Genomic DNA, 72,089 nt, shown 5'->3' with positions numbered 1-72,089 from the left:
TCAGGTGGTGAGTTCAATTCAGAAAAGATGCTTTCCTTGTTATACTCGATGGCGATCATGAGGTATGGAAGTGCTTTTTTCTTATGCCAGTGCCCAAATAGTTATCTTTAAGTTAAATGCTGTATTTGAATGTGTAACTCATTCATGTGATACCTTCTGATAATTGAATTTCCTAGATTTTTCTAAATCTTGTTTCTGTTGTTTGTATGATGAAACTTACTGGTGGTAAAACCTGATCTTGTTCATGAAGGCTTGTAAATGGCTTTGTTGATCAGTCAGAAGATAATAAGAAGGATAAAAAAAGGGTTTCTATTGCAAAGGCAGCTGATGACATGGGTCTTCCACGGATTCTGATTGATATTCGTCATGGTGTGATTTTTTCATATTTTGACAGAATTTTATGCTGCCTTATTTTGAGGTATCAGTTGGAATACTTGATTAAATAATGCCTATCAACATTGGTAACTTGCAGAGGCTTCACATCGTGGACTTCCATCACTTCGGTTGCTTCATTTTGCTGTTGATAAGGTATGACTTGTTGTGGATTTTTCTTCTTGGTAGCGTGAATGTATGATTTATTATTTGCAGATTCAAATGAAAATGCATCATTATAGTGGTGATTGCTGATATCGTTTTTCGAGTTATGGGAAAAAATGTGTATATGTAAGCTTTAATGGAGCTCAAGCTTGTCTGCCATCAATTCTGGCCAGCAACTAAACACCTAAGTCCGTAGCTCTGCTTGCTATGGGCATCTGCACATATGCACATGTATGTGTGCATGCTTGTGTGTGTTTGTGTATGTGTGTGCATGCATGTGTTTTTTTTTTTGTTGTGTGTGTGTGCGTGCGCGCGCCAGGTGTCTAGCTTTGGTCTGAATTCTGAAGTATTTTTTTATTGTCAGACTTTACATGTCCTTGCTATGTTGGTCAAGTCACTGTTGAATGAATTAAAGCTGAGTTGGTTCTTGTAAAGGCTTTATTCACTTAGATGCACAATTCCGGTGCCAATCATATTATCTTTCTAGGTGCCACAGTGGTTGGAGCTGATTCACGTGTCTTCTCTGCATGGTCCTGAACTGGCATGCATCCTTGGTTAGTGATATTCAGAATTCTAGCTCCATTTTCCCTTCATCTCAGAACATGTAACCCATCAAAGATTATATTAGTCTGAAGTTCTCCTTTTGGTGCCAATGCCCCCTTATAACTCCAGTTCGATCCTAACACCATTTTGTTCTGTCCTTGGTCATTTGGTTGCTTTTAGAATTTCAGATGAACTTGACCACACAAGTATAATTTGATGTCCACCTTCTCAAAGAGGCCATCTTCTCACAGAACCTTTTTCCATTCCAATGCATGCACTTCTATCTAAAGAATGTGCTTTTAGTTGAATGGAGGTCATCATTATATTAAATTCAGTACCAGTCTGTGGGTCACATAAAAGAAAAGAAATGGCACTGATGCTTGAAGTTGGCCATTACAGGCTCTAAATTGGCTCAAGAGTTACTACTGGGAACGTCAAGTGAAGGAAATTCCTGACATTTTCAAAGACATCAGTTCTTCATTACATAAGATAGCTCAGTGTACAAAAGGTAGATAGATTTTGTCTTCTAATTTGCCACAGATAGTGAAATATTGTGAGTATGTTTACCAAGCATTTATAAATACAGCTTGGCCACTTCAGGTTTAAGAAGCAACTTGTTGATGAAATTTCATGAGTTCTATATTTTTTCTTCACTTTCTCAGGAAATCTGTGTTTTGATTTACTCTTAGTTTTCTGGTCAACTTTACCCCATATTGATCTGATCACTTCATGGCTATATGACAGCATAAAAAATGTAGTTTATAGTTTTTTCCTCAAGTGTTTATGAGTTTTGGGAAGCCATGCACTATAAGTTTGTTTTCTATCATAAGAATTTTGTGTGATTCTAGTTATGAGAATTAATGACAACTTATGACTTGTTATATATCCCTACTTGCAAATCATTTAAATATCCCTTGTAGTTCCATTTGGTGTAATAACTGCATTAATGCTTATTAAGAGAAAAGCACATGCATATGAGGCTCTCCAGATGGTTGTGGGGGAATATTATCATTTCCTTTTTTTGTGGTGCTGACATTGGCTTGGGTACCATTTGGATGATGCACAAAACCAGGTTTCAGACGAAAACCTTGTTTTGGACAGTGTTTGGATTAGGGGTGGACATTGGGTCTGGTCGGACCGGCCCTATTAGGGCCCGACAGCCCCAACCCGTATTGAGGCCTGAGCCTGGCCCAACCTAGTTACAATTGGGCCCTGGTCGGGCTCGGGCTCGGGCCGGGCCCTTTAAGCCCGACCCAGTTAATGGGTCGGGCTTGTTGGGCTCTATGCATTTTGCATATGGGCCTGACTCGTCTTTATTCAAGCCTAGGCTGCAAAGTACAGCCCAAGCCCGACCCGATTCATGCCGGGGTCCGAAGTCCGACGGGCAACCCGACCCGATGACCACCCCTAGTTTGGATGCCACAAAACTAGTTAAGCAAATCTAGTTCTGCCCTTTTAAAAAAATAAATACATTATTATCTATACATTTTATGGAGTACAACTTCTGCTGAACACAAACAAATTATTTACACCAGTGTTGGTACCTGAAGCGTACGCCTCAGTACCTGAAGCGTACGCCTCAGTACCTGAAGCGTACGCCTCAGTACCTGAAGCGTACGCCTCAGTACCTGAAGCGTACGCCTCAGAGGCGAAGCGTAAGCAAAAAGTATTGAGGCGCTGTAGTGAGACGTTTGAGTCTTGAAGCGTACGCTTCACATGGGTGAAGCATACGCCTCGCATCGAAGCACGCTTCACATCGAAGCACGCTTCGCATCGAAGCACGCTTCACATCGAAGCATGCTTCGCATCTAAGGCATACACATCATGTTACTCTTCCCTCTTCGATGTGCGGTGGAGTACCTCGAGATGACAGAGGAGCACAACCACGACAATCTCGTCGCCAAGACAGAGGCGTTCCTGAGCTAGACGCTGTCAAGACCTTGAGCTCGTGCGAGCGGCTCCTGCCAGAGGCCGAGGAGCTCGGCATCACCAGGCGGTGCATCGAAGCCATAGCAATTAAGGCCGCCACCAACCCGTCCCTCTTCGGATGGCCGGTGGCGGAGGGGGCATTCGACGATCTGGCGAGCCCCAGCGACAATGTCCCCTGGAATGGGATGGAATCCGACCTCCGACAACGAGGACCGATGAGGTCCGCTTGGTGGTTACCTCATTCTTATGTAATACAAACCTGCTCCGTTGAAACCGATCGCCAACGCCGGAAAAATTTCCAATGAGGCAGGGGTTCTAGAAATGACGATCTCAGAAGTTCCAGAGAAGGTATTACTTGATAAGGTATCCTTCTGCTTCTCGATTTTCTTAGGAGATGAAGGCTCTTGAATTGTTATCGATTCCCCTCTGTTGGCCTGCGGTTCACGGACTCCACTAGCACTGGGGGCGTTAGACTGTGGTGGGACCTGTGTTTAAATATCCATCGCATCAACCGAAGCAACTACAGTAGAGCCGTCTCCCTCTGTAGATTTGGAATCTTGAGTAGTTTTATCGTTCTTCTCAAAATCATTTAGGACCGAAAAACAGTTGGTTCGATTCTCTTTGGGAACCTTTGCTTGAACAATTTTGAGTCTTTGATGCATCTTCACCTGGGTCCACTCATCCTGGGAGGCAGATTGAGGAGTCTCATCTGAATCATATTTCTGAGCAGGACAGGTCATCGCCGAGTGGTTCATCGACCCACATTGAGAACAAAACGGTATCTTCTGTTCGTACACTATTTCTTGCTGAAAGAAGCGTCCATTGAGAATAGCTATCTCAATCTGTGGCTTAGCAACAAAGTTCAGTGGAACCGCCACGCAAATTCTGGCGAAGGCACATCTATCCATGGTGCGAGTGTAGGCATCGATGTCCCCTGGAATGGGATCGAATCCGACCTCCGGCACTGAGGACTGGTGAGGTCCGCTTGGTGGTACGACGAGCTCACCGTTCTGGTTTGTATTACATAAGAATGGTTGTGCCTCGAGAGCATCGAGGGGTCGTTGGTGTGCTATGCCAAGAAGTTCATCCCGGGCCTCTCGCGGAGAAACCGGGCACCGTCCTCTCACTTTGTTTCCATCGCAACAGAGGACGAGCAGAGGGAGCTCTTGGAGACGGTGGTGAGCCACATGGCGGCGAGGAAGAGCAGCAACCCGACGACAACGACGAGTTAATTATAGGAAAATACTATTTATTTTATACTGTCATTTATTATTAGTTTTTATTTAAAATTGTTATTATTTTATTAATATTATATATTTTTTATTTTGATCATGAAGCTTACGCTTCAACGCCTAACCTTGATTTACACCAAATCACCCGAGTCAATGGCACAATCAGACCACACCAATTTCATCCCATTACATGTCAACAAATAGCCATAGCCAACAAAGGATGGTTCTTGGCACATTTCGATTCATATATGGAGGCCAGCACTGTTTGAATTGAAACCCTGGTAAAAATATCAAGATCAGACTAATTTCATAAAATTCTGAAAGAAAAATAACTCATGTTGTTTTCAGAATAAGCATTTTGGTATAAGCACCTAGAAGAGAAATGTAGAACCAAATAATACAGTAAAACAAGTCTATGAATCATACACACTGATGGCAAAAACAGGGGCATATTAATTCCAACAAACCAGCCAACTCAAATGGAAAACATAGAAACAAAAGAGAAAAAGAAAAAACATGACATTTATCACAGAAGAGGAACATCTTTGATCCACGTTTTGGTAAGAATGGACACCAAAGGCCTCAAATTAGCGTTGCAAGCATACCTTTGTATTAGAAAATAAGGATATCTATGAGTGCTAAGAACGACCTCAAATAAATTCATTAAAATAAGCATTTTGATGCAAATGTCTAGCAAAGAGACCTAAAACCAAATGACAGTGCACAGAGGATAAGCCAACCAACGTCTTAGCAAACATCTCACGATCATGCATGGAAAAGAATGAAGACCAAAAGCATGAAAACAATCTTGTAAGTAGATGTCTACATTAGAAAATAAGGATACTTGAGAAACATCAATTAACAGGGTTAAGTTAACCTTCATAAAGCACGAAACATCAGATTGTAGCCAACACCATCAGAGGGCCAAATTCCTGAAAAAAGAAAAAAGAAAAAAGAAAATGAAAACCTTCATAAAGTACGAAAAAATCAGATTGTATCTAACACCACCAGAAGGCCAAATTCCTGAAAAAAGAAAATAAAAAATGAAATAAGCATGTCATAGAAGACCTCTTTAACCTTGGCAGAGGAAGAATATATTGTAGGAAGAGGAAATCCCATCCACAACCTCAATCCTAACTGCAAAAATACCCCACCGTTTGAAACCCTAGACAAGAAACAATGGAACCACAAAACCTAACAAATCAAACCAAAAAGACCATGGGAAAAGAAAAAGGAACGAATCCAAGAAAGAAGAGGGCAAGTGAAAGCGGGAGGGATTGAGGTACCATGATGACCATTAACAATACTTGAAGAGAACAAAGAATTCTTCTTCCTCACCCTTCAACCTTTGAAAGCAATAGGAAGTAGGAACCATTTCTTAACTCCATAAAAGAAAAAAAATCTAAAAGACATTGAAACCACATAAATTTAATAAATTACAATAGAACCTAAATATCCACTTAGTCTTTCTACAAAATATTGCATGACGTGGGTATTTCGTGTAAAAACAAAAAATTATAAACAATCTAACAAGTGACATTCAACCCCAGCAATTTCCTGTCATTTTTAAAATGTTATAACACAAAATATTCTTGCTCCATTAACGACCTTGTTTGCTCTTTTATATGTAGTACTATATATATGGGTAGCTTTTTGTAAATAGGTAAACTGTTTTTTTGTATTTTTATTTTCTTATTTTCTTATTTTTTCTGCTTTTATTTGTCTTTTGCTGGTTTGACCAGCTTGTTGACTAGCCATTAGAGGTAGTCTAACGGCTAATGAGCCTAAATGCTAGTTATTTGGCTCTCTTGTATATATATTAAATGGGATCTCCCCATTTGAACTCTATGCATTCTTTGTGCATTTCAGCTCTAATAAAGTATTTATTTTTTTAAGTGTTTGTGTGTGCTCTCTTTGGCCCTTAGTGGCTCTTGTGCTTGTGCTCTTTGTGGGTTGTGTGGGCTCTCTCTTTGTAAAGATATGGAAGTCTTCAAATGTCACCAACAAAGTCCACCAAATTGATACAAAAGTGGACAATCATCAACAAGGAACCCACTATGGGATTCACTCACAAACCCACAAAAAGGGATACACAAACACCCACACAAGGGGTCGTAAGAACATAAAATAATATTTTATTGATGATAATATGCAAGAAGCATGGATACATAGAGAGGGGTTATATACACGTGAGAACACAAAGGAGGACTCAACTAGATTCGTTGGAGCTAGTCCAACGGCTCTATTTGTAGCCGTTGGACTAGCTCTAATGACTATAAACTAGTCAACAATATGTTGACTAGTTCAAATCCAGTTCAAATGAAACTAGAATAAAAAGAGAAATAATAAAAGAAAGAAAAATATTTACATAATATATATATATATACATATATAATACATATGTATATATGTATATATGTATATAATACATACACATACATTCGTATGTATATATATATATATATATATATATATATATATATATATATATATATATATATATATATATATATATATATATATATATATATATATATATATATATATATATATATATATATACAATTTTAACACTTCCTCAAACTTACACTGAAATCACCGAAAGTTTGCTAAGAAGAAAGTGAAATCTAGGAGCAGAGAGAGGCTTAGTGAAGAAATATATCAATTGGTACACCGATTGCACATAAGGCAGATTAATAATTCCTTGAAGATGTTCCTTTCGTAAATAATGGCAATCTATTTCGATGTGCTTCGTTCTTTCATGAAATGTATGGTTACTAGCAATATAGATAACACTTTTGTTGTTGTAACACATCTTTGAAGCTCCTTGAATTTGGATTCCCATATCCGCCAACAATCTTTTGAGCCACACTATTTTCATCGTAGTAGTGGCCATGACTTTATAGTCCGCTTCCATGGAGGAAAGTGAAACCTTCTGTTGTTTCTTGCACCGGTACGAGATCAAGAATTCACCTAAGAAAACACAAAAGCCCGTGGTTGAGTGTCTGTTGTTGAGATCTCCTCTCTAATCTTTCTCGGTATAAGCAATCAAATCTAATGCAGACGAAGAGGACATAAATAAGCATCTAGAAATAAAAATTTTAAGGTATCTAAGAATACACAAAACAACTCCCATGTGCATAGACTAACTAGATGTGTGTACAACATGTGCAATATCAGGTCTAGTGATTGACAAATAAGAAAGCTCCAATGAGATGCTGATAAGGTGTTGGATCATCAAGTGACTCTCTGTCATCAGTTTTCATCTTGACATTTATAACTTCGTGAGTATCCACCCTTTTATCATCTTTAATACCAGACTTAAGAATAATATTAGAAACAAAAATAAATACCCTATAGAGGAATAGGGAACCTCTATACCTAAAAAGTATCTTAAAAACCCAGATCAATACTTTCAAAATTAGTTTTAAGAGCCATTTTAATATTTTCAACTCCCTGTTTGTACCCTCCACTAATAATCATATCGTCAATGTAGAGGAGCAAGATAATTGTACCTAATTCAGATTCCTTAACAAACAAACAAACAAACAAAAGTGTCAGTTAAACAAGATCTAAAGCTAATATCACTCATAACTCTACTAAATCTATTATACCAAGCTTTTGGTGTTTGTTTTAAACCATACAATGCCTTTTTTAGGCAAAAAATTTTCTCTGGAGGAATACTCATACCAGGAGGAGCCTCCATGTATACTTCTTTCAAAAGTTTTTCATTAAGAAACACAATTTTCACATCCATTTAATATATAGACCATTTTTTAAGAAAACCAACTACAATGAGGGTTCTAACTTCTAACAGTGGTCATGCGAGCAACAAGAGCAAAAGTTTCTTTGTAATCTATGTCATATTCTTGTGATTACCTTTTGGCAACTAATCTAGCATTGTATCTTTTAAGGGTCCTATCACTCTTAGTCTTTACTTTGTATACTCACCTACGTCTTATGAGTTTCTTCTCTAATTGAAGATTTTAAAGGGTCCAAGTTTGAGCTTTTTCTAAAGCATCTAATTCTATTTCCATAGCTCTAACCCATTCAAAATTTTCTTTGGCTTGAGTATAAGATGATGGTTCTACATAAGAGTGAATCAAGGCTATGCATGTTGGGTATTTTGAAGAGAATAAATCATAATATCAAACTTCGCTGAAGGTTTTGATATTCTAGAAGATTTTTTATTTTGCAAGTCATTTTCATTTCCAAGTTTAGAAAATTTTTCATGTGCACATGGTTGTTTTTTATTGCTACGCCTAGAGTATTTCCCATAGGTTTGGTCATCATGAAAATTTTCATCGAGAGATACCATGTCTTTGTAATGAAATAACAAGTACAAGCCTCTTAAAGAACAATACACATGACCCACTTATGGGTCTAAATACAAAACTCAATCACGAATGCCTCTTATGGGTAAGAAGAACACATAAAAAATATAGGAATTTATTGGGTAATTGATTGAGAACAAGCATAACATACAAGAAGGGTTACACTCCCTATTTATATACAAAAGTAAGCAAAGAAGAGTCATTGGGAAGTGCTCCCAAGTCCCAACAACTAGAAATATAGTTGTTGTCTAAGGGCATTACAAGGACTATAATGCCCTTGAGAAAAAGTATAAAATACATTAAAAGAGAAAACCCTAAAGTGTCTTCTAGGAACACCACTAATTGCATAATGTGTAATGACCAAAATACCCCTAATGGGTTTCACTTATTTTATATATATATATATATATATAACACTCCTCAAACTTAAAGTGACTCATTGTAAGTTTGAAATTACAAAAGAAGAAATCCATTACATAAAATGTCTCTATAAACTTCATCAAGTTCTTCCATTTGATGCTTCTTTAGAGGATGCTCAATCATATGCTCCATTATACATAGGATCTTCAATATCATCAATTCTTAAAAACCTGCAAATGGAGCTAACAAAACAATCTAACTATGCACATATATATCATAAGAAGATTTCAAAGGCTAACTATATTAGTTATATATTAGAGAATGGCCAAAGTACACAAACATACAATACATAGAAAATTTTTAGTGAGTCAATCTAACATTTTTTAAAATTATTTGAAGTAAGAATTAATTTTAAAAAATCATTAATTTCAAACACGATAGTCATTAATCACTTTAATCATTCATGAAAATCATGCACACATATATCTATCATAAAAAGCACATTAATGCATAATAGGCATGAATTTTCAACATTATCAATACCACGAAAAAGTAACACACAAAGAAGTATAAATAACGATTCATTTTTACATCGTGGAAGATAAGAAATGATTTCAATCACTCAGTAAAGATTTAAGAAAATTCAAATACACATAGATCAATTTCATTATTACATTTTAGAAGCAATATTAACCACACAACTAATGCATATATGAATGAATCATGTAATAATTTAGAATCAATGAAAAAATTACTTATGGACTAATTTTAAGAAATCCTTTCAAGAGATAACAATGAAGATCTTTCAAGAACATATGCTTAAAAAACTAACTATTGAAACAAACTATATCTCAAAGAAATGCCACAAAGGCTTCAATGAGATATTAATACGATAATGGTCACTTATGGACCAAGGGAAAACCCACAATGAAAATACACACCAACTCACAAGGTAAAAATAATATATCCTTCATTAACAAATGCTTAGAAATCATTTAATTAAACTTATGCAAAATATACAAGACAATCAATCATGGAACATATTTAAAATATTCTTTGATCATGCAACTAAAGCATATTTAATGCAAAATGCATGAAAATATTTCAATAACCATTTCTCATACGAGCAAATGGGTTTAGAAAAATTACAAAGAGATTTAAAAATCCCATATAACACAATGAATGATATTAGTAAATTTTAATAATAGTTTGACCACCACAAACAATTAACTCACTAGACCTCCAAATCTCAAAAATTAAGTGTATCAACTACTAGAACAATAGCATAACCACAATGCTACTAAGGGGCCAAAAAACATACAAAAAGTGTAAATAACCAACATCTCATCTACGTATAATGATACTTAAAAACAAGTGTATCACCGAGTAGATCAAGACTACAATGGGTGCACATAACTCACCACATTGAAGAACAATATCTCTTGTCGATATAAAAGGACACTTAAAACAAGTGTATCAACGACTAGAACAAGAGTATAATCTTAATGCTATTTATGGGCAAAACAAACACACAAAAATATGAATAAACATTTTTTGTCTTCGTATTATGATACTCAAAATAAGTGTATCAACTATTGGAACAAAAGTATAATCTCAATCACACTTATGGGCTAAATAAACACAAAAGTGTAAATAAACAACTCTTGTCTACATATAATGACATTAAAAAATGAATGTATCAACTACTAGAATAAAAGTAAAATTTCAATGCCACTTATCTAATGACCCCAACTCATCCCTGTTGAAAAGTGGATTTTTTTTTTAAACAATTGCGGAAACCATACCTAGAGATCCGGGGACTTACAGATATAACATAATTCAAACCACAAGGGATCTTACATTAACCCAACAATCAACTAATTAACTTTATTCATCAATAATTAAAGTTTAAGAAAATAATCAAATAAATGTTTGTGATTATAGAGCCACATTATCCCAAAGAAAATGTCAAAAACAGTCACGCAGTCTCATAAGCTCTCTATGGTAGTCAATCTCATTACTGGGCTTCAGATCTTGTGAAAAACATAAAGGGCGTAGGGTCAGAATCAAAGATCTTGCGTACGAATTCCTCTAAAGATCAAAATAGGCAAGAAACAACATAAATTAAATTCATGTAAGTTTCAAAGAAAATAAACTACAACCATCTCATAACTCAATTAACCATTCATGCATTTAACAACAATTATCATGCAACAATATTATCTTACTTGAAACAGAACAACTAAGGATAAATGAACAAATGCAGAATAGTAAATATGCATGATATAAATGCACATACATGAGTAACTTATTAAATTCTTATCAGAGTTTTCTTTTGTATTCATGTTCCTATTAAATGCATTCAAATTTAATTTCACTTTTCATTAAAACTTGCAGATACTTAAAACAAATACAACAAATTTTTGAAGTTTAAGATAAGTTCTCAGTTGTAGCTTAACACATAATTTTTATTTTATTACTAGGTTCTACTCTTGGCCCTCGATCGATATCAGGAATCAACACCATCCATCGGAACATTAAAAATAAATCAACATTCACTGATGCCACTTTCTTGGTATACCAATAACAACAACTGTGTCTACACACCACCCATAGGCAAAGTGGCATAAAACTCCCTAAAATCGTGGTCGGAAGGTGAACCATTATATCGGGTTCAGAGGCACAATCGCACAAGGAGTTTTAATATCCTCACGGTTTTCCTAAAACCACCATTTAGGATTCCCACACTGCGAAAGGGACATCTAGAAAGAAAAACATTAATTACATTGTTTTATCTCTTTTATCTTTTTATTAAAAGATGAATTCTTTACAAAAGCTTTGTTTTGCAAATCAACATGCAAAACACAATATGGGACCTTAGCCCGTTACAAAACTTAACAGTGCAATTAATTAAAAAATTCAATAAATCTAGAATGGATTTTGGAATGCATAAAATAAGAGTTAGAGCAACACCTGCTCATGGCCTACAATAGTTCACATCAGACCACTGATGCATCTTATGCAAAACCCACGGTGAACATGTAACTACACAATAATTTCACATGCCCACCAATGTACATTCATTCACATACAATACGACTATACATGTAAAGCAATTTACATATGCATATGAACATATGCGAGAAACATACATCTTGTCTCATGATTTATCTCATGCATAATATGCAAACATGCACATGATCATGTTAATGTAACAACAATATAACTTCAGAATTCACGTATTCATAATGTGCATATTTATGCCCACATAATATTGGATTTCATGATCATAGATAAACAACGAATATTTTTGCCAATTTGGGCATGCTCAGGATACACAACATAACTACCAAGCCCGAAGCTATGCTGCCCCGCACACGGGATAACACTAAAACTCTATTGGCACTTGGTTGGGCTTAGACAACATAATCACAGCCCCAGCCGATGACCATATGTCGTCTTAGTTAATTTTCTGCACGTATATGATGATTCTTTACAATACTAAAACACATATTTTTCTGCATCAACTGAACATATACGTGATGACACATTATGCAGCCTAAGCAGTCATATTTAAGCATGTATTTTAGGTGATATGAGCAGTCAAATGAGTGGCCAAAAGAATATGTGCTGCAGTCATATATGAACATGCGTGGACAGTCACATAAACATGTAATTTGGTGATGATTTTAAAACATTTACAGTCATGTATAACCGTGCGTTTCGGTAACATTTCACAAGCATAAACAGTCCCACCTAACATGCTTTTCAGTAACACCTTATAGGCATGAACCACATATGACATGCATCTAGGTAACACTTTATAGGCATGAACTATCGCGTACAACATGCATTTTCAGTATTATTATATAAGCATAACAGTCACATAATAACATGAAACTTAGTGACACTTTATAAAGTACAAGTCATATATAAACATTTCTATAAACAGTCAAATGAATAGGCATATGACAGTCCAGAAAACTGTCATATGTTGGTTCAATAAACAGCCATATGACAGTCTGAAAAACTGTCATATATTACCCCAAATCATAGTCATATGACAGCTCTGGAAAACAATCATATGACAGTCCAGAAAAGCTGTCATATATTAGTCCAGATATCAATCATATGACAGTCCCAGAAAACTGTCATATAACAGTCCAGAAAACTGTCATATATCAGTCCAATTATCAGTCATATGACAGTCCCAAAAAATTGTCATATAACAGTCCAGAAAACTGTTATAATATCAGTCCGAAAATCTATCATATGTCCTGCAGATCAGACTTCATATATACATGTATCTCCCTTTTTCTTTATACAGAAGTACCTGACAAATCAGTATTTTCTTATTCTTACATCGTATACCAGACTGACTATTTTCGGCTGGGAATCAAATTGTACATAATCTGATCAGATCTATTCCCAGCCGATAGTCTGACCAGCGAACCCCAGTCGCAGTCAGCCTATCGATTTTTCAAGGAATTAAAAATGTTTAATGGTAGTTGTATTGATTTCAAAAATTAACCAACATGAGCATGGGTAAACACAGTCAAAAGTTCAAGAGTTTGATCAATCAAAACATACTCTATTAATAGAAGGAAACTGAACATATACTCCCATATGGATACTACATAAAAAAAAACAGGCTTATCTATTCCAAACTCAATCTGAAACTTAAAGCCATAGTTTTTTTTTAACAATTATAGATTGACAGTTGGGGCTTTACCACAAGTCTAGTTTTGGATCAGATCTGGTCCAAAACCAGACCTTGATGGGTCAGCCGAGTGTGCAGACAGTCCCGCACCTGCATAAATAGAAATATGCATACACTGGGCCTACGGCAAGCCTGATTTGGGTCAGACATGATCCCCAAACCATGGCTGCCATATATAATATATATATATATAAACTAATTTTATGAAATAAAAGAAATCAGAGGTATAAGCTATGTCACATGGGTGCGGGTGCGACACGGGTGCGGCGCAATTTCAAAAATTTTGGACACGGGGACTCGGCTATATATATATTAATATATATATATATATATATATATATATATATATATATATATATATATATATATATATATATATATATATATATATAAGACTCGGTCAAAGTTGTGCCCATTAGGGGACAGGTGATGAGTTGTGAAGGCATTCTGTACACTTTCTTCATACAGGAATAATTCACTTTTGGGCACTTTCTTCATACACTGTAATAATTCACTTTCTTCATACAGGAAAAAACCACAAAAACTTGAGTTGTGCCCATTCTGTACTTAAAACTTGAAAGTGTACAGGTTTTTTAGTTGTGATGGGTTTTTTTCCTTACAGCTATAGCCCAGAAAATTTAAAAAAAAATTTCAAAAAAAAAAAAATCCAAAAATGGACCAAAATGACCCTAGGTGCGTTGACCACACCCAGGGTCGGGTTGACCGAGTCCGAGCCGCACCCGTGTCGGTGCGTGTCGACGCGGGTGCGGCGACCTTGGAGCCGAGTCCGTGTGACATAGGGTATAAGTATGGGAAAGAAATCTAAATATGCAGTCCTAATTAAAACCTCTATATGATAAACAGAAACATACATAATGAGAACCGCACCTTAGGAGAAAGATACGTATATACTCGATTTCATATATTTCAAGATTTATATAAAAAATCAGATTTCCCTCATTTCTTTACTCTTTAAATCTCTTTCCACCAAAAACATTGTATAAACCTAATTTATACTATTTCTCTCCATTCGATTCAAGAGAGGAACCCATACCTTTGTTGAAGTTTGAAAAAGACCGAAAGAAAAATCGGATGATCGGAGAGGAAGAGGGTCTTCTCTTTCTTCTTCTTCTCTTTTTTTTCCTTTCTTCCTCCTCTCCAACGATTTCCCTTCTCTCTCTCTCTCTCTCTCTCTCTTTTAGGTTTTTATAATAGAGGGGATCCTCTAGAGGGCGACACCCCTCTAGGGTTTCGCATATGGGTTTGGAAATAGAGTTTTCCCATGTGAGACTCTATCTTCAACCCTTCTTTCCTAATTTCTTTTATGTTACTTTTTTTACTTATTACCTCTTTTAATACTTACCTTATGCTTTTGTTTACTCAATCAAATTGGGCTATTCTAGAGACCCTAATTATTTTATAACTACCACGTCTAAATAATTTTCAGAATTAATTATTTTTTAATATTTATTTATTAATTAATTAATATTCAAAAAGTTTCAGAGGGTGCCTTACCCCTCTGGGAATCTTTTTAACTTCGAATTTCCTTAGATTAAGCCTTTATATTGAATTTAAAGCTTTAATTTCGTTGGACCTGGATATTGGATTTGGATCTGGACATAGATCCAGATCCAATATCCATATGGATCTTGAATTAGATCAAATCCTAATTAATATGAGTCTTGAACTGAGTCCAAATCTATATTAACTTGGATCATACAGATCAAATCCCGAACCGATCCAATCCAGACCCAGTCTCATCGAGGCGGGCCTTTTTTGAAACAATGTGATTTTCGGACCAACCGTAACCCGAATTCAGAAAAATAAAGTATCGTTGAATTCGGAATTTTGAGGCCCATCTATTGATATATAACTTGAATTTTGCCTTCAAATTTTGCTTGAATTTAACCAGAATTTCGCTTGATTTTAAAGGTCAAAAATAAAAGTTTTTATCATATATTGTTTGGCTCGTTTAAGTCTTGTCAGTGAGACCTGGGCCGAACCCAGATTCAATTGACGCCACCTAATATCGAGTATTTATCGATTTTTCTACCACAACCAAATTTCAAAAAGTCAGAATTTAACTTAGTGTAAAAAACAACGATATTACAACTTATGGGCTAAACAAACAGACAAAAGTGTGAATAAACATCTTTTGTCTACATATAATGACACTTAGATACGAGGCATAATAGGAGGAAACACAAGAGGTAAGGAGAGCTTGTAATGAAAACAAACTAATGCCATTAAGAAGAATAAAAATATCAATCTTTCGAAACTCTATGGTTTCATAAAATAGAAAAAACACGATGTCAAGTATCTAATACTGTAAAAATGGCCAAACAAATAAGTGGTAAAACACAATCATAAAAACCGAGGTCAATCACCTGCCAGTTAGTCACATACCTATATTGATAAGATGACATGATGTGCACACACAACTCACCCCAACGACCAACTCGGATTTTCAACAACAATGAGTTCAGGAGTCAATCAACCATCAATCAAACTCAAGGTAAATGACAACACGTCACTCAGACACTTGAGAATCTAGATTGATTAGATGACTTTGAGATGCACACATAACTCACTTCAACAGTTAACTTCGACGTAATAACAATAAGGCTAAAAACAAATGATGCATTATATAAAATTCATCGATGGACAATTCAAATGCCATAAAAAGGAAATACACACTCACGGAAAACAATTTTCAAAAAGTGAGTTCATATATAAGAACCGATTTGAAAAAAAAACATTTGAAATCAAATCCAATAAAGGTAGATGAACATATAGTGCAATCATATGCACAACAAGATATCAATTGATGCAATCATATACATGGTCAATACAAGCAAGTCTACTATGAGACAACAAAGACATACAACATTAAAGAGGGCCAAAACATATATAGAGATTCTCAAAGAACAAATAAATCACCATATATTTAGAGATTCAATAGCATTCATAACTATCACTAATCATGAACCCACACATGTTACACAAGAAATTTTATCACAATGCAACAAATATAAGATTTCTAAGAAGCATTAAATAAAATACCATAATGCACAAGAATCTTTTAAAGGTTACAAATGTGCATAAGCACTCACACACCTCAAACAAGAGGCAAAAACAGACCCACAAACGTGGCATAAGTACAATAGCCACTTAGGGGCTTAGAGAAACACTCAGAACATGAAAAATATAATCTTTCTTTACTAACAAATGAACAAAATGCATAATACGTTCAAAATTATTTTATGCATGCATGATGTCAAATCATGATTATTCTATCCATGCTTTAATAGCTCTTTTGTAGTCTAAGAGAGTTTTTTCTCTCTCTTTGTCTTTAAGAGTTTTCTCTTTGATTTTACCATCTTCCCCACAAATAGATTTTGTAATAATAGGTTGAAGTTTCGATATGGAGCCATCAACATAGTCGCACAAGTCTTTGCCAACTACGATTCTTTTCATGGTGGTGGCCCATATATTTTAGTTTTTCCCATCAAATTTGATGGGAACAACTGCAACTACTTATTTTTTGGCTATTGTACCAAGAAAAAAAAGAGTAGAGGAAGAAAAAAGATAGAGAGAAAAGAAGAAAAAAAGAAGGCAAGAAATGTGTTGAAGAAGTTTGATGTCACGCTTCTTGAGGTAACGAACCAAAGCTTCACCGCTCTTCACGATCTTTCTCTTGATCTTCATGTATGAGATACAACCCAAGAGCACCGATGTTGTGATACTATGTAATGAAATACCCAATGCACAATACAAGTCTTATGGGCAAAAACAATACACATGATCAAGGACCACTTATGTGTCTAAATACAAAACTTAATCACAAATGCCTCTTATGGGCAATAACAGTACATAAAAAATATAGGAATTTATTGGGTAATTGCTTGAGAACAAGCATAACATACAAGGGTTACACCCCCTATTTATACACAAAATGAAGCAAAGAAGAGTCATTGGGAAGTGCTCCCACCAGTTAAAAATATAGCTGTTGTCCAAAGTCATTAGAAGGACTATAATGCTCTTGAGGAAAAGAATAAAATACATTAAAAAAGAAAACTCTAAAGTGCCCTCTAGCAACACCACTAATTACATAATGTATAATGACCAAAATACCCTTAACGGGTTTCACTTATATATATATATATATATATATATATATATATATATATATATATATATATATATATATATATATATATATATATATATATATACACACACACACACACTTTAACATTTCAGAGTCTCTTGATTCAATATTGTTCTCTAGTCCATACTCACACTCACAACTTAGTTGTCAAAGGCGCTAGGCAGAGCCTAAGTGGTGAGCCCCTAAAAAGACTAGGCCCCCTGGGCAGACTAGGCAGTACCCTAAATAGAAAAAATAAAAAAAAAGCACAAAATATGTAAACAAATTGCTAAAATTAATAACAAACATGTGTACAATATAAAATAAATCAACAATAAGCAATAGACAAAACATAAAATGTCGTTGAACACTGTAAAGAAATTATATTAAATAATTTGCTAAAAAAATTGAAGAATAAATAAACAATTGAATAAACAAACCATACCACTAACAACGTGAATACAAAATATACAAAAAATAAAATCATGTATAAAAAAAATTAACAAGTCAACAATAGACATAATATACACAATAGACAAATGATAAAAAGAATGAACAATTGAATTTGAATAAACAAACCATGCAACTGATAAACTGCTAAAAAAGATTAAGAATAAATGAACAATTGAATAATCAAACCATACAACTAACAATGTGAATAAACAATATACAAAAAATAAAATCATGTATACACAAAAATTAACAACAATAGACATAATATAAACAATAGACAAATAAAAAGAAGAAATGAACAATTGAATAAACAAATCATACAACTAATAACCTACTCAATGTAAATAAAAGGCAAGTAGCCAACTACATAATTTTAACACAATTAAAGACTTAACAATATTAAGTTCACATTCCAAGTCATACTACAATGTCATAAGTCATAATTAAACTATTGAAAGTTCATGATAACTAAAAACATCACATGTAACCATTGTCTTATGACTCTTATCTGCTAATCTTTATCTCTAAAGTCTAAACTATAAAGATCCTATTTTTTTATAGGCCAAAAATTAGGACAGAAAATCCTCATTGTTGCATCGAACTGCCGCACCACCGCCCCTTCATATTCGCGCTTTTTTTGGCAAGTGAAGTTAATCAAGCTTGCCGTGGGTCGTCATCATCATGTTCATAATATGAAACAATGGTTGAATGTTTTCTTCTTTGCAATTTTGCAACATTTTTTTTCTCTTTTAGTTTATTCTAGTTCAACAATAACAACGTTACGAAAAGTGGTAGGAATAGCTGAATAAGGACATGAACATACATTTTGAGGAAGACCTGCAATATGTTGTTTAAACCTATGCAGTCCACCTCTAACAATATACTCACAAAACACACATCTCAATGATGACCTTGGTCTTGGTATATTATTAATGCTTCTACAGTATTCTCATGCAGGATCATCTTGTGAAGGTTACATCAAAAAATCTACATGAAAATTAAAAAGAGAAAAATAATAAAGTGACAAAGGAACACATAAAGTATCTCAGAATTGGTTTGGAATGAAAAAAAAGCACAACTACAAACAATTGAAGGGACAAGGTGGAAGCGGATAATAAGGCTAAGAATATTGAGGGTGATAAAAAGAGATACAAATTTGAATTATTTATTCATCCAAATCTAAAGCTATATAGATATGTATATATATAATATATAACTGAAACGAGATACAAATTTGAATTATTTGTTCATCCAAATCTAAAGCTATATAGATATGTATATATATAATATATAACTGAAACACATAATATTAATATATAATATATAATATATAATATATAACTGAAATACAAAATATCATAATATATTCTTATGATGCATGCTCAAACTTGGCAAGACTTGAGCATTTTTTGATATCCACACTAATTATGAGCCAAGACATGATCTTGGCATATCCCATTCTCTATTCTTTCTACTTTTTCTCATAAGTAGCTAAGACTTTGACTTTCTTGCCCTCCGTAAGTGAAACTTCTTTCTCGTTCTCTATCTTAGTGAGAACTAGTTTAGGCTCCGGATCGGATCCATCAACTAGTCCCCACAACCTCTTCCCCCAAATATGGGTCTTCATAATAGAAGACCATGTTACATAGTCGGTATCATTTAATTTTATGGGCATAATTTGGACACTTTATTTGTCATTCATTTTTACAAAGGTATGAGAGAGAGAGAGAAATAAAAGAGAAAAAGATGAGAAGAGAGATAGATAGCAAGAAGATGAGCACAAGAACACGAGCACTCCTCCAAAGTCATGAAATAAGATCACCACCAATGGATCACACGAACACTTGAAATAGAATCTTCAAATGCACAACCAAGATCACACGAACATCAACAAAGAACTTAGTTCAACCAAGCTTTGATACCATGTAAAGATATGAAAGTCTTCAAATCTCACCAGCAAAGTCCACCAAATTAATACAAAAGTAGACAATCATCAACAAGGAACCCACTATGGGATTCACTCACAAACCCACACAAGGAGTACACTCACAAACACCCACACAAGGGGTCACAAGAACATAAACAAAATAATATTTTATTGATGATAATATGCAAGAAGCATGGATACATAGAAAGGGGGATCTCCCCTATTTATATACAAGAGATAACACAAAGGAGGACTCAAATAGAGTCATTGAAGCTAGTCCAACAGCTCTATTTGTAGCTGTATTGTGTTTGAGGATTCTTTACTCTATTCATCTATGCATAGTTCACTTCATGAACAAACTATATACTAAAACGGTATGAAGAGCTAAATGGACAGCAAATCTAATGTTTCTACAACATATTGCTTTTGGATGATTTTAGCCCCTGGTCTGCTAAAACTTGTTAGTTCAATAAGACGATATATTGATTAAAAGGCTTCTTGTTTCTGGTCTTTTAACTGACAGAATATCTTCTTTGTTACTTGATCGTTTTCCTATGTCACAGGGATTCGGCTAGCAGGGTGCCGCACCCACGTCGACGCGACTCGACGTGGGTGCGGTCAACCCGACCCTGGGTGCGTTGACCGCACCCAGGGTCATTTGTGTCCAACTTTTTTATTAAAAAAAAATTTGTGTCCAGTTTTTTTATTAAAAAAAAAAAATTGTTCTGGGGGCGCTGCCCCCCAGAGACCCCCTGCCATATGATATATATATATATATATATATATATATATTTGCCGCACCCAAGTTTTTTGAAAGTGCCGCACCCCCGCACCCATGTGACAGTCGTTTTCCTATTTGAACCCTTCTCCTGGTCTTGTTATGACAATTTATAATTTGCAGAGAACTGTACACTTGTGTTTTAGCAAATTATTTTCTAGTTTACACATTTTTTGTATGCCAACCTTACACCTTAATGTCTGGAAAATTGTCTGTCCTGGTTTTAATCCAGAATAGTCTGTAAATAATGGTAACTGTCTTGTCTGTTTCATTCTTTTGCCATATGATAGTTGTTCAAGTTATTATATCAGATGATGCCATTGCTATTCTTGCTCCTTCAGCATATATATTTAGCCTGTTTAGTTGTGTGAATTTTTAGGTTGAATTTGTCTCATGATTACACTATGTTTTTGTATTTGAAGTGAAGTGCTTTTCTTTCTGTTGTAGCAATTATGAATGTGCTTTTAAAGGCTGTAGTCACTTGTTCAGAACTTTATTTTCTTAAACATTTTGTGCTGATCTGAGTGCTTTTGATTTTTCTATGCATTTTTTGGTTTGCATGAAGTGAAGAAAGATGAAGCAAAGAAAGATATGACAAAAACTTCAAAGCGCATTCTTCTTGCATACTCCTCATACCCCACAGAAGTGGCCAATTTGTTATTGGGGAAATGCTTGTTGAGTAAATCTGACCTCTCTGATAGCAGTGAAGCGATGTTATCAGGAATTTCTGTGGTGGCTACCAGCAAAATAGACATGTTTGATTTAGTTGACTGGGATGACTGGAAACGTGTCATTAAAAAGTTATCTCGTAGAAGGACTGATTTACTGCTGGTAATGTTCAAGGCAGCTCTAGATAAAATTGATGCTTTTGCAGCTCAGAATTCTACAGATGGTAATCCTCCAAGTCATCTCATAAGACTTTAGTTCTGCATTTGGCTGCTAGTGAGACTCATTCCATGTAACCCTGTGGCTAAGACTCTGTCCAGATCAGGGGTGCAAATGGATCATACCTAATCAACATCTAAATTGTGTGCACTATAGAATCTGAACCCAAGCCTGGATCTGAATGAGATCTGATGTAGTTGGATTTGGGTAAAAAAAATTATAAGGTCATATTGAATATGGTAAAAGAAGATGAGAAGCAAGTTTTTAAATGTAGAAAGTGGAGTCCAACTGAACCTGATCCATTTGCACCCCAAGATCATTGGTACTTGTGTTAGTCCACTGATTCATTAAAGTTGCAGATGGACTTAACTGCATCCTATTGGTTAACTGGTGTGACATGTGAGTTTGGTGGTGCCTGAGTAAGGTGCTTCTCCATGAGCATAGGGTCTAATATACTAAGTTTAGTGTTTTATTTCTCACTATTTTTTTCACCTGCAGATGTTCAATGTGCTTTAACAATGCAATTCCAGAAGGAGAATCATAAGATAATAGAGAACATAGCTTCCCTGGCTTCTTGGCTTCTTGAATGCCTGAAAGAATTGGTTTATTCTGATCCACGTAATACAGATTGCAACGGTGTGTATGATGCTGTTTTGCGAGACAGATTGGAAGACTTGTTGCGTGCCTACTTTGGTAAATTAACTAGCATCAATGCTCTTTTGGATTCATGCTTGATCCTTTTACAGTTGGTTGGGAAAGGATCTTTAACTGATTCAATCAAGAAACTAGCAGAAATAAGGCAGCAAAACCAAACTTATGAAGTAGACACTGCTGATAAGGAGTCAGACTCTGAACAAGAGGCATCTCTCAATGAAGCAGTGAAGAAGCTGGAACTACTGAAAAGGCATCGACAAAAGAGCAAAAGCAAAGTTGCCGATAAAGAAGATGCAATATGGACTGTGGCCAAGTCATGGAAGCCATGCCCAATTGGCATGCTACCATCTTTGAGCTCTGCTGGAAGGCTCCCTGTGCTTGAGAGGGTCAGTGATGACTCTGCATGTCCAGAAACAACCAGGGAAGCATGTAAACGAGATGCAACCTGTGAGCCGGAAGGCTCCGTCCATGACAGCAAGAGGATGAGAGAGACCAGAAAAGATTGCACCTCTGAGATCCGGGTAAGATGTGAAACAAATGCAGTTGAGCTTGATGGGTCAGAGCTGGATGACAGCAACATAGTGACCACTGCAATTGATTGCATGCCTGAGTCTCAGGCATGTTTGTCACCAGTTAAAGGTAAGTTGCTCATTGATGGATCTCTGCAGCAATGTGGACAGGAGATGGTGTCTGCTATTCAATCTAAAGTTTGCACTTTTGACAATTTATAATCGCACATTTCAGCTTTAACTTTTCTCGAAATTTGTTATTCCTGTGGGTCATCACTTGCAAAGTCACAGGAAGATGGAGACATATCTTGATTCAGAAACTGGTTTGACACCCATTAGAGGCATAGATCGGTCTGCACATTTTTTGTGTTCAAGAGGTTGGTAGTCACTGGATATAGTCGTTTCTGGCTTCCTTTTCTAATTCTCTATTTTCTCCTTATGAAATTTGCCAGGTAGTAAATTTTCACAACCTTCAGTGTAGTTTTTGCCCTTCCGAGTACATGCCCATATGGGGGTGTGCAATTTTGTATGATCACTCACTAGATATGGGTAATATTTTCATGGTTCCTGGTGAACTCCCCCCCAACCCCCCTGCTAAAGTGTTGATTGAAATTTACAAGTGTTCAATTTTATAATTCCTTATTTTCTTTAAATTCCAGAGAGTTTTATTGAAATGTTTGAACACAAGCAAAAGAAGTCACAGGGAAAGTGTCATATGCCAAATATTATCATTACTTCAGTAAGTATTTTATTAGTTATCACTTGGGTACATGCTTCATCCGTGATGTGGAGTATGGCATGCTTTAAGGTTGGTTATCATAAGCTGCATATTGAGGGAAGACCTTGTCATATGCGTTTATACATGGAACAAAATTGTCTTGATCAATTGTTTATCTTTGGAGAATCACATCATAACTAAGGCTTCTTTCCTTGTGGTGGCATGGATTCTGGATCCTGGATCTTCAGCAATATCCATTGTCCAGGATTGAGGTTAATACTTCTCCCAGTGGCTCACTTGAAACAGTGTCATATCAGCTTCAAGGAACCCTGGACGCCAGTCATCATGATGATGAACGGCACCCAAAATTGATCAAATTGAGTGTTCCACAATTAGATGGGTCCCATAGTCCCATGAAGTGATCACGATTCATGGCACTTGTGGATAGGGATGTCAATGAATTGGATTTTATCAGATATCCAACCAAATGTTATTCCATCTAGTTGCATTTGATAAGCCAAAACCAGATCTGATTATGATCAGATACAGATATGGCTTTGATTTTCTGCTACCAAAACCGACAAATATCCGAATTTGTTAGATATCCAAATCCATTTACATGTGAAAAAGCGGATCTGGTATGAGCTTTCCACCATCCGAAACAGTTTAGCCAACAGCCAATTAGTTGAATTTGGATTTGGCCACATCCGATCCGAATCCAAACTGTTTACATCCCTACTTGTCTTTCTAAAATGACTGGTCCAGATTTATTCATAAGAGGGACTTGTGAGAGGGTTTTTGAGTGCCGGTCTTGATTCGCTCTCCACTTGAAAGTGCTGATGTAGACTGCCTCCTGAAACTCAGAGATCCCTCTGGTTTCCTCTGTTCTCTTTGCAATCTCAGATGCATCAGCTGATAAGTCAAGGGTCGCCGTTAGAAAAAATAAAAAGCAGCATTTGGTTGATGGTTTGTTAACGTAAACAAAGGTTGAAAGTCTACGTTTCTGAGAGAAATTTTAGAGTTTGTGACATGTTAACGCATAGGTCTTTTGATGGCAGAAAGTAGCCTTAATAGTTTCTGTAGAGCCTGGAAAAATCCCAGCGTTACTGCTTTCAAAAGACTTATTAACCTAATGGGTTGCTCGACAAAAGTGGGTGTTGTACCTAGGGAGTTAGAATGAGTTAGATTCAGTTTGGATCTAGGAATAACCAAAACCAAACTGCTAAATTCCTGATTAACTGAATGTAATTGGATATTTTATAGATTAAAAAAAGGATTATCAGATCCTTACTGGATTTGGGCTTGGAAACATTATTACTCGTATCCAGATAACGTAATTGAAACTAGGGGTGTCAATGGGTTGGATTTGGTTCAGACCCAAGTGAAACCAGACCTGGGCCCAATTTTTGGGTATGAGATCAGGTCCAGACCCGGTCTAAGCTGACCCACCATAACAGAAACCATACCCAGACCCGATAATAACTACATGAACCAGTCACGGGCCATACCCGGTAAATAATATTTTTTATCATTTTTACATTGAAAAATTATGGGTCTTAATTGGAACTCAAGTCGGGCCTGGGTCTGGTTTAAAATTCGACAAACTATACCCCGATCCATGTATTAATCGGACCTTCAGGTCCAGACCCGGGTCTTAATCGAGTCTTCTTATTTATCACCATACCCGAACCCTATAGGGTTTGGTACTGGTTGGGCCCAGGTAAACCCGACCCCGTTGACATCCCTAATTGAAACCATACAGCCTTGAATAAGACATCTGAATCTGACCAAGTGTATTTGGTCTGGAAGACCTATAGATGACCACATTTATCCAGTAACCAAGTAGGCCATAGGCCATGATTTGGGGATCTGCGGTACATATTGACTCTTACCTCAAGTGCTAATGAACATAAACACTAAGTATCTAGAGAAATCCATTTCTTAATAATATGGCTCACGGTCCACAAGGGCTCCGTTCATTTGGTAGGGACTATTTGTGAATGTCACAAGTTGATGGGACATCACAAGTTCGAAACTCACAGGTGGCGTCCCTTGCCACAATGTCGAAGCTGGGTGTACTCCCCCATTGGGCAGGAGGGACCTCAAGGGTTTTACCCACGGGAGGTCAGCCAATGTGCGGTCAGTGATGGGGGGGGGGGGGGGGTTCCTTGGACTATCCAAAAAATAATATGGCTCACGAAGACCTGCAAAAGGAGATCAGATAATGATGAAACCACAAGATGGCTAACAAGTGATATTTACCACACAAAAAATGCAATTTGACGCACTAATTGAATAGAACAGTATTGAATGAAACCATACAACCAACTTTTCCGTTTGCCAAAATCAGGAAGTAGCCACAAAAATGTTCATGGCAGGACCTATAGCCATCTCCGCAAGATTACCTCTTTATGGTATGGCAGGTATGCAACGTTCAATCTATCACTCTTCATTCATTCTTAAGAAAGATGAACACTAGAAAAAAAAAATCATTTAAGGGATTTACAGTGCATATCGCCAGTATTATATGCATTTTGAGAAGTGATCTGTGCTTCACACAAGTGAGTCAGACAGTATGTGAGACTATAATATACACAATACATATGCATTCTCCAATAGACTGAGAAGACAGATGAACACCATATACATTTCACAGTATGAGATGGAACGATAAGACATGATACAAACGGATGAGAAGGTTGCCACTCGCAAACTCTCGAAAGACCAAACTCACTTGATCAGACAGTCTCAGGCATGACAAAGTTGGCAGCTGCATGAAAGTATCCTTATATACAGCAGAGTGTTCAGATGGACCAACATATGATGACAAAGAGGGTTTGCATCTTAAGATTATAAAAGGTATTTTTCTTCTATGATTCTGCGAGGGTCAGTGCACCACTGCTGCATCATGAATCTCAGGTCCCTCTATCTGACCAGAATCAGCCAGTCGTCTTAACATATTCATAATGGTAGGAAGCAATCTTGTGGCCAGGGAGAGGACTCCAGGTAGCTGCATTTTGATCAGACACATTATCACTTTCAAAAGTCTCTTTTCAGTGAGCAATTTATATCATCAGAATACAAGATGTAATTTCCTAACATAATGGAGCAGTCAACACATGAACATAGGGTCGAACATAAGCAACTCCATTACATGTTCAATGCTATTCATCTGGACATGGATGATGGCTCAGCTTGCTGCTTCATCATATATGCAAAATAATTATCATGATAGGGGGTTTATAGGTAATTGAAGAACGTTTCATGATTTCAGTTTTTACTCACAATTCCATCGTGAAATTCCCCTTGTACGTCCAGCGGGACCCATAAAGCTTTAAGAAGTAAGCCAACCACAATGAAAACCCCTACGTACAGAGGATTCCTGTTCAAATATGTAAGACTCGAGCATGGAGGAACCAGCTCTGTGGAATGCAATGGAGACATCACAAAGCAGTACAAGCTTATTTATTACCTCAAAAGTGCCATAAATTCATTAAAACCTAGAACAGCCATAGCAACAATTGCCCATGGAGGTGGTAACCAGTTATTCCTTCTGTATGCCTCCTGAATAACAATCAAGCAAAAGTCATAACAATGAAAGACCAAGAAACTGCAATTCAAGACAACAATCATGTAATATCCATATCTTCCATATGGAAGCACAGATAACACAGAAATCAGTATCAGGATAAATTACTGCTATAGATAAGTGCTGAAAGATAATTCACTCAATTAAATATAGGATTTGATGTAAAGGTGCTAGATCAATTTTCTCCTTTTCTCTTTTTCTATCTCCCTTAAGTGTTCATTCTTTTATTTCCAATACCTTCACTGAATAAAATCTACTTAAAGTGCATGCTACCAACATCCATTTTCAGCTACATATGTACTTATAAATATTATATCCCAAATCGCACTGATCAGTTCATATGAGACTGGCACTTCTAGATCTATCTTCCCTATAGCAACAGATCTAGTTCTCCATGCAAATTTAATAGTTTGAAGGCTACATGTTAAGAAATTTTATGTATATGGTCACACTGATCAACTAATGAAATCTATGATGTCCTAGATTTTATGTATGCCATAATCCTAATATTTCTTAAAATACCTATAGAAGTGTTGAACTAAATTTAAGATATTAATGTGCTTTCAGACAAAACATGTCGCTTTTTTAAAGAGTAGGCACTGATGACACAATACTCATATGCAGTATGCACTATAAAATTGATCCCCAGTTCATTTACAGTTTATTCTATATCATGTAGTAGGTCATCTATGATTGACTTAAAAACTACTGCAATTACTAAATTTCAAGAAATATAGAATACATAAAGACTTTCTCTTGATGGTAGGCCAGCATATTTGAGACTAGCAGCTGAAGATAGGGAAAAAATAAAATTCACAGTTCTACTGTTTGTTCTAGAGTAAAGTATAAAATCATCAGATGAAAGCAATCCACAACAGAGGGATGTAATAAATATGCAGTCTTCAAATTGGTGTAGATTTAGAGATGCGCCACAAATCACCAAGAATAACAATAAACCAACAGTTGGTGCCCACTGCAAAAATGAAGAAAAGAAGATATTGTTTCTCTGAAGGAAACATGCCTGGGCAGATACTGCCTGGGAAATAAAGTAGTCTATTTCTGTGTTGAATTGTCTCCACAAAGATTTGCATTGGACAGGTGTAATCAATGTTACATTTGAAGGAACCTGGTCCACACAAACATTAATGACAAACAATATGCTGGTAAAATTTCATAGAACGTGTCTTATCTGAACAAATACCCCTTCCCATGCACTTGAAGCCAATGGGTTATCATCTCCAACTATACTTCTGTCCTGTTTAGCACCACCACCACCAGCTACTAGAAAAAAAAAAGAGTTTGCTCTATGTTGTCTGGTTGTCCATTAATCCTTATGGCAGCCATGACAGCTAGAAGCTTCAGGGCCTGAAATATGTGATTCAACAGATCAAAACATGACCAAAAGAAAGTAGACCGAGTATCAATATGTTACATAAATGCAACTCTCACTGTGATACCTCAGCACGAGCACTTTTTGTGATCAAACAAATATCTTCCTTTCCGGTCCAAATTCTTGGCATTGATTCACTGTCATGGCTGATCATGCATAATTTCTGCATTTTAGATACATATTTTTATGCATGATCTGTCGAAAAAATGAATTAAGAACCCATTCTTGTCAACCTTTTTCGAGAAATTGCTTTAAACTCAAAATAAAGAAAAAAATGCACATTTCAAACCATGGTTGCCAGTTGAGGAAGCGGGAGCGGGAAGCGAGGCACTTTCAAAATTTTAGGAAGCAGGAAGCGTGGGACCACTTAGGAGCGAATCGGGAATCATCTCGGAAGCAACCTAGGAAGCGAACCAGAAGCGACCTAGGAATCGAGGGGGAACAAAAAAAAATAAAAATAAAAAATACAAAATAAAAAAATAAAAAAATGGGGGAAGTGAGGGGAAAGCGTGATGGGAAGCGCGCTTCCCATAAAAGTAGTTCAAGTGATTTAGGAGTGCGGCGTTTTGTGCTTCCCCTCTCATTTCGGAAGTGCGACGTTTTGCGCTTCCGAAGTGCGCTTCCCCGCTTACCTAGGCGCTTCTGGTAACTCTATTTCAAACCTTCCCTGCATGTTTCACAGTAGTTCAAGTGATTTAGGAGTTTTTAATTGGTGTTCTATAGGAGTGCACACTTCTTAAAACACGTTTTTAGAAGTAGGGTTTTTTTAGAATTTTTAAAACTTCGTTGGTTTCTTTTAGAAAAATCATTTTAACCTAGATTTTTTAGTATAAAAATTAATTTTTGAGAAGAGGCTGGTGTCTTTTCTCTAGGGATTCATGCCCAGCCTCTTCCTCCCTCTTCTTCTCCGTTTTCAATCTTGGTTGGTTTTCTTCCTCCTTTCCTCCTTCTTCTTCTTCTTTTCTTTCCTACTTCTGGCCCTCGTCGTCGCCGACTTTTTCTTGTCCCCATCATCGAAGGCACGTGCAGCCCGGAGAAAGATCACTTTTTCTTCTCAACCCCTTCATCGGAGGCAACTATCGAAGGTATGTCTCTTCCTTCCCCGCCTCTCCATAGTTTCGCATTTAGATTAGTCTTTTTTGCTTAGAATACATTAATACTACTTCATCATTGCATTTAGTATAGCCTGATCTTTGCATAGTCGTTGCATTTAGTTTAGATTGATTTTATTTTCTTGAATGCAAAAACAAAATTTATTTTTAGCATTGCATATAGTGTAAGTTAATTTATGTAGTTTTGTCGTAGGTAGAATAGTAAAAAAAAATCTCTATTTCCGTATCATATAGTAGATTTTCTTTTCTTTTCGCAGTTTAGGTTGTTGATACAGTAATATCGGTCTGAGCAACATGCAATCACTTTCTTACCAGTCCAGCAATCATCCTTATTCGAGTTGTGTGAGTAACGCAGATCAGCATGATAATTTTTGCATCACATCTTTTGCAACTCTCTTGATTAACGTGAACTGCAAATCACATATTCTTTGCCTAATTTGCAGCAGCATCGTTAACGAGGTATAGATTTGGTTTTGTATGAGCTGCAGATTGATTGGTTAGAGAAGTTAATCTTTAACATATTCGGTAGTCAAGTTGTTTTGATCAGACTCATCAATTGACGCAGATCTGCATGATTCTTAAATCTCACATATCAACGTCAAATGAATATCACACATTTTTACCGGTCCTTTCAATTGGTCTGATCAAGAAACTTGAATCTGAGATGCAGACTTGAATATTCTTTCTCTCTGCAGAGGTCAGCACAATATCACTTTACAAATTTGATGTCGGACACAATGTTTTTGGCAGACCATATCTGATCACGCAATGCATGCACACCCGTGTGTGAACAACTCACGATTTTGGGATTGCAGCAAGTAGCAGTTAGTCAGTTGCTTTAATTTCTTAATTTTTTCAATAGTTTTAATATTATTGCATTCCTTTTGTTAGATTAGATGTAGTTATTGATCACATGATAGAATAGTTAATGTGTTTTACCACTTATCATTAGTAGTTTAGTTTCGTGTTTTTTTTATTAGTGATTAGCTAATATAATAATTCAGCATCAGGTTAATTAGAATTGTTAATCACCTTTGGTTAGCTAATTAGATTAGTATTTTGGGTTAGTTCATTAACGTTTTCCTTTATTTGGAATTAGTTTAGCATATTTTGCAAATTAGTTAAATTCAATTAGATTGTGAAAGCTAGTTAGTTTAGATTTAACATTTTTTTTATTTTTGTTAGCTAAGTTGTTTTTGGTTTGCTTCATAGTTTGTTAGATGGTTTGTTACGTGTTAGTTTATTTGTCACAATTTTTTTAGTTGTTACAAAGTTTGTTAGAGTGTTAGTTTTTACTTTTTGTTTGTTTTTGTTAAAACTAACATTAGTTTTAGGGATAGTTCTTTGTCTGCTTTGTTTTTTTTGTCTTTTTGTGTTTTGCAAGGAAGAGTTTACATGTGAAAAAGCCTCTCAGAAAGGCCCTTCAAGCCCTTCAAAAGAGCCCTTGAAGGTCTCTCAGAGAGCCCTCAGACGAGCCCTCAAGAAAGAATATTAGTAGCTTTTATAAGTCTGCTAATTCAATTGAAGCAGTTGCATTGCAAGGGACTAGATCATAAGCAACAAGATGACCCTCTCTTTTTCTTTTCTTTTAGTTTTAGGGCCATTTTTAATTAATTGGGTTTGTAAGAAGGATTGTTTATTATTTTTTTTAGCCCTCTGCAAGAGAGTAACTCAGTGTAATTAGTTAGTTATTTTTATTTTTAAGGCAATAAAGATTGGATTTCTGTGAAATACAAAGTTTTTCATCCCGTTCTCTGAGTTTGACTCGGATCTCACCCTAGTGTGAGCCTGTTTTTATTATTTGGTGTCTGACTTTCACAAAACGTTTTATCAAAAATTATCTTTAAAAATTTATTTCATAAAAACTTGCATCAATGGCTAAATACTGTTGAAAACCTGAAATAATCCAAATTTGGCAGTCGTCAAAGGAACTTGGAGGAGGTGATCATCTGGGAGGGAGGGTGGTGCGGGCAGGAGGGAAATATGGTAAGAAAGGCTACAACTAAATCAAACAGTTACCTATCTTTCATGCGAATAAGAACTTTCCCAGCTTCCTCTCTGGCTTTTCTTTCAACCAGATTTCTTTCAAAAGCAACAAGATTTTCAAATATTCTATCAGAGGTCACATAGTCCAGTTCTAAATTTGCAAGATCTGATGAGATTTCAGATACAACAGCCTTTGTCAAACGCTTAAGAAGGTTTCTTATGGACTGCCATGTATCTTGATTAGCAGCATCAAAGAAAGATTCAACAGGTTCATCAAGTGCTTCAACAAGTTTTGTCTGTTAGAAAGAATTCCTAGATCATTAGTTCTGTCAACAATGCTTAGAATCAAGGCACTCCAAAAAAAACTACTAAAATGAAAAACATGTTAAAGAGATTCAGAACAAGATAGTTCATGTGGATGAAGTCAATATAACATGCCTCATGGCCAGCTACAATTTCAGATAATTTTGCGGTCCTCACAGATGCTACATGTGTGTCGATATCACGATGAAGCTTTTGACAGAATTTGGAAGGATCCCAGTTATCTTGTTCAAATGTTGCATCTGGAAGAAAAAGCCACATAAGTGCAAATAAGTTGTCTTTGCTCCAATCCCAAAGAAATTAGAGTGATCTTTTTGGATGAAGTAAAGAATTTGCATGGTAATAATAGACAGCTGAAATTAGTACAAGAGAAATTAGTTCATTAAAGCATGGCATAGGATTTGAAAACTAAACTTTGCAAAGCAACCATACTCAAGAAGCATTTTAAGCATTCAAGAATACTAGTAATTTCTCCATCATGAAAAGTTTGTAGAAACATAGGTTTTAAGGGAACTTTCTTTTTTCTAGTTCAAGTTTAATGCAATGTTGTAAGTATCATATGATACGGTATGGTATGTATCGTTACTATGGAGAATATCGATATGATACACACTTGTATCATGATACGAGTATGTATTGTATTGTATCATAAGATCAGGATGTATTGTACGATACAGTGTCGACGCACTTAAAAAAGGGCCGAATCATAAATTTTCAGTTTTGGATTTTAAAGACCTCTTAAGGGCCGACTCTCTCATTTGTATAGAAGCCATTAGAGAGGTATCCACACACCCTAGGACTTGTGAGGGCGATTTGAGAGCTGATCTGTGCGCAAGGGAGGGGGATTTTGTAGTTTATTCAAAAGTATATTTCCATCATTTTTTCACTCAAGAAAGTGAGTTAAGGTAAAAAAAAACTTATTCTTTGCTTCTTATTGAGTTTTTTTGAGAGAAGATAGCAACAAATGACCCAGCATGGCAATGGACACTCAAGTAATGAGTGAAAACTGATTGAAAACCGATTGCAACTATTGTCTTACTATTTTTTTGTATGGTATTTCTCGGTTGAAGTATCATTTAACTGGTACACATCTCAATGTTGCAGCCTGCACATCAAGGAAATTGTCGGATGCTATGAAATGACAATAATTACTCACTGAAAAACAAGAAAAAGAGATAAGTGAGGCAGAAATAGAGTATGGGCAGTCCTGGGAGGACAAAGATGAGCTTCCTACTTATGATCTTACAACCCCTAGCATAGCATTCGAAGAAGTTCTGCAGTGAAGGGAAAATATGTGGTTGATGCTAATAGTAGTAGTGTCACAAGCTCAAAAAGAAGAAGAGAAGGAGAAAGATGAGTAGAAGGTAGAGCTAGAGGATCTATTAGGAGATTTTTTCTTCCTAGGACTACCCTTGGAGAGAGCCCCAACATTCGTACTGCTATAACTTTTCAACATTTAGTTGAGAAGGCGAATGTCGCGGTTGGAAGATGGTTCTATGATGCCTGCATTCCTTTCAATGTGGCAAATTCTTTTTATTTTCAGCCCATGGCAGATACCATAACTAGTATCAAGCAAATACTTTCATATCATGCTTTGAGAGGAAAATTTTTAAACACTAATGTGAATGAAATAAAGACATATAATGAAGAGATAAAGCAGTCATGAAAAGAAATTGGGTGTAGCATCATGGTAGATGAGTAGACAGATAGAAAGTCAAGGACTTTGATAATCTTTTTTGTCTATTGCTTTAAAGGAACTATGTTCTTTAAGTCAATTGACCCATTTGATACACCCAAGACAACAGTTGTATTGCTCAGGGTATTTGATCAAGTTGTGGAAGAGGTTCAACCTCAAAATATTATTCAATTTATTACTAATAATGTAACAAATTATAGGTCAACAACTAAAAAACTAGTAGAAAATTATGGGTCATTCTTTTGGATCTCGTGTGTTGCTCATTGCATATACCTCATGCTTGATGACATTGGCAACATGGATAAGATAAAGCACACAGTTGAATGCTGCCAAAAAGTTACTAAATTTATTTACAATCATGCATGGATTTTGAACTTGATGAAAAAGTATACTAGTGGTGCTGAGTTGATTCGTAGTGCAATTATTAGATTTGCCATGATTTTTTGATCGTGCAAAGTCTACTAAAGAATATAATTGCATTAAAAAACATTTTCTTCAAATGAGTGAAATGCATAACCCCATAAACAAAAAAGAAAGTCAAGAAAAATTGTAGATATTGTATTCAAAAGTGAATCCTGAGATTCATGCATGAAGTTGTTGAGAATCACTATACCTTTGGTGAAGATACTTCCATTGGTTGACAGTGAAGACAGAACAACTATAGGTTATACCTATGAGGCCATTAGAGATAAGATAATTTGAATGGGAAGAAAAAAATATACATTCTTATATGAAATATCATTGATCATAGGTGTACTAGGCAACTTCATCAACCTCTTCATGTTGCAACATATTATTTAAATCTTGCATTTAGATACTCTCCTACATTTGAAATAGACATGAAAGTCAACAAGGGACTCTTGGATTGCATTGAAAGGTTGAACCTTAATTATAACGTTCAAGATCAAATTCATAAAGAAATAAAAATTTATGATAATGCATTGCATGATATGGGTGTTATATATATCCAAAATACCGATAGGGGTATTTTGGTCTTTTCATATGTAATATAAGTTGTTTATTAAAACAACTTATCTTTTGTCTTATTCTTCTCTTTTTTTATTTTATTTTTTAAAACCCTTAGGGACCCCACTTATGGAGTCATTGGGGTCCCCAACGGTCATAATATGACCGTTGGGGCTCCCTAGTGACTACATGAGTGGGAACCCCAAGGTCTCCCTCTTGCTCCTTGTTTGTGTATATAAAGGGGGTGTTCCTCTCTCATTTGTAATTAGTTCTCTCCCTCTCTCTCAACAATATTTGTCACTTTTTGCCTTTTGACATTATCCCTTTGTGGGTTTACGTGTTTTCACTAAAAGTGCTTGTGTACTTTTCTTGGTTCTTGTCTATTGTTGGACTTACAAGTGATTTACACTTGTTATTTGTATTTTTGCTTATTTTATTACATGGTATTAGAGCCATTTGGGTTCTTTTGATCTTGGAAGGTTTCTTTTGTTCCACTTAAAGATCGTGACCAAGATACTTTCTCTTTCTCCATCTCTATCTTCTTCTTCAACATAGAGCACAAATCAAGGGTGGAGCTCTCTTTCAAGCTCAATGGTTCAAATTATTTAATGTGAGCGTCGGCTATGGAGAACCATCTTAGAGGGAAGAAACTTTGAGGCTTCGTGATGGGGACCTCTCTTGAACCATCGTTGAAGCTCACCAAAATCGAAGAATGTGTTGAAAAAGCTCTTGATGGGAAGACCGCCTTAAATCCATTCATGATTATCAAGCAAAGGTAAAAGATTGAGAAAGTAACCACGCTAAGATTTTGACGTGGTTTATGAATAATGTTAACATAAAAATTTGTTCTTCCTTAATGGTATGCATACCCAAAATGATCTAGCTCGTCAATATTTTTGTCAAGATAAAATTAGGTTCACTAAACAATTTTTCTTGTTGGTGTTCAAACTCAATGTGCGCCCAGATCCATTGTGTTTGTGGGGGACTGTTAGAGATAATGTTCTGGATGGATAAGTCACTCAAACGACTTTTTCATTGAACTCTCACTTTAAAGTCCAACTGAAGAGAAAGTCACCTAATGCCTCAAATGAAGATCACGATAAGTCAGTTTTGATAAGAGTTCACAAACTGTCTTCTACAAATGTCCAGATGAGCTTACCTAATCCTAAAGATTATGATAAAGAGGAAAGGTTTCTAGCCAAGATTAGTGTTCTTAATTTTAAGGCTAATCTAGATGTATTGGACTCTCATTGTAAGAGGAGAGCCCTCTATTTAACATTTTGAATAGAAAGGTGATTGTGGATGTAGGTGATTACCGAACCACGTTAAATCAGTTTTGTATTTGTGCGAGTTTATTTGGTGTATTATAAGTCTGGTTCATATTATTGTGTGAGTGTGGTTCATGTTAATAACAAAGTTTTTTTGTCACATTAATATCATGATAAATACCTATATAATATTGTTGAAGTAGGTGATATTTTGAAAATATTACTCATTTTCAGGATTATATTAGATTTTAATATACCATGATAAAATCAAGATATTTTCATAGTACCATACGTTTTAGTTAGTTTAAGAACACGGGTTTATAAAGCGCACTTTATGTAGATTGATGCACCTTTGATTTGACTCACCTTGATTTTCATATAATATTCCTAAAAAGGATTAACTTCGATGGTTCATCATTATGATTTAACATAAAACTTATTGCTCTTGAAGAGAGAAAAATATATGTTATTACTCATTTATGCAACCTCACGATGAAAATGGGCCATTGTTTAATGAGGTTTCAAGAATAAATTATGATTATCGATTCTCAAAAAACAAACAAACTATGATTATCAAGAAATAGAATTTATTAACTGTGAGGTTGCATGTAAGGCTGGACGGTCGTGTTCTCAACTCAGAATTTTACTTCTCAAGGAGGCCGACCCATTAAGTAGGGTGTCTACGGGTCGGGTTTACCCAGACCCAACCAGTACCAAACCCTATAGGTCCCGGTATGGTGATAAACAAGAAGACCCGATTAAGACCTGACTCTGGACCCGAAGGTTCGATTAATACATGAATTCAGGTATAGTCTATGAAATTTTATTCCAGACTCAGGCCCGACTCGAGTTTCGATTAAGATCCATAAATTTTCAATGTAAAAATGATAAAAAATAGTATTTTACTTGGTATGGCACGGGTCTGTTTCATGTAGTTCTTATCTCTGATTCCACTCATGTCTGGACCCAATACCATACCCAAAAATTGAGGCCAGGTCTGGTTCTCACTGGGTCCGAACCAAACCCGACCCGGTGGCCCAGTTCTTAATGAGGGTTAAAAAAAAAGAAATTATGATAACTCATGGAAAAAAATACAAAAACCTTTTTCCACTCCAGCATGGTTAGTCAAATCAACAGAATAAATGAATAATTCACATATTTCACAAAATATTTGGAATAATGGAGTAGGAACAGTACAATAATTAGAAACTAGCAAAACCATAAAAGACAAATTAAAGGGGCGGGGGGGGGGGGGGGGGGGCATTTCTAGTAATTATGGTTTGATGTTCTGCGTCCTCTACACTTGGATCTCAAATCTAAGGGAATTATCCTTTTTGTGAAATCGAACATTATCATTTTTATATATAATTGTTGATAGAAATGAGTTTGATACTTGTCATTAATTTACTAATTACAGTAATTTCTACCTGAAGCTGTGTTGTCAGAATCGTATTGAACGTTGCATTGTTTTGAAAGTGATTCAGGAGAATTTGGCCAATTTGGTTTCTCAACCGAATCGGTTAATTTTTAACTAGCAGATGAGAAGTGTCACAAAATATTGAACTATAAAAAATATTTTAAAATAAACTGAATTAGCCTGGTTTTGTGTCAAATTTTGGCGGATATAATACTAATAGGCCGATTCAGGTGGATATTGGTAGTCCTTATAAGGTTTCTAAAATGAGTTCCCTACCAGTATCAGATGAGTTAAGCTATGGTGCACCAAGCACCAAGGCAACCATGGTGAAACTGGTGAAGAGTGCAACTTCTTGGTTGGCTTTCTAAGGATTCAAAGGTTTTTTCATGGGTAATGGGGTTTGAATGATAGGGTGTTTTGATACGTGCTGGGCCCATGGGGTTCAGATAGATCCAAAATAAAATTCGAATAGATTGAAATAGGGAAAACAAATTCAATTTGATTGTAACAGGTTTTACTAAAAAATTTGGTTCTCCTAAATGGCTAGGCAGAAAAATCTCAAATTTTCAGGGATTGATCTAGAAATGTCTTTGAGGATCTAACTCCACAGGGTTTGGGTTTTATGAGATCAGGAATAGGAAACCAGAATTTTGGTGAGGATTGGGTTTTAGTTTAGGCAAGGTTTGGTAAATAGGTTGATTATCTTAACTGGTTGGGATTTTTTGAGCTAATTTTTGGCAGATAGGTTGGAGACACTATAGAGAACTTATGGTTAAAACTGCAGGGTTAAATCAGGTTGGATGAGGGAGATATGACCTAGAGAAATCGTGTCAAATTTTGCAATTCAGATCATACATAATTGAGTTGGTTAACTATATTCGGTTTGGGTCAAAGGGTGGAGAAGCAGGTTTAAGCCTAGGTGAGGATGGTTTCGACTTACTAAAACTTAAGGGTAGTACTTGGAGAATTCTGCTACAACTTGGTATGGCTGGGTTGGGTCTGGTACAACATCAAAGACATTACACCTTGAAAGACTTTAGTTTTCCACACTTACTCTTTGGGCACCTTGGTGAAGGTGGGCCTAAGATGCAGCTTAGGACAACTTGTAATGATCAGATCCACTAGGGATCACAACAAGATCAAAGAGGGGACCCGACTAGAGGAGGGCCTGGGGACCAAGAGAAAAGAAAAGAAGAGAGGGATACACTGAAGAGGAGAAAGAGAGAGAGAGAGAGAGAGACGAATTTGAAGAGAAATTCAACTCAAGTTCAATATATTTTTCATACCCCTAATACAAAATGGTACCTCTATTTATAGGCTCAGGAGAGACATTAACATCCTTGACAATTTCAAAAAACATTAAATAGAAAATGAGAAATCCTAAGAGGTCTTTTCTAAAATAGGTACAACCTCGCTTGACTAAGATATGATACCCAAGAGCCTTCATAAAAACCTTGCACGCCCATCTAGGCACCTCTCAAGGGAAGGTCAACATCTTGGTGGGCCCCACTAGGGCCAACCGGCCCCTCCTTGGATCCAGTTCCTTTATTGTTGCTTCAATCCACTCCAAGCTTTGATCCGCCCAATGTCATTTAGGGTTGGGTCTCTTCTTGCGCTGGTCCCACAATGCCAAAGTGGATTCAACTTTAAATGGATTCGTATAATTCCTTTTCTCTTGAAAATTGCCTAGTCCACTAGGCAAAAAAACCAAATATTGATTCTGGAGAATATAGTCGAACTCTCAAGTTGGCTTTCTTTCATCGCTCTATTCAACTAAATGCTTCTTAACCCTCTAGTCATTGATCCATAATTTTTGGGTTTTAAGAATTCAAATTGGGGTCTTGGGTTTGACATCTTCTGGAGTAGTTGTGCTTCCTTCCGGATGGTCACCATGATGTGCCTTCAACTTTAACACATAAAACACAGGGTGAACTTGAGCGGTGAAAGGTAATCGGAGTTTGTACGTCACCGGTCCAATACGTTCAATCACTTGATATGACTCATGGTAACATGAGGAAAGCTTGTTGTTGGAACTCTCGGTCCTTCCTATTCTTGTCATAAATTTGTTTCATCCTATTTTGTGCCTTAGCCAATTTTTTCTTCAATTCCTACAACCACATCCATTTGCCTTAATTGTCAATCAACCTCAATGGACTTGTCTGACCCTTCTTCATAGGCTATGGTTTTGGGTGGTGTTTGTTTATATAGAACTTCATAAGGGGTTATCCTAATGGAAGAATGGTAAGAGGTGTTGTATGACTATTTGGCCCAAGGAAGGTAGTCAATACAGGTTTTGGGTTTCTCTTGAGTGAAGCATAGGAAGTAAGTTTCAATGGTTCGATTAACTACCTCGGTTTGACCATCGATTTGTAGTGCTAAATTTTATTTTTGTCTCTAATAGGTTGAAATACTCTTTCTAGAAGTAACTAGTGAAAAGGGAGTCTCAGTCACACACTATAGATTTTGGCATCCCATATAGCCTACCAATATTTGGTGGAAGGTTTTAACCACAGTATGGGTAAAATACTTTCAGAGTAGAGCTAGTAAGTGAAAAAACTTGGTCAACCTATCAACAACTATGTAGATGACTTCTTTTCATAAGACCTACACAAAGTTCATCGATATGTCGGACCACACTTTATAGGGAATGGGTAAGGTCTGCAAGTATCCTATCGGGTTGGTTGCTTCATACTTATTGGTTTGGCACACAAGGCACTCTCAAACAAATTTCATCACTTTCTCCTACAACTTGAGCCAATAGAACTCGGCCTTGATGCGTTGTTGGGTTTTATAAACCCCTTCACGACCACCCATAGGAGATAAATGGTAGTGATATAAAAGATCTGGGATGATCTCTGCATCGCAAGGGAGCAAGAACTGGTCCTTGTAGAAGACTAAGTCTCCTTTCAGTTGGTGATTTAGTCAGCTAATCGGATCTTCCTTGAGAGCCTTCTTAATCTTTTGAATTGGTTCACTCTCATGTTGCACCCTACACACTTCCTCCCATATTTTGCAAGTCACAACTGAAAGAACATTGAGTCTTACTTTATAAGTTTTCATAACTTCTTCTGACCCTTCTCCTATACCACTCTTAGGTATATGACCCTTAAGGCAAACTCTCTCTCTCACGAGTTCAAAAAATACTTTTATTTTACTAATTTTTCATTAGACATTGCCTAAGGTCCACAACCAACTCATCCTAAGGACTATGTCTGCCCCTTTCATGGGTAGTAGATGGAGATCCACCATGAATTTGGATCCTTGGATATCCAACTCCACCTTCGGGCAAACATATGAACACTTGAGGTGGCATCAGTCTCCAACTATGCCATTGAACCTTGGTCCTTGGTCGGGGCAGCTCATGATTTACACAAGATCTTCTCTTACAAAATTATTGGTTGATATGGTGTCGATCAACACCTCAACACCTTTCTAATTTCAACGTCCCCTAACTCACATAGAGTTTGGGATGTGTTATGAAATCCCATGGCCTTGCTTGGTTTCCTTCTCTGAATTCTTCTCTATTGCTTTCACTTATCATAAACATTTTAATGGTCTTGCACTTGTGACCTAGTGTCCACTTTTCACAATTATAACAAAAGTCCTTGCTCCTATGATCTGTCATTTGGGCTTTTGAAATAAACTTGGTTCAGATATTGAAACCTGATTTGGATTTGGGTACAACATCTTGGACCGATTTTTTATTGTTGTACTCATCGAGGGGTCGGTTGGGCCTCTTCATATTGGCCGACTTCTTCAAACGCTCTTCCACCACTCATGCTTTGACATAGCACTCTTCAAGGGTTTGTGGGTCTAGGGTCATTAATTCAACTCATATTTCATCCCAGAGTCTGCCAATGAAAGCTCTTATCAAAGCAGACTTGTACCAATCACTACACATGGTGCAAAGGTCTTCAAACTCTACTTGATATTCTTGGACCAACCTTTTTTATATGAGGTTCTTCATCTCTACGTTGTGGTTAACATAGAGACATAGTCTGAATTGTTTGAGCACTTCCAGCTTAAACTTGAACCACATTGGTGTTTCATAGCATTGTTCGTGCCAACGGATCCACTATACTAAGTAAGGTCTAGACCTTATTGAGTAAGAGAGATAAGTTAAGGGAAGGGACTTGCAACAAGGTCAAAGAGGGGGCCTGACTAGAGGAGGACTTAGGGGCCAAGAGAAGAGAAGAAAGGGACACAACCAAGAGGAGAGAGATGAATTTGAAGAGACCTTCAACTCAAATTCAATATATTTTTCATATCCTTAATACAAAATGGAGCCTCTATTTATAAGCTCAAGAAAGGTATTAACATCCTTGACAATTTTAAGAAACATTAAATAGAAAATAAAAAATCCTAAATAGTTTTTTCCAAAATAGGTATAACCTCCTTTGGGTAAGAGGTAACACCCAAAAGCCTTCATAAAACACTTTGCATGCCCATCTTGGCACCTCGGGAAGGTCGACAACTTGGTGGGCCCTACTAGGGCCAGCTAGCCCTTCCATGGATTTGGTTCTTTCATTGTTGTTCTCGTCCACCCAATGATATTTTGGGTTGAGTCTTTTCTTGCTGGATCGGGTGCAATCATATGGCACAAAATTTGTGCATTAAGCACCTGATCACCCTCCATTTGGCCTTAGGCCTCACAATTGACAATCCTTGTCTCAAGATGGAGGGTGATCAGGTGCTTAATGCACAAATATTTGTGCAATCATATTGCACCAGATCTTTTCACCTTCTTGCTCCGGTCCCACCAATGCCAAAGTGGATTTAGTTTCAAATGGATCCGTATCATGTTTCATGTTTAGGAGTGTAAACAGGTCGAACTTGGGTCAGATCTAAGAATTACCGAGTCCAACATAATCGGATCTGGCCTAATTTCATTCAGAGTTGGATGGCATAATATAAAAGTGAATCCGTATCTGACTAGCTTAAAATCCGATATTTACACTTAATCGGATTCAGATTTAATTTGGATTTGGATTTTAGTCAGACTCAGACATGGATTTGGATGCAAAATGCTGAGTCTTATCTGATTATTAATCGGATCTGGATTTGGACACAAAATCCAACTAATCAGATTCGGGTAAGATGTCGGATTACGTCAGACCGGTTGACATCCCTATAAATGGTGTGGAGAGTGATTATTGAACGTCCGTTTGTTTCAGAGGTGTCTTTCATATGAAAGTTTGCCTATCACTAGACTTCTGCAGGTTCACTTGACCCCACGTTTGTTTGGAGTCAACTTGCAGTCCATTTGCATTCGATTAATCTGTGCTCCTCTTTTGTTTGATCAGTAACTGTTTGATAGTTTTCCTTTGAAGCCTGTTAAACTTTACATGACAATTTTTTTTTAAATCTTAAAATAGGAATTGATGTTGCTTTAGTTTCTCAACTTTTTAGTTCTAATCCAAACATCTTGGTTTTGTTTGGTGGTTCACTCAGTTGTTTTATGTGGTTTGACCTTTAACAAAAAGGTTCTATATGGCCATAATCTATAATTTAGAGAAAACTGGCTGTTTACAATGTATGTATTGTGATAAAGGGTTTCAAAGCAAGCGCCTTTTGAAGTCAATAGGACACTGTTTCAGGTAGAGATGTAATGTTTATTGAGAGGGAGGTTTATTTCTTATTAGTCTTTGCAATGTGCTACAGGTGACCATGTGTGATGTAGGACATGATGCAGCAATTACCGAGTGGCAAACCTAGAATGAAACTGTCAAAAAAAGGAAAAAAAAATAGGTCAAATGTTGTGAGCCAATATCGTGCCAATGTCCATAAATGCTCAAAATGCCCAAGTATGGAAAAAGATCAATTGTTGAAAGCAATGGGATCACAGTTGATACAGTTTATCTCTAAGAGACGAAAACTTGGAATTTCAGGGGGGGGGGGGGGGCAGCACATTTGGCCAAGTTGACCTACTAGGGGGCAATTTCTCTATTTTTTAACTATCATTTTTGGGAGAGTTTCATCAACATTAAACAAAATCAAGAGAGAACTTTCTTTGTGAGAGAACGGTTGTGATTTTGGGCCTGAGCTCAGGATTACATTAAGACCGGTATCATATTAATGTGATTAAGGAATACAGACAAACAACAAATAAGCAAATAACCACAAAACAAGAGGGTTTTACATGGTTTAGCAAAATTGCCTACATTCACGAGAAAAGTACCTAGAGTCTTTTATTAATATAATCAATCATCGATTCAAGAGAAAACAAATAGAGATACAAATGAAAACAACCATGTATGTCGTTTGATCCACCAAGAGGATCGATGTGTGCAGCCCAAATCTTTCTCTCTATCACAAAAAAGAAGCTGCCTCTCAAAATCCAAGAGAAGCTTCAACCATCGGTGAACCACGTAAGAGAGCAAAACTATCATCTTTTTCTCTTAAGTTGCTTGAGAGCACTAAAAGAAAGAGGGATACCTTCTCATTTCTCTTTATCTCAAGCCAAGTACATCACCGCCTTTTCAAAAGAGAGCACACCATCTATTTATAAAATCCAAAGATAGAATCTTTATCAATCAAGAAACCTCATATGGGTCTTATTTCTTATCTCATATGGGATTCTAAATAACAGTAAAAAAAAACTTCTTTAGATGGCAAGGTGGGTTTCAGTCCAATAGAGACTCAATAAAGCCATAATCAACAAGAAAGCCATGTAGAGGTTGATTTATTGTTAGCTTTTGTTAATCAACTGTTTTTTTATGGTTTCTCCTTCACTCTTGTTAGTTATAGCCAATTTCTCTACAGCCATTTTTTGCACTCATTATTCATAGTCCGTTGCTCATGCATGTGCTTGTGTGTGCGCGTGTGACTGTCTACACTCATGCACATGCATATGAGGCATTGCTACTCTTGCTTTTTTCTTAATGGGATTACCAAGTTTGGTTTGTTTACCTTTTTTTTCCTTAAGCTGCTGAGAGATTAGAACCGTAGAATTAAAACTCAAGGTCGAGTTAACCATCCAGCTCTCTCATTTGAGCCCGTTTCTATATAGCACTTAAGGAAGTTGTATGAAGCTGATTCATGTTCCGTTATTCCAAATCTTCTCAAAGTTGATTCTTTTATGTATGGCATACACAAATATCTTTTGAAATTTTTTATTTGGTTTAATTTAGAGGGTTTGTGAGTTGAGTCCAATTGTAGGCATTAGAAGATTCTGCTACAATTACCTGGATGCTTTCAGAATGTATTACTTCCTGCTTGTGATTATTTATTCACTACTATCAAGTTGCCAGGATAATGGATTAGATACTGATGCTCCTTTGATGAACCGAAATAGAAAAGTGTGATCCTTTGAAATGCAACTAAAGTATTAAGTTTGAGATCGAGTTCTCAAAGGCCACATACTGAGGATGAAGAGTCAAATTCAAATGAATTGCCGTGATGCAGTTGGTATGTCTGATTTTCAGGAGTTTAAGACATCAGGTGATGCTTTTAAAGAGCTAGGGTCCGTATGATGGAGCTAGGACTTATTGCAAAAGTATGGTACAAGGCAATCAATGGTAGAGCGCTTGAACATATCATATTGGAAACTCAAACTCTTTTAGCTAAAGGCCTCATTCATTACAACAGCCTACTGTTATACTATAATCATATGGACAAACACCGATATCCAATCCCTCTTTTATGTCAAAATAAGATGAGAAGAAAATAAGAAAATGACAGTAAGAGATGTGAGACTATGATGACTACCCTGAACATCAAATGCAATGAAAGCGGAAGCAGATCATGCCAAACATCCCAGTCCACTTCATGCCAAGAGTGACATTATGACCATGGGATTTTCAGTGGTAACTTCAGTTTTATTTTTGTTACCACATGAGAAGCTTATGAAAGTGTCATGAGGTCAAGTTAGATGGTCAAGTGTGTGAGTATTATCAGTTGGATTTTGGATCATATCAGATCCAACATGGATGTGACCCATATTGACATGGGCATAGGGACATACATGGGTGTGGCTCTTGGGTTTTGAGGTTTACCGGACAGCTATGAGGTCTCATACCAGTTCATTCATGCCCATTAGGGACCTCCATTAATTAGTGCTCATTATGGACCTCCACCAATTTTTCTTATAAATAAGAAACCCGTAGTGGTGTGATGAGTGTCATATTCGTGTGAGATCTCTATCTCTGGGTTCAAGGGTCATGCTCACCATTCGACCTGACGGCCTGGGCTCATCGAGGGTGTCGATTGGTTGAGAAGAATGCCAACCACCCGTATCCACCGAAGCGTCGTTTAGATCGTCCAAAGTCACATTCGGTAAGTAGCTCTTTCTTGATTCATTTTATGCTAACACTAGGTTACGAGCCCACATTGAATATGAACTTTTTACATTCACTTAACAACCCTCTCACTCTTATGACAGATGTCGTTGGCGGCAAATGAAAGTGGGAGGCGGAGGGGGCGAAACCCTAAAAAAAAATTACATTACCGAGGGGGAGGGGGTGTCAGGTTTCCACTGTAGCAGTGTAGCTACAGTGGAACCCAATCCAGAACCCAAAACCAATTAAAATGGTTTCAGGTGGATTGGGTCTGCTCTTGATCCGCAGGAACTCAGTCCAAAAAGTTTTGAGTCTTGTACTGGATCCGACCTTGATTCGGTTTAGGATCTGGATCGTGGGATCTAACCCAGGATCTAGTTGGATAGGGTCTGGACTGTGGGATCTGACCCAGGATTTAGTTGGATCAGATCTGGATTTGAATTGGGTCTCAGTCGTATGATCCTACCCAAGATCTATTTAGACTGAATTTGGATCCAAACCAGGTCAAATCAAGTCTGATACTGGATCCATGCACTGTCTACCCCTTTTATAAAGCAAAACCAGTTTGGTGGTAGATACAATACAGTTCAAGACTGGTTCAAAGCCTTTTCTGACCTGTTCTGAAAGGTTTTTCATTTGTTCCTACAACAGGAGACTTGTTTTCTCGTATTTGAGAAAGAACATGAGCTTTCTCATTTGGTTTTAGGTGTTTAAAAGCTTTTGTGCATGTTTTAAATCACTTCAGGGTCTTTTTTAACCAGTTCGAGGTCGTTTTAGACCAGTTTGGGGTATTTTATGATGGGTTCCAACACTAAGACCCCGAGTATTACTTGTAACAACATGTCTTTATCATTTTAATCATACTTTTATGTGTAATTTCATCATGGATGCATGTCTTTTGCATGCATTTGATATTTTCTTGTGTTATCCATGATATTTAATCATGAATTATAACTAAATTCATGACATATATAATGTATTCATCAAAATTTTATTTATGCATATGATATATAACATGAATTTGTATTTTTTATGTTATCATACATAATTTGTCATGAATATACATTCATTATAATGATTGCATGGGCATGCTTTGTAATACGAATATGTTTGCATTAATAGATCTCGATCAACTTACTCTTGTAATTACCAAAGTGATCTGAGTTGCATTGATTGAGGGTTCTTTAGACCGTGTTGAGATTCAGTATTGTGATTGTTTGTGATTTTATGAAGAAATGATTATACCCAAAGGTAGGTCATTATGTTCCAAAGTCACACAAGGTGTAATAGTAGGTATGTACATCAGCCCATGAAGCGCATTTGTACCCAAAGGTTTAATGTTAAATTGACTCTTGTTATATGATCTACTAGTTTCAACAATTGAAGTCAATTCTTTGAAGATTGAAGAGGTGAAACAACTTTGAATATTATTGTTTTTACCAAAGTGAAACGATAATGACTTTATTATGCTTGCCTTAGAAAAGGTGAATAATAAAGGGTTTCATGTTTACTTATTTGATATGAATCTTGTATAGAGCAATTATCTCACTCCTACAGAGAATAGCATAACCAATCAAAAGGTTGTCTATGAGAAGTGAGAGTGCTTAGAAAGTTGTTTATGAGAAGTGAGAGTGCTCAAATAATCTTAGCATGTCATTTTTGCAATCATAAATAACTAAGAATATTAGAGGCATCATCTTTCACTGTAGGATAGTGCATAAATTTTTGAAAGTCATTAAGGCAGAAATTATTAATTTAAATGAGATTTTATCTTATTTCATATGAATTAGAAGTTTAATTTCAGGTCTTGGTGTTGTGGACTGTATTGAGAGGCTACCAAAGACCTTATGTGATAATAAAGTTGTTGTGTCATTCTCGAATAACAAGTGCTCCACCTCATGTCGAAACATGGAGTTAAAATATTTTATTGTTAAAGAAAAGATGATGAATCATTTAATTTGTATTGATATAATCGATACAAAGAAAATGATTGTGGATCCTCAAGGGCTAGCAACATGATTATATTTCTAACATATAATGAGGATGTGTGTGTTTTATTCCTTCTGATGTATGACAATACATTATGGTTATATGTGATCACATTTATGAAACTACATTGATTCTCCATGATTTTGTGCATTATTGATTTTGTATAAAATATCTCTCATTTGTGAGAAAATAATAACATAATAACAATATTAAAAGGACCAATAAAATGAGTTCAAGACCAACCCGTTCATAAAGGTATTCTTTCATGCTAAACACTGAAAATAAATAATAATGTAGTATATGAAAATATGACATCTCAAATAGAGGGGTTCATCTCCATAACTCGTATCATTCATTCTGGTGATACATGATAACATGTGAACTCACCTAGAAATTAAATCGAGATAACGATATAGAACATCGATGAAGTGTTTTTCCATGTTAATGGGTCAAGTGAAAGAATGTTGAATTTTTAATCAGATCGGATCTAACCTAGATGTGACCCATATTGCTGTGGGCACATCAAGGGACATACATGGGTGTAACTCTTGGGTTTTGGGGGTTACAACTAATAAATGTTCATTCATGCCCATTAGGAACCTCCACTAATGCCCATTATGAACCTTCACCAAATCTTCTTATAAATAAGAGACTGGTGTGATGAGTGTCTCATTCGTGTGTGATCTTTCTCTTTGGGTTAAGGGTCCTGCTCACCATTTGACTTGACGGCCTGGGCTCATCGAGGGCTTCGATTGGCTAAGGACAACGTCGACCACCTGCATCCACCGAAGTGCCATTTGGATTGTCCAAAGCTGCAAAGCCGCATTCGGTAAGTGGCTCTTTCATGATCCATTTTATACTAACAATATCTTCTCCACATACGTGTCTGAAAATTCTTAACACTATAAACGGGCAAGTTCTTTTGATAGTAACTCCTGCTGAAAGCATTATTCAGGTTGGAGTAACAGCTGGGATATTATCTAGTGGAAAGCTCAACTGTGCACCCTGTTTGAAGGCATCTGGAAAAGACAAAGCTGAGTATCATCCTTTGACCAGCATGAGACAAGACTCCTTCCGTCTCAGAGTTGCCTCTTATAGCAGCGGCATGAGACAATAACGATTTAACAATAAGAATGTATGGACAGTGGCATCCTTAAAATGAGTTGGAGCATAACACCAATAACACTGATGGGAAATTCAATCATTTACTTTTTGAGCATCAGAAAATAGTTCAACCACTTTAAACTTGGCCGAAAGAAGGGATGCCTTTGCGGAATCCTCGAAAAACAACAAAGCAATATTATTGTGGCAAGAGATTAGAATCTAGGTTATAACATGTTTCTCAATATGGATAACTGCTAATTTCCCTTCTCTGATCGTGAATGAACTGAGCTGACATATTGATAATCTTAATATCCTCATCCCCATGGGAAAGGAGACTGAAAAGAAAGCTTTTCATCTTGTGATTCTTGTGTGCATTTGGTTAATGACAAGCTCTTTTTATAACAAATGGTAAAGAAAAAGAACATGAACATGTTACATTTCACTCATACAAACATTGGGAGAAAAATCAGCAGACATATCCAGAGGCTGGAAATATGAAATAATTTTACATGCAAAAGATGGGATGCAAATTATATGTCCACATGTATTTGAAAAAGAATTGTTATGCATCATCCTCAGCAAACTCCAGCCTGGCTCTTTACCTGTTGATCCAGAACCATCCTGTCAAGCTTCTGTATTATTCCTACTTTCACAGACATCACACACTTCAAAATCCAATCACGAAGGGAGTAAGAGGTAGAGTTAGTTCCTGTTGCCGTATGCCTGCATCCAGCAAAACATCAAAATAGCTGATCAGAGTGCTCCGATCAAGTTAAAAGTTAAAACCAAAAGCAATTTGTACTGCTTAAACTTGAAATCGAATTTAGCAAATTTTGAGCATCCCATTACACCATACACACCTCTATGGCAACCAAGGATCTGCAGTAATTAGTGTTTGTGAGCACAGAACAGGTGGAACCACATTCACTGTCTTTTAGAGACATTGCTGATCTATCAAGCTTGATTGCACCTGTATACTGATAGCCTTTGCAGGATGAACCTACTTGTGAGGATGATCTTTGCATCCGAACGCCACGAGGAACGCTCCTGCTTTCCGCAGACGTGCGCCTCTTAGATGATACTCTCTCAAATGACTCAGGCCTCTGCTTTGGTGCACTCTGTGACCGTGCCTTAGCTCTCGAAGACTCTGTGTTGGCCATGTAATTGGGGAAGGAGCTGTAGTCATTGGAAACAGACTCTGCATATTCAATTCTAGAACCTCCAAATGAACCTCTGCTTGAATACGGCCTGGACATTGCTGAGAACTGTGGGCTGCTCTGTGCTGTTGTGAATGAGAACTCCTCAAAATGTCCGCTGCAGGCTCGCGGGCTGAGATCGGTGAGTGCAGTTGATGGCGCAGGGGATTGTACGCGGTCTAGCTTGGGAAGAGGCGGTAAGGACCTTCGATGCGTCGAGAACATCTGCTCAGATTTTTGAAGATATGCACCTGAAGTGCTTATCCTGCTCTTTGGGATTCCCCTGCTTTCGCCTAAATCCATCTCAACGATTTTTATGTTCTCATCTGGGCTTCTATCCATGTCCTGAATGAACAAAGTTGAAATTGCAGCTCAATTAACAGTTCCATCTTTTAACTGAAATTTGATCTCCCCATAAAGCACTGAACTACTAAGCATTGTTGTTAAATACTGTGAACACATGGTTTATTCTCTTTTTTGAAATGCAGCAAACTCTATTGATGCTTATGTCGGTGTGTGTTAATTCATTCTGTTTGTTAGATGTTGGTACGTTTAAAAATTTGCAACTTTAACAAGATGGAAATCTTAAATATAAGGGAAATGTTCAATAGAGAAGTGCTTACATATGAATGACTGAATCTGTGGTGTTCATGAGTTGATCTCCTGTGAGTGGATAGTCTCTGAGAAGCAGGCGGCGATTCTTCAACCATTCTAATTCTCTGAGCCCGGGCTCTGTGCTGAACAGTCACAAGTGCCTGCATACACCTGAGAGTAGCATCAGCTTGCCTCCTCACCAGGTGACCCCTCACCAACGCCTGCAACTTCACCAAACCTTTAAGTGCTCTCAAGGCCTTTCTTGCCTGCATGGAGCAATGTGGGGAGTCAGTAATTTTGAATCTATTGACGAACAAAATTTATTCATGAGAGAGAGAGAGAGGAGGCCAACCAGATGGGCACGGAAAGCAGCTTGGATCTTGATGGCAGGCATCTCTTCAGCAGGAGTTGGCTCATGTGGGGTAGCAGTCAGCCGTATGACAGCAGCAGCAGCTTGGGCAGCAGCAATGGCTGCATCAGCGGCTGCTGCTGTTGCAGCAGCAACAGCAATTGCATGCTTCCTTTGCTCTGTTTCAGTCTCACAGAGGGATATATTAGATGTAGTTGTATTAGCAGCAGCAGAAGAAGCAATGGAATCATTTGAATTGGAATCCTTGTGAGCAGATCTCCTGAAACTCCATCTGCGCTTCTCTTTTGGAGGCTGACTTGCTGCTGAAACTGATTGATTCTCAACCTGAGACAAACTCTGGCTCTCTTTCTCCTTCTCCTTCTTGTTGCTCCTCAAGAAGCTTCTCAGCCATTTACTGGTCTTTCCCATTGCTGCAGCTAAAATGAACCAGTGTAGAATGATGATGGGTACTTGGGGGCAGCCGTGGTGAGAAAAGAGAATAAAAACAAGGTGGCTATGTAGATCTGATAAACTATTTCTCTCATTTAATAATCTGAATCCATCTATCTCTGCCTATATACATCTGGCTGTCTGCTCCCCATCATGATCTACTCATTTTGTTTATCTGATGCAGTTTCTCGTTCATTGGTTTGACTCTGATGCTCAAGGCAGCTCCTCATTTTTTTTTTCTTTGTTGGTGGTGAACCCTGATTGCATAAGGGGTCTATTTAATTTGAGAGGGAGAGAGACCCACCAGCCAGCTTTCAAGAGCACAAGAATTTATGAGGTAGACTGTGCACGACTTAAGGATGACTCTCCTCGTTCTCCATATTGACCAAATTACCCATACTTGGATTTATGCTAGTGATTGCAATGTGATTGTGGCTCCTTAAGTTGGCTCTTTTGGGCCCCTTGTTGGAGTTGAACTTATCCAGATAAATGGTATAAGCTGAGAAATTGCATTATGATTCATGAATTCGCATCCCACCTTATCCCATTTATCTGGTTAAGCGGGTGCATCCAAACACCAGCGTTGTTCAATCTGAACTGGTTCAGATTGAATCGCCCCTTTCCTTTGCTGATACGGTATCAATGTCGATTCGGTCCCTTTCAAAAATGGGACTCTGAAATGGACTAATTAAAAAGCAATCTGAATTGAATCGATCTAGAATTATTTAATTGTTTTTTTTGTAAAATCATTCACTTAGTGAACGGATTTAGACAACATTGACAAACACCTCTCTCTCTCTCTCTCTCTCTCGTTTGGAAGACAAAAATTTCCAGAGATTGTTGTAGATTTTACAGCAGTTTGCAAGCTGTGAGGGAAAAAAAAAGGGCACAAGCTTTGGTATTTATGTAAGAAAACAGATGTTTGTTGGTAATTTCATGTAGTCACCAATTAAGAGAACCTAGTGTCGTTGTCACGTAAAGAGACAGGTCAAAAGCCATGTGAGATGAAGGGGTCGGTATCCACACAGGTTTACAGGTAGGGGAATCCTGCCAACGTATTTTTGTGTTTTAATATTCATAATTTCTTCCGCAGATATTACTTTTTCTTGGTTTTCAATTTTCCACACAAGATTTTTGTTCTACGTTACTCAGCCGAATCGCGCCGCTGATAGCACGCCCGATCAGCGATAAAAAAAAATCGCAAAACACCCTTTAGCGGCATTTTCGACTGCTGCTAAAGAGCCCCCTGGTTCCAAATGCCCTAAAGGCTTTATTTTACGACGCACGTCTGACTGAAAGGGCGTCCAATGTTATGCCATTTCCATATATATATAAAGAGAGAGAGAGAGAGAGTACTTGTATGGTGGTATTGTACAGCTGTAATTTATGGATGGTATCTAAGGACCAAAAACAAAATCTAACCTTTGAATCTTGTTTTAGCAAGTTCTATTTACTACATAGGTTAAAGTTGACTGAAATATGATGTTTATATCATTTTTAAACAGCCATTGATTTTTCAATGTCTCAAAAATGAATCTTATGATGTATTATTAGATAAGAAAAAGCCATCCAACATTAATAATAAATCATGCTAAACACATCTATGTGGTTAGATATATTGGTTGAGTTAGATTCATGCAAACAAGAGTGTATGCCACCATATGGTATCATGGTACATAACTACCATTTATATATATATATATATATAGAGAGAGAGAGAGAGAGAGAATGGTCAAATACCAATATCCCTAGTTATGTTGCTGATATTTATCCAACTAAAATGGATTTAATTAACAAAAATCCTTTCCTTAATTATCCTTAATTTAACCACCGAAGATTATAAAAATGAAAATTTTCCTATATTTTTAGCTTGATTGGTTCATTATCACAAGTGGGTTATTTTTCAAATCAGATCTAATGGAAAAACAGGTTTGGCAGTCACATGCTTTGGTCTGTCTTGCTTTCTTTTGTAGCTAATGTTGGGTGCATGGCAACATCAGAAATAAATTATACGACCCTCTGGCAGTGGTATGTGGTTCTCTCTCTACAACGCCTGAAAGATAAAACGGTGAACAATGAAAATCATGTAGGATTACATAAAAACAAAAATTCACTGCCGGAAACTGCCTTTTGGGGTTCCCAAAATTAAAAAAAGATCATGATGAATGAGGACTATCATTGACACAGATACTGGCTTCAGTCGCCTGCAGCCTGACCGAGTCCTGACTCATGGTCCTGGTAAGCTTAATTTTGGTTTGGATAGGACCCGTAGCTCCATCGTTCAACAGAAGATCCGAACAGGATCCAAACCAAATAAAAGGGCCTTACTGAGTGCAACCCAGTATTTCTGAATGAAGGTAAGGTCGAGCTGGAGATGGCCTTAAACGTTTTGTCTTTTACACGAAGTGGCTGCACTTGGATTCGAACCTACGTTTCGATGATGATATATAGCCCCAACACTTTACAAGTTTAATATAAAAGAGAAAAAAAAAATCCACATAATATTTTTTAATGGCTAACCACTTATGTAGGGCCTGGATTGAGTAAAGAGAAAAGAAAATTCACATAATTTCTTTTAATGGATTTACCCAGTTAGGTAATCCAGAGAGTGTGAATCAATGTTGTCAGAATCGGTCTGAAACCGCCCTTAGCCGATTTACAAGGGGCCGATACACCTGTCATTTCAATCCAATTTTTTAAATGTTTTCTAAAAGATTAAAAACATTATTTAATATTTTTAAAATATTTTTTATTGTTTAATAACCTCTGTCATTTGCTGATAAAAAGTTGTTCGATTCACAAATGATTCGATGGGATCCGGTTCAATTTTTTTTTAAGAAATCCATTCACCTGGTGAATCGATTTTAAGAACGTTGGTGTGAATCCAACTGCATGTAACACATTTGCAGCCTGGGTGTCAACCGGTCGGGTTTGGTTTACCAGATTTTTGAGTATGGTATCGGGTCCGGGCTTGGATCTAATCGGATCTACTATAAGAAAAATCATATCTGGAACGGACAAGAACTACATGAACCAGACCGGACCATACCTGGTAAAATAATATTTTTATCATTTTTACATTGAAAAATTGTGGGTCTTAATCGGAACTCGGGTTGGACCCGGATCTGGTATAAAATTTCACAAATTATACCTGGGTCCATGTATTAATCGGACCTTCAGGTCCAGACCCGGGTCTTTTATTTGTCACTATACCCGGACCTTATAGGGTTTGGTCCGGGTAAACCCGACTCATTGACACCCCCCACCTACAACTACAAGTAACCAGTTGGCAGATATTTATTTATTTTCAAAAAAAAAATGGTGGGATTGCGAAGTTAGACTTTTTTTTTGGATGGCTCAGGAAAACTATCTCCCTCGTTGAGTTCATTGGTATAAACTCAATACTGCTGTTGCCCACAAGAGTGTACACCCAGCTTCGGCCTCTTAACAAAGGATGCAGAACCATGAATTTTGAACTTGTGACATCCCGTTGACTTAGGTAAAGTTCATGAGTCACCCCTACCAGATAAGCAGAGTTTTTAATTCATTAGCAGAACCATAAAAACCATGATATTGGTTATGATGATCCAATAATCCAATTGTTCAAAGTCCACATATAAGTTTCTTAAGCTGGACCTAGGTACGAATCAAGTCCTGATAAGGACCAAATCTTGATTTCTATTGGAAATTTAAAAAAAAAAATTGAAGGGGAAGGTTGGGGGGAGGGGGGATTGAAAACCTGATGAGGTCTGCTGGGACACCCAAGTCCTAGACATCAAAGGCTAGATCCCACTATGAACATCATAATGGTCTAGTTCTAGCCAGAGTCTTAACTGTCAAAGAACAAAAAGGACAATATGTAGGTTTGAGTGTTCAAGGACACTTCTGTGAACTTCCTTGGTATTTTAGATGGCGTTTCATTCAATGATTATTTATTGTTTTTTCTCTTAAGCCCAAGAGTGGTCCACGTGAAGGGGGGTTTTGGAGGAGGGATTGCATTTGGTATCAGATTTGAATATCATGAAAATCCTTTTGTTGTTATCCTTTTTTTTACTTTATTCTCCCATGTTGCCTTGGGGTAGTTGTGAAGGTGCTAAGATAAAGGCACCGGATCAAACCCCACTGGCGGCACGAGTATGTCTCTAGTTTTTAGAGGTGGACCACGTAAAGCCAGGGTGGTCGTGGGGCCCCACCCGGGGTTTTCTTCGCTGTGGCACGGAACTGGGCCCAGCCCTGCCTCACCCCTCTTTGGACAAGAGATGGAGGACATGAAACGGGGATGGAGGTTAAAATCAAAACCTGTGCGAGAATGGAGGCCAGGATTGACTTTTGCTTTTCTCCACCCCGCCCCACCTCGATCCCCGCCTCGTCCCCCATCCTTTTGTAGATGTCAGTGGACCGAGGGAAAAATGGGGCCCTGCCCCGCCTTGCCCCATTTGGATTGGGGATGGTGGACATGAAATGGGGATGGAGGTTAAAATCAAAAACCCCTGCAGGGATGGAGGATAAGATTTTGAGACGAGGCGGGGGTGGAGAACTTGTCCCCCACCCCCGCCCCGGTTCACTGCCATTCCTATTCACATTGAAGATTTGTTAGAGATAGACCCTTGAATCGCTTTTTAAGTTGAAATTTTTTTATGCTTTTTCAGCCATTGATTTTTTTCCATAGCTAGAAAACCTACTCTGGTATGAGAACATTAATGTTGACTCCTACCAAATAGAGCATGTAGATCACATTCATGGAGTCAGATTTGTGAAAAGAAAGTGATTTGCTAAGCCATTTGTACATAAGAATGGTTATAGCACATATATTTGAAAGATGATTACGTCTCCAACCTATATTCGTTACCTATAATGCTGCAACCTATCCTATTGAGAAACATGTTCAATATGATTACGTCTCCAAAAATTATGTTTCTTATCTTACTAAAATCTCTGATCATCGTGAACCAAGCTCATTTGATGAAGCCTGCAAAAACAAGTTATGGTGTGATGCTATGAAGGAAGAACTAGGTGCCTTGGAAAAAAAATGGAACTTGGGAGATTGTGCCAATACCTAAAGACCAAAAGATTATTGGGTGTAGATGGGTTTACAAAGTCAAGTATAAAAGTGATGGACGAGTGAAAAGATTCAAAGCAAAATTAGTTGTGAAAGGGTATTCTCAAACTGAAAGAATTGATTACACAAAGACATTTGCAGCAGTGGCTAAGATGAATTCTCTTAGAATATTATTGTCAATTGCGTGTAGCAAAAATTAGAACTTATTTTAGTTGGATGTTAAAAAAGTTTTTTTACATGGAGACCTCATTGAAGAAGTTTTCATACAAGTTCCTCCAGAGCACCCTAGTTAGAACAATTCAAGTGTTGCTTGCAAACTTCGAAAATCTATTTATAGGCTAAAGCAGTCACCCAAGACATGATATGCTAAGTTGAGTCAAGCTTTGGAAGAAAATGGCTTCAAATAACTCTCTCTTTATTAGAAGAAGTATGAAATGTATTACTATTATTCTGGTGTATGTCGATGAAACAATTGTGACAGGTGAAAATATAGATGATATGGATAATGTCAAAAAATACTTACACAAGGTGTTTGACATTAAGGATTTGAGAAGATTAAGATACTTTCTTAGAATTGAAATCGGACACTCAAAAAAAGTCTTATATCTCTCTTAAAGAAAGTATACTATTGATTTGTTGATAGAAACCGAAAAGTCATGCACTAAACCTGCTAACACGCATATAGAGGTGAACCACAAACTTGAAAAGGCAACATCAGAACCGATACAGGATGTTAAGCAATATAAAAAGATTGTGGGAAAGCTTATTTATTTGACAGTTACTTGCCCAGAGATAATGCATATGTTGTGGGAGAAGTAAGCAAATTCATGCACAATCCTCATAAGACTCATAAAGATGATGTCAACAGTATTTTACTATATTTAAAAAGGTCTCCAAGATGCGGTATCTGGTTCAAGAGAAACGGGAATATAGATGTTTGTGGGTACACCGACGTTGATTGGGCTGATAGTGCTCTTGAGAGAAAATCCACTAGTAATTTTTATATATTTGTTGGTGGCAATTTGGTAGCTTGAGAAAGCAAGAATCAGAAGGTTTTCTCTCATTCAAGTGCTGAAGCGGAATACAGAATCATGGTTACCACAGCATGTGAGTTAACTTGGACTAAGGCGCTTATTGAAGAAATATGATTCAAAGTTCAACTCCAATGCCTATGTATTGTGATGACCAGGCAGCTATACATATAGCTGTAAATTTGATGTTTCACAAAAAGATGAAATACAGAGAAATAGACTCTCACTTTGTTAGAGATAAAGTTCAAAGTAATGAAATTTCTACATCATTCGTAGCCAGTGCAGATCAACTAGCGGATATTTTTACTAAGGATGTATCCAAGGATATTCTATACAAGATACTTGACAAGTTGGGGACGCATGATGCATTCGGCCCTCAACTTGAGGGGAAGTGATAAAGATAAGAATATCCTTGAACACCGATTCTTCACCTATCCACTATTGCCAAAAATAGTTGCATGGCAATTTCACTTTTCTAACTATAAGGATTCGGTAGATTCATCTCCTTTTGTTATGTTTATCTCTTCTCCTTCCTGTTTGTCGTGAATTGTGGATCTGGCAATATATGTATCTGAAAGATCCTTGTGATGAATAATATGATGACTGATCGATGTTTTTCCATCGATATAAGTCTCTAAAACCGAACCACATTACATGCTTTGCTTCTTCTCCTTTCTTCTCATCTCTTCTATTATGATATTCATATGATGAATCAATTTAACAGAAAACGTTCTTCAAGTTATTCGTAACTCCCAAAGCCCCATTGCAATAAGCTGTCGCAAACTTTTTACATGGTTTCCGCCTAAACAAGGCTTCAGCTGCTATGGTACGTTTCATAGCCAATGGCATTGTGGCCTTACTGTCAGAGACCACTCTCGACAGTTTATTTTGGCAGAATGTTTTCACTAAAGGCCACTCCGAAGGAGAAGGAATGGTGTGAGTGGACTTTAGTTCTAGATCGTATAATTACAAGTGTAGTTGGACCCCCAGCCAGGTATTGACATATTGTATAGTTAATCAAATTTTTCTAATGAAATTAAGGGCAAAAGGTTGACCCCTATATAACGTGTATATATAGTATGACTAAAAGAATGACCTTGACTGCCCTTATGTCCTCATTTATTAATTTTCAAGAGATTTTTTAATATTGAATATATTTTTATATGTTAAAATATATTTTATTAAATAAAACAATTTGTGTTCCCATGTCCTAGTTCCCAAAAGAATTTTGACATGGACCTTAAGGTGTTTTTCCTTATTTTTTTAATATGAAGGGTGATGGCCCTGGCTGCATTCTCTATCTGTTAAGACAGTGAGTTCCATCCATGATCCATTTAGCTATCACCTTCATAAAGTTGATGTGGACAATAACAAATTTTTAGATGCAACATTTCCTTTTCAATTGCAAAATTTCAAACATGATCACTTTCATATGGAAATTTTTGTGGGAACCAAACCCCTGACCCTTTTTGAGAATTTATTATGGTTGTTGCTAATGGTCCATCTTTCACACTCAAATCCACTTAAGCTTTGACAGTTTCCTAATGGTCCATCTTCGCAAATTTTAAAGATTAGAACATATATTAAAAATAAAAATTCTTCGAAAACAGAAATTAAACTCTTAATAAATTTTAAAAGGCAGCATAAATTTCACAATGAAATCACAAATATATCAAAAGTAGGTGTAAAATTGAACTTATTGTGATTTTGTTAGAAATATTGCATTTTAGGAAATTCCTGCAATAATTTCACAAGAAAATCAATTTCCAATTATATTTTTGATACTATGGCTTAACTACTTTTTTCCAAAAGCGATTTTCATGATACGTGATCATGTGCAGCCCCTGCCCTTTGGGATCAGTTTTGAGCATCACTTGAAACATGACTAATTTCTTGAACTCTTGTGGACTCACATAAAAAAAAATCCGACCAGGGTCTCTAGTTCAGGAACTTGATTGCATTTCACATGGACCAAAATTCTGGTTGAAGGGCACCAACAACATTCAATAGGGTGGCAATTTCTAACACGACCCGCCAACCCGACCCGCCAACCCGCCTCTTAGGCGGGTTTGGGTTGGGCTTAAGCCAACCCGTTTAATAAACGGGTCGACCCGCATAACCCGTTTATTAAACAGGTCGGGTTGGGGGTATGCCAACCCGCCAACCCGGTTGACCCGTTTAATAAACGGGTTAGGCGGGTGGGTCAACCCGCCAACCCGACCTGCCAACCCGCCAACCCGTCTGCCAACCCGACCCGCCAACCTGACTACCTGCCAACCCGACCCGCGAACCTGACCCGCGAACCTGAAAACCCGTTTACCCGACCCAACCCATTTATTAAATGGGTTGGCGGGTCGTGTCGGGTTACCTGTTTATTAAATGGGTCGGGTTCGTGTTTGCCACAGCTGACCCGTTTAATAAACGGGTCGGGTTCGGATTGAGGTATGCTGACACGCCAACCCGACCCGATTGCCACCCCTACTTATGCACTCCACTGACACAAGCAGATGCTCATGAATTGAGCTTACCTTTTCAACTAAAAGGGTTGGGCAGTTATTTATGGATCTTCATATATGGATATAATTGAATCTGGATCATTATGGATCCAAACATGGATCGGCCTCACAGCCCCACACCGAAATTTATCATCGTTCTGCAAAGTACCTTTCGAAATACTTGAAATAGTGAAAGTGGTCTGGAATTTAGCCTGCAATGAAGAGGTCAATATTGATTGAAGATTGGATCTTGACAGGAGCTCTAACCCAAGTCCATACTAGCAAGCAGCCACACAAATTAAGGGTGTCGAAAGGGTCAGATGTCCGATCCGCGTCCGACATGTTATTTCCAGATTCGGATCCTTGAAATAAGTTCCTGAAATGTATCCAGATTGGATTTGGATCTGTTAAATCATACTGTTTTCAGATTTGGATCACTATTGCATGTCGGATGTAATCTAGAATCAGACCAAAATCTGATCCGTTCATAATGTTTACATGTATATATAGATTGTTTTTTTATTGGATCCACTATTACCGCATATAGTTCGGATCTGGATTGAACCTTACCTCATGGAATTTGATTTGAATTCGGATTCAAAACTACTGTTCATATTTCAGATTTGGATCTGGCATGATTCAACCCAAAACTGAACCATTTGTACCAGAATCTGATCAACTGATGCCCTTATTACAAATAGGATATCAACCAATCAGGTTTAGGCCAGATGAAAAAGGGAACCTTCCAAACCAAAAGGAAGATCCAAAATCTACTACCAACGATGATTGGATGGCTCCCCTTCAAATGTTGGTCGAATGGATCCATTCGATCCAGTTAGGGTATTTTTGTCACTTCAGTTTCTCAGGTGGAATAAATTCCTTAAACACCGCCAACGTGGGACCCACGTAGTAGATAGTAAGTTCTTGACGGTGCCATCTACCAAAACAATGATAGTCTTGGCCTTTGACATTTTAATGACCAAAATACCCCCATCCCTCCCACACAACCCAGGGCCCAGACTGCAGCTAGGATCAGATTAGCATACCAGCTCTGACCAAAGCCTGACTAGTGATGAACCTGGCACAGTCTTCGTGAACTCGGTCTGGGTCATGCTTAGGTTTAGTTGGTGTGGGTGAGCCGAGTCCGTGGTCCAAATGTGTTGGCTTGGTCCAACCAGGTCTAGACAGTCCCATTTCAACCGAGAATTTGGGCCAAGGAGCTGGGTCTCTATATTGCTAGTCTTTTGGTCCAACTTTATTCGGATTATAGGCCTTATGGACCCGGTCAATGTTTTGTGCCCAGGCTTTGCAATCTAGCCAGCTAAAATCTCATGACTCGCCAAGTCAATTGTCATGAGCTCGATTGAGCCTTGGAAGGGCATGCTATGAGCAGGTCATGGATACTCAAAAACTAGGGATGCAAACCGTTCCAATCCTAAAGGAAATTAGAGTCCGAACAGCCAAAAATTGCAAAAGCTCCATCATGGGTCCAACCCATTTGCATCTCTATTCAAAACCACAAGAGCCGATATGTGATAAATTAATTTTTTTTTTAATTTTTGAAAAATAATATTAAATTATATATATAAATTAAAACATATTAAAATATCAGAAAAAAAAAATTGTTATATTGCACTAAAGTCGCCTGACTGTGGTCCAGACCCCACACCCATTATGGGCCCATGGAACGATCGACAAAAGGAAGGCTATTATGGTCATTTCAAGAGTCGAAGGACAATACCGTCTAGTATACAGACAACGGGTACCAAAGTACGACGGAGTGGCCTTTATATAAGGAATTTGAACTCCCGAGAATTCCACGCTCTCAACCGTCGCCAACTCCACATTAAGTTTCCCCACACGGAATACCGAACGCTCCCCTTCCCGGAGAGAGGATGAGGAAGGGAACGACGGCCATGGTGCTTGCCGGAATCTGTTTTCCGGCGACCCTCCTCCTCCTCCTCTTCTACGCCACGGAAGCGCTCGACTTGGCGGACTCGCCGGTTTTCTCCCCGCTTCTCCGTAATTCCTTCTCTCATTCTCTTGTTCGTTTTACTTTCTGCTCATTTCCTTTTCTCGTCGGAAAACCTTCCGTCTCCGATATCGTGTTGCCTATCTTGGGGAGAACGTCACGGCCGTTCATCACCAAGATGGACGGTCGTGCTCCTCTCCACAGAGAATGGAGGTGTTTAGCTTCGAGGGAAATGGTCTCTTCTGTCCTCGACTGTGTGCCGAATCAGTGGAGGACATGATTGTCATTTTTTCGAAATGATTGATATTGACGGATCCGTCCCTTGGTCATCTTGAAATGACAATAGCCGTGTTTGGTTGCACCCACTTATCCAGAAAAGTGGGATGTGTTTGGGAAATTACCGTATAGATGCAATATCCCAACTTATCCCGGTTTCATCGACCACACTACAAGCGTCTCCGAACACTTGGTTATGACAGTGGTTGTGATAGTGTTGAGTGTGTGATCTCACCATTCAAACCGTACTACGTCACGAAGATACGGACACGAACCTTGACACATAACCTGACTCGGTACAAGTTCGAAACACCGAGTGCGCAAGTTTTTTTTTCTGAAAAATAGGGCACAATGGCAAACAGAATTTTTTTTTTATTTCAAAGTATTATTTAAAACTATTATTTACATTTTGAGCGTGTTACATGTGTCACCGTGTCATGTTCGTGTCGTTATGGTGTAGGCCAAAAAATGGCGTGTCCTTGTGACATGGTTTTCCTTAAGGAAATGATGTTGTTTGTATGTGTGTTTTGTTTGCAGATGATGCATGCAAAGGCATAGATTGTGGGAAGGGCAGTTGCAGAGTCACAAGCGACCATATCATTCCCTTCGTGTGTGAGTGCCAAGAGGGTTGGAAAAAATTCATCAACTCAAGCGCTCTTGAGTTCCTGCCCTGCGTCATCCCTAATTGTAAGTATCAACTCTGTCTATGGTACATGTTCTTGAGGGTCATTTGATCAGCTTCGCAAATCTTATAACTTCATTGGCATGTTTTGTTTCTTACCCTTTCGCTCTCTTTCATAGGAAATAAGGCCTCCTTCCTAGAAGGGATGAAACAAACATGTCTATGAGAAATTAAATATGTGGTAGACCCCCATAATAAATACAGAAAAAAAACAACTTTCCATTCAAGATGGGTGTATTACCTTCCCTGGGTAAGCACTTTCCCTCCAAAGTAGCCCTTTCAAAGGAAAGAGGCTTCTGTTGGGTGGGAGTGGGTGTTTGTTATATCCCCACGCAAGGGAAGCTATTTTCCCTTGAATTGGACATTCAGGAGGAAAAGTGCTTCTCCATATAGGGAGGTTTAGACGTATTTTGAACCCATACCAGACCTCATGCTGGGTCGTGGTTCCAGTCAGGAACCTTAATTATGAGTAAGCTGGTAAACGAGCTGAACTAACAGAACAGAAGTTGTTCAAGTGTGGCTCGTTCTTGTGGCAAACGAAGCCGATCTCGAGCTCATGGTGAACCCAAGTTGAATGAGTCGAGCTCCAGCTGGTACCTTTATAAAAAAAAAATACAATTTTCAAAATTGAAAATACAAAATTTGGACTCAACCTACTGAGCACAGCTTAAAGTGGTTCATTTACAAATTAAATACATTGTTTCAAACTTGTGAGCATTAGGATTTGACCTCCAAAACTATAGCTTGCAAGCTCAACATTTCAACCATCTACACTCTTTGGTATATAATATATGTAAACCATATTTATATTTGGCTTGCTGAACCTATTTTTAGAGTTTGAATGAAATCTTTACAAGCCTAGCCACAAGTGGCAAGCCAAAGGGACATGCATCTCTTGTGCTATTGAGATCCGAGCATTCAAAGGCACCCTAAGATATTTACAAAAAAGAAAAGGGATGCTAGAGAAGTCATTTTCTTTGTATCCAAACAGAGGCAAACTCCTTCCACAACTTTTCTTTACAATGAGACCAAAAAGTCTGACAGTTCTTTTTTTTTTTTTGGTGAAAAAGTGATCTGTAAATCAAGAAAATTTCTTGTTTTGACTTTTCATTGTTTGGTAACCATGAAATGAGATTGCAATGGTGGAAGGTTAAGGCCACCAAGGTCAAGTGGGCATGCTTTATTGTTCTGTGTAAATGGGTCCAACTCCAGACTAAGTTGAATTCTGGACCTTCTGGTGGATCTGGAGCAAAGACTGACCAAATGGATCCAGATCCTAGCTATCAGTCTCACTTTTTACTAGATATGATCATTTAAGTATGAGTTTAAAGTAAACTAGACTTTAAACATAAGCGTTCTTTTAATCAGAGGATGGGATCTAAGCATGCAGGCACCCGCCATAGTCACATATTGGGCTGAAATTTGAAATTCTCATGATATTTTTTTGAGAGATATTCGGGATCCAACAAAATCCCCAAAAATATAACAAGGTTATCCAAAATCTCATCTATTTCCAATATGTTGCAATATCATCATTGATTTTTATAGTTTTAAACCCTTTTTAGTGTTCTTATAATTCTTTCATTTGTAGTTTTAAAATTATAAAATACATGGAGATTTTCCTGACATTTTTGTTAAAGAAGAAAGAACTTTCAATTTGTCGTGAGATTTTCCCTACCAAAGATCCGAGGCATGATATGGAAGAGATGGCAACCCTTTTCCTTTATTTTCACGTCACTATTTTTAAGAAATAAAGAGGAGAGAAAATATGGTATAAAGGCTACTTCAAGTTATATATAAAAGCCAAGAAAAAGTAAGAGATGCACAACTGAAAATATAGTAAAGATGCAAGAATTTGCCTAAGCAAAAAAATTCCCCACATACTATTACAAATTTTCTCTCATTTGAAATTACATGAGAAGATTCTAATTTTCACATTTCTGGCAGAACTTGCCTATGTGTGGATGTGAAAATTGATCAAAGGTGTAAAATTGTCTCCGTATGAAAAAAATTTCACTCGCTTGGAATATGAGAAGTTTCTGTTTTGATGTTCATGCAGAGTTTTCCTATCTTTTCCCACTTCCTGATGTAGAGGAAAAATGGAATGGAAATTTGTGAAATATTCAACTAAATTTTGTTACAGTTACATTTTCTCTCGTCTTTGCTTGCTCACAATTGAGAAGTTCATCTCTGTAATTTCAGGCACCGTGGATTTTCATTGCAGTGGAACCTCTGCTCCAGCTCCAGCGCCCCCACACCCACCTTCTTCTCTTTTTGACCGTAAAGTTTCTGTTCCTTATATCCTGATAGTAGATAGCCTGTGCAGCTCTAATGGGCACAAATCACATTATTATAGTCTTATGAAGATAATTAATCATTCAACTTTCATCCACCATTCATTATGTCATGAAACATAGCCATCTGGCATAACTGGGTCATTACTGTATGTGCTTTTCTCACATGCCATCATCATCATCACAAATGTACAGTATCTCAGCACTACTATCATAATCATTGGACGTCGCCATCACTATAGAAGTTTAAATCACCATCCTACACTACAACATCAGAATCCTACAGATCAAAGGTGCCATCATTTTCATGGTAATCATATATCCTGATCTTGCATTTTTATCTCATCAGCCATTACCACCACCATCATTGTCAAGATCATCACCAATAATGCTAGAGAAAGGCTCTCACATAAACCCTACCTTTAAAAGTACATTATCTTTCAGATGCATTTTATTATTAGAATTTTGAATTCATTTGCCTGTAAATTATTAACTAAGAATAAGTTTACATGGTCCAGCATGTACCTACACATACTGTGGAGGAGGGACGTGTGTGAAGACTTCAAATTTAGGGCACAGGTGTGACTGCAGAGAGGGATATGATAACCTTCTGAATGTGACCATCTTCCCCTGCTTCAATGAATGTAAACAATGCTGCTTGTTGCCCCTTGGCTTCTTTATACTCTTCAATGTGATCCTATATTAGTCAAGCATTGTAGGTTTGTGTTCAGTCCTTTGTGACCTTATATCTCAGAGACAGAGGATGCTCAATAGAGATGGCAGTTGCTGGCCGACCGCATGACTGCCCAAGTGTTGAGTATCTGCTGAGATGGATGTCGCTGGTGGTATCACTGCAATGCTGGCTATGTCCTAGTACTACTGTTTTTTGGATGATGTTAGGTGCTTATTTTCCATTTGGTGATATGCTTCAATTTGGGCTGATCCTACAGGTTCTCTTGAAGCTGAGTGCTCAAGTCTTGGACTTGGGAATCAATCATTACCAACAGTCCCACCAGCCAGCAGTCCAGCAAGCAGCAAAGGTGAGTCACACATTTACATTGTTGTATCCTCTATTGCTTTTGCTTTTTCTCGGTGCGTGTGTTCAGCCTGTGCTCATTGAGGAGATGGTGAGTTGTGCACTTTCAGTGCAGCATGTTCATGCTAGTCATGCATAAATTGGTGAATTTGTTGATATCCTCTATGACTGGAAGTTAACAGCTCCCCTGTGTGAGTATGTGTGTGTGTGTGCATCGTGTTGGTGTATGTGTACAATGCCAATTAGTGAAAATTATTAATGTTTCACATTGTTTCAGCTGATTTAGGTTCATCAAGAGGCATAAACTGGATCATTATCTTGGGACTGCTTGGAGTCAGGATTCCTGGGATATAGAGATCATCACTCATGTACAAAATGAGGCTATACACACAAAAAATGGCTTTTATTATTATTGTTATTATTATTGTCATGCCTATTAGTTTATCTTACCAAGCATTTATTCCTTCTTCGGCATTTTTCATGACATATGGAGAACATCTGTCAATTTCATGATAACCAAGAGTTCAATTTTGAAGGTTCAGATCTTGTCCTCATTTTTTAGTCTAAAAAGAAATTGAATTAAAGATCAAAGGTTCAGTAAGAATAACGAGGGGACATCCCAGTTCCTAGGAAGTACGGTAAGGTACAGAGATTCGTTAAACCAACAGAAAGGTAGTAGATCCATGTTTGTCCCTTTCCTATAAATGTCTTTGTCATGTAGGTTAGTTTTGTTCATCATATGCTTCGGTTAGGTCTCGTGTGTTTCTCGAAAGGAACTTAGAAAAAGTTCCTTGTACATAGTTTTGGTGTTTCCGAAACGCATTTAAAACCAAAAGAAATCACAATTATTCTGTGGAAATAACAAAATTTGGGCTCTCAAACCAAATAAAGAAGGATTTCTCAATAAAAGATTCCCAGGAAAAACTTCATAGAGACAAAATATGAAAATTATTAAACAAGGTGGAACGTGGTCCATTTTTGGACTCTGACATGGTTTACCACATTTCAATAATCTAGGTTTTTATTCAATCATGCTGATTTTAGAATTATTATGAATCATGCATACAAGTAAATGCATATACCCATGTCCTCTAAAAGGATGCCACAACCTATTTTCATAAGGACCCTGTTACATGGTACAGACCTTTTCAACAACAGAGAATTTTGACTTTGCTCAGGCTGATATAGTGTTGCAAACGGTTAAGATTCAGGATGGGGCTTTTGTAAATTTAGGCTGTTCCGGATCTGACTTTCCAATGTATTTTCTGATCTGAAAACTGAACCGTTTGCATCCCTAGGCTGATATTATAATTACTGCTAATCAAGTGAATAAATCCATGGCATAAATCTATCCAAACTGCAAGATCCCAATAATGTTCTCACAATTATATATATATATATATATATATATATATATATATATATATATATATATAGAGAGAGAGAGAGAGAGAGAGAGAGAGCCTAATCAAAGATATCAACATTACAACCGGTTCAACAGCCGTTGAAACCGACAAACAAGACAAAGAACACATAAGCCAAAAATAGATATAAAATACAAATAAAAACCGAGGCGATCAGTCTGGATCCGGGGGAGGCCTTAGCGGCAAGTGGCGTTGAAGATCCGGAAGGCATATGCGTAACGATGCGTATACATCCGCCAAAATATAATTTACTAACTTGTTGAAATTAACCGGGGTCTGCCTGAAAATAGCATTGTTGCGCGACATCCAAACGGCCCACCAGGAAGAGAGCAACCAAGTTCTCCAAATGATCTGCCAACTTTTACATCTACGAACTGGTTGGGGTCCCCACAAGAGGTCTACAGCGAAAGACTCCTGGCGCACGGACACGACTGGTTTATTCCAGGTAACCTTAAAGATATCTTGAAAGACCTGACATTCCCAGAATAGGTGCAACGCAGATTCCTCGGCCCTCTCGCAGAGAACACATTTACTCACAATACAGAAACCTATAGACTTAAGGAAGCTATCCGTCTGCACCCGATCATGCAAAATAAGCCAAGCAAGGAAGCGTGTTCTCGGAGGAGGACCTTTGCCCCAGATAATTCTCATATGAAACCGATTCACACCTGCCGGAAGGAGAGAAAGGTAGGTATCTTTAGTGCGGACGGAGCCATTCGGGGTGATCGCTCTACAAAGGAACTGGCTCTGAGCGACATCATCGCCCTCACCACCCCACACAGCAGACCAAGCTTGAATCCACGATCTCCGCAGATGCGAAATGGGCGACCTAATTGCGTGCTGACCCCCAAACAAAGACTCCACTGATCCATATTTAGCCTGAAGGAAATTCGCACAAGGGGACCCCGATTGATGTGCAAGCCAACTTTGCTTAACAACCAGAACAATACTTCTTAACCTAGGGTCTGAAATCCCCAAACCCCCTCTATTCTGCAGTAGCCTTATCGTTTCCCAACCCACAAGGTGATGTTTTTTATTGTTACCTTGCCCAGACCACAGAAACCTGGTCAATACTCTAGAGAGCTTCTTATTTATCCCCACAGGCATAAGGAACATAGACATAATAAATTCTGGCATCGCATTTAAAACATGCTTGATGAGAGTAAGTCTGCCGGCAATCGAGAGGTAGGAGGCTTGCCAAGTCGAAATTTTAGTCTGAACCTTTTGGAGAGTGGCGTTCCAAGCAACTGATGGAATCCGTGAGAGCTGAAGCGGCAGACCAAGGTAGGAGAAGAAATTATCCGAAGTGGCACACTGAAAGATCTTCTGCCCAATGGCCTGCATATGCGGAGGAACATTGATCATGGACATGCAACACTTATCATTGTTTAGCGAGAGGCCCGACATCGATAGGAAGAAGAGGATGATGAGCCTGACTCTTAACATCTGTTCGATGGATCCAACGCCGAACACAATCATATCATCTGCGTAAGTAAGAATATTGCTCTGAAACTCCTGAACTCCTAGTGGCTTAATAAAACCACACCCCACAGCCCTCTTGAGCAAGACTACAATGCCTTCAGAAACGACGTTAAAAAGCAGAGGGGACAAGGGGCATCATTGCCGAATACCACGCCCAACCTTGAATTGCTTACCACAGGCCCCATTAATCTGAATTTGGGATTGTGCATTAGTGACCAACTCACGCACCCAGCTAGAAAAGCGCCGACCAAATCCAAAGTTCTCCAACATGTGAAAGAGAAAAGGCCAGTGCACCGAGTCATACGCTTTGTGGAAGTCAAGTTTAAGAGTAAAGAACGGCCTCCCACTGGACTTCATAGAGTGAACCACCTCTGTGGCCAAAATAAATGAATGTTGCAGCCGTCTATGGGGAATGAAGGCAAATTGAGCATCTGAAAAGATCTGATTAGCGACAGATCGCATCCTGGTAGCCAATACCTTGGCGATGATCCGATAGATTCCCCCTAAGACCGAGATAGGACGGTACCGCGCTATGTCCACCGACGTAGCATCTTTCGGAATAAGAGATACAATGGCCAGATGATAGATAGATGGTAACCGACTGTTGCGGTGGAACTCAGCGAACATACTCAGAATATCACCCTTAACACACGTCCAAAAGGTGCGATAGAAGTCCACAGGATAACCATCAAAACCAGAGGCTTTCCACCCGGACAAAGCTGTAACTGCCGCAAATATTTCCTCTTCTGAAAAGGGCACTTGCAAAGACTTGGATAACGCATGGTCGAAGCAACGAATGAAGTTCGTACCCATCGACCCACCAGCCGAGGGGTTTCTGGCATAAAGCTTGATGAAGAAATCAGTCACCGCTGGTAGAACCTGATCCCCATAGTGGTAAACACCTTCAATGCATATGGAAGGGATGGCATGCCTCCGATGCCTATGAGAGGCAACAGAGTGAAAAAAACGAGTATTTTCGTCACCCGCTTTAAGCCAAATAGCACGAGACCGCTGCCTCCACCGGATCTCCTCTTTCATGCGCCACGACCGTAAAAGCAGAGTCAGCTCTGCAGATCTAGCATTCAGGCAGGCAATACCTAAGTTCGACATGGAGGCTGAGTCTGAGAGAGACTGGTGGATCGACGACAGCTCACGCTCCCAATCCTCTATATGCTGAAATTTACTGATATGCCTCGAGATAAGCCATGATTTAATTGCTCGAGCCAAGCGGCGACACTTAACCACACAACGAGTAGCCGCCCTAGCTGCGGTGCACGAGCCACACCAAGATAGACGGACTACAGACTCAAAATCTGGCTCCGTGATCCACCATTGCTCAAATCTGAATTTGATGTGGCGGGAAAAAACATGCCCCCATCGGATGACCAACTGACTATGGTCAGAGACAGATGGAGGGAGAAGACAACAAGAGAGGTCATGTAGCGAGGCCAGCAGAACAGGAGAGACGAGAACACGGTCAAGCAAGCGGTAGCATGGGCGAGCGCGACGATTGGACCAAGAGAAAGCTTCACCATGATGCGGAACAGAATACAGTTGGTTCGATTGAATGAAACTTTGGAACCCAAGCATAGAAGCCGAGCAGGAGATGGGATTACTCGAGTCGGAGGAGGACAACAGACAGTTGAAATCACCCATGATGAGGTGCTGGTCCCCGAAAGACAGAAGGATCCTATTCAGGTCCTCCCAAAACTCCTCTCGACGGCTCGGGCGGTGCGGACCGTACACCATGGTGACCACTGCTGGCATCGGCTTAGCTGGAAGGGGAATGGCGACGGATAGAGAAAACGTGCCTTTATCCAGCTGATAGACTCCAAGGGACGGCCTCCCAAGGACAAGGATACCACCTGCAAATAGCAACGATGGCTTGAAGAAAGAAACTGCGTCACGCCAGATCTCAGATACTACTGAGCGACAAACCTCTGCCATCTTGGTTTCACAAATAGCGACAAGATCAGGGTTTTCCTGTCGGATCCAACTAGCAAGGAACATGCGTTTTTGGGGGCAATTCAAGCCCCTGATATTCCAGCATAGAATCTTCATGTCAATAAATCAGGAAATCCCCGCGGAGAGCGGATCCGCGCCGAACGCCTTGGAGATACCCCAACCTGAGATGCAGAGACCTTCGAAGACCGTCGCCTACCCCTAAGTGAGGCGCCCTCTCGCCCCGACCGAGAGCTCTCTCCGATCGTCGACGAGGACAGCGCGGAGACTGGAGGAGGATCAAAAGCACCAACGTCCACCAACGGCAAATCCTCAAAGATAGCAGCGAACGACTCCTCCATCATGACAGAGATGTTGTGTAATTGCAACTGAGAGAGCGATAGATGAAGACGCTGAGCTGCTACGTCCACTGAACAACCCAAAAAAGAATATAGGTGGTTGCATTGAGAATACTGATCGACCACTGAAGACGCTTGCTGAACGGAAGGAACATCTTGCCCACCGAAACCTGACTCCCTGAGTGGATGTAGCACGATAGGAGATGAGTGTGGTCCAACTGCTGCGAAGGAAGGGGGTGTAGGGATGAAACTGCATGGAATTCGACATAACGGATAGGGGCAGCAACGATCACCGATAGCCGACACCACGAACGAGGACCCCTGTACGAGCAAGCAACGTATACTAGGCGGGGCCAGATCACCATGCAGACGCCGATAGGAAATCCCCACAGATACTACACATGTCGAGACCTGAGTCGATGACCGAGGCAAGCACACCCGACCAGAGCAAACCTCGATAGAAGGAGAGACGCCAAAGCCCCTAGCCCTAGAAGCCACCGAGACGCCAAGGCCCAGAGCTCTCGTTGCCACTAAAAGCAAGGATGCATCGCACCAATCAACCAGTCTCGGATCCCTCAAAAACCAGTTGGGGGGCAATCGAAGCCT

General features: G+C 37.9%; 4 protein-coding genes across 5 annotated transcripts in view; 2 read left to right on the top strand and 2 right to left on the bottom strand.

The window, feature by feature from the left end:
• Positions 1-23,258, top strand: part of LOC149831625 (uncharacterized) — a 24,608-nt gene extending 1,350 nt beyond the window's left edge. The window contains exons 3-9 of one of the 2 annotated variants that reach the window (XM_090012152.1): positions 1-62; positions 251-369; positions 473-528; positions 1,480-1,588; positions 21,529-21,855; positions 22,347-22,541; positions 22,641-23,258. The exon at positions 1-62 is cut by the window's left edge and continues 10 nt beyond it. In XM_090012152.1, the coding sequence (XP_089868278.1) occupies positions 1-62; positions 251-369; positions 473-528; positions 1,480-1,588; positions 21,529-21,855; positions 22,347-22,541; positions 22,641-23,233 (1,461 nt within the window). In that variant the 3' untranslated portion in view covers positions 23,234-23,258. Of the gene's footprint in view, positions 63-250; positions 370-472; positions 529-1,479; positions 1,589-21,528; positions 21,856-22,346 lie in introns of both variants that reach the window. The other variant, XM_090012151.1, reaches the window with a different exon arrangement.
• Positions 23,259-26,616: 3,358 nt separating this feature from the next.
• LOC149831624 (protein ROOT HAIR DEFECTIVE 3-like) lies at positions 26,617-32,388 on the bottom strand. Its single transcript, XM_090013051.1, has 5 exons — positions 32,245-32,388; positions 31,840-32,102; positions 27,202-27,375; positions 27,015-27,111; positions 26,617-26,739 (listed from the first exon to the last, which is right to left on the bottom strand). Exons 1-5 carry the CDS (start codon positions 32,386-32,388, stop codon positions 26,617-26,619), a joined length of 801 nt encoding a protein of 266 aa, XP_089869177.1.
• A 17,157-nt stretch (positions 32,389-49,545) lies between these two features.
• Positions 49,546-51,411, bottom strand: LOC149831623 (protein IQ-DOMAIN 19-like). The gene is made up of 4 exons (XM_090013050.1): positions 50,986-51,411; positions 50,663-50,899; positions 49,713-50,384; positions 49,546-49,566 (listed from the first exon to the last, which is right to left on the bottom strand). Exons 1-4 carry the CDS (start codon positions 51,409-51,411, stop codon positions 49,546-49,548), a joined length of 1,356 nt encoding a protein of 451 aa, XP_089869176.1.
• Positions 51,412-61,882: 10,471 nt separating this feature from the next.
• On the top strand, positions 61,883-66,776 carry LOC149831622 (uncharacterized). The gene is made up of 6 exons (XM_090012150.1): positions 61,883-62,039; positions 62,803-62,952; positions 65,150-65,227; positions 65,760-65,885; positions 66,192-66,281; positions 66,555-66,776. Exons 1-6 carry the CDS (start codon positions 61,913-61,915, stop codon positions 66,629-66,631), a joined length of 648 nt encoding a protein of 215 aa, XP_089868276.1. The 5' UTR covers positions 61,883-61,912; the 3' UTR covers positions 66,632-66,776.
• The last annotated feature ends 5,313 nt before the right edge of the window (positions 66,777-72,089 follow it).

The sequence above is a fragment of the Nuphar pumila genome, chromosome 7 (assembly GCF_984573655.1).
Source record: "Nuphar pumila chromosome 7, dmNupPumi1.hap1.1, whole genome shotgun sequence".
NCBI lineage: Eukaryota > Viridiplantae > Streptophyta > Magnoliopsida > Nymphaeales > Nymphaeaceae > Nuphar > Nuphar pumila.
The sequence above is the reverse complement of the archived record's forward strand: the minus strand, read 5'-3'. Positions and strand labels throughout refer to the sequence as shown.

What these genes read in the sequence shown, in the direction of transcription:
- LOC149831624 (XM_090013051.1), bottom strand. Translation starts at nt 32,388, where the DNA reads ATGTGGCTTTTTCTTCCAGATGCAACATTTGAACAAGATAACTGGGAT. An exon ending in AAATTGTAGCTGGCCATGAG is followed by an intron (nt 32,103 to 32,244) that starts GCATGTTATATT and finishes TCTTTCTAACAG; the next exon opens with ACAAAACTTGTTGAAGCACT. An exon ending in CTTATTCGCATGAAAGATAG is followed by an intron (nt 27,376 to 31,839) that starts GTAACTGTTTGA and finishes TCCATATGGAAG; the next exon opens with ATATGGATATTACATGATTG.
- LOC149831623 (XM_090013050.1), bottom strand. Translation starts at nt 51,411, where the DNA reads ATGGGAAAGACCAGTAAATGGCTGAGAAGCTTCTTGAGGAGCAACAAG. An exon ending in CTGCTTTCCGTGCCCATCTG is followed by an intron (nt 50,900 to 50,985) that starts GTTGGCCTCCTC and finishes TGCTCCATGCAG; the next exon opens with GCAAGAAAGGCCTTGAGAGC. An exon ending in ACAGATTCAGTCATTCATAT is followed by an intron (nt 50,385 to 50,662) that starts GTAAGCACTTCT and finishes TTGTTCATTCAG; the next exon opens with GACATGGATAGAAGCCCAGA.
- LOC149831622 (XM_090012150.1), top strand. Translation starts at nt 61,913, where the DNA reads ATGAGGAAGGGAACGACGGCCATGGTGCTTGCCGGAATCTGTTTTCCG. An exon ending in GCCCTGCGTCATCCCTAATT is followed by an intron (nt 62,953 to 65,149) that starts GTAAGTATCAAC and finishes CTGTAATTTCAG; the next exon opens with GCACCGTGGATTTTCATTGC. An exon ending in ACCTTCTTCTCTTTTTGACC is followed by an intron (nt 65,228 to 65,759) that starts GTAAAGTTTCTG and finishes TACATGGTCCAG; the next exon opens with CATGTACCTACACATACTGT.